This window comes from Lithobates pipiens, unplaced genomic scaffold (assembly GCF_037356315.1).
Source record: "Lithobates pipiens isolate NorthernLeopardFrog02 unplaced genomic scaffold, aLitPip1_a1.2 Scaffold_47, whole genome shotgun sequence".
NCBI lineage: Eukaryota > Metazoa > Chordata > Amphibia > Anura > Ranidae > Lithobates > Lithobates pipiens.
The window spans coordinates 4368178-4439453 of NW_027507871.1; the positions used below are offsets into that span (position 1 = coordinate 4368178).

The 71276-nt window shown below is 50.3% G+C and overlaps 3 protein-coding genes across 3 annotated transcripts; 1 reads left to right on the forward strand and 2 right to left on the reverse strand.

Moving 5' to 3' along the window:
• Positions 1 to 496: 496 nt before the first annotated feature.
• On the reverse strand, positions 497 to 14668 carry PHB2 (prohibitin 2; the record flags this gene model as incomplete). Its single annotated transcript, XM_077467128.1, is given in 8 exon segments — positions 497 to 602; positions 7430 to 7559; positions 9779 to 9963; positions 11089 to 11110; positions 11112 to 11169; positions 12035 to 12119; positions 12652 to 12780; positions 14539 to 14668. Coding segments are annotated over 7 exon segments (713 nt in total), but the record flags the coding sequence as incomplete, so codon positions are not given.
• On the forward strand, positions 14664 to 32131 carry EMG1 (EMG1 N1-specific pseudouridine methyltransferase). The gene is made up of 6 exons (XM_077467129.1): positions 14664 to 14828; positions 16304 to 16403; positions 19212 to 19353; positions 20821 to 20879; positions 22839 to 22988; positions 31692 to 32131. The coding sequence occupies exons 1-6, from the start codon at positions 14707 to 14709 to the stop codon at positions 31803 to 31805; spliced, it is 687 nt and encodes a 228-aa protein (XP_077323255.1). The 5' UTR covers positions 14664 to 14706; the 3' UTR covers positions 31806 to 32131.
• A 3479-nt stretch (positions 32132 to 35610) lies between these two features.
• Positions 35611 to 36582, reverse strand: LOC143956986 (taste receptor type 2 member 4-like). The gene has a single exon (XM_077467157.1). It carries the CDS (start codon positions 36580 to 36582, stop codon positions 35611 to 35613), a length of 972 nt encoding a protein of 323 aa, XP_077323283.1.
• Between the last annotated feature and the right edge of the window lie 34694 nt (positions 36583 to 71276).

The following is a 71276-nucleotide window of genomic DNA, read 5'->3' on the forward strand; positions in this document are numbered from 1 at the left end:
CCCCTCGTGCATCTGCGGCACCCACACACCCCCCCCGTGCAGCTGCAGCACCCACACACCCCCCCCTCGTGCAGCACCCACACCCTCCCTTGTGCAGGCTCATCTCTGCCAACCCCTACTTGTCTCCGCAGTCAACAACAGAACTCCTCCTACCGATTGTGTGTAGCCACAACCACCCCCTGGGGTTCTGCCTCCCCTGGTCTCAGCCTTCAGCTGACTCAAGCCCCCTCCCCTCCTCTGGTCCTCCTCCAGACTCTTTCTGAACGGATGGACTTGTCTTTTTTTCAACCAGACTATGTAACAGAATGATCTTAGCACTGGGGTACATAGGAGATACACGACGACAATGAATGGTCCAGCCAATCAGACTCCACCAATATCACATCATGAAATTTAGATGGACCGATTATCTAGGATTGCAGATCTAGTAGAAGGAAATACAGGAGGACAACAGCCGGGTACGGGGGGGGTCTCAGGCACACAGGGGGGGAAGGATATCATTTTGGCCGCTGTCGCTTCTCCTTCTGCTTGAACGATCTTCTGTTTCTGATCTTGCTTGGCTTTCTCCACCAAAAACTGAGCTCGCTGCGCCTCCTGCTGGGCTAAAGGTGAGAAGACAACGTCAGACCGGGCAAACAATTAGAAAGATTTTAAAAAAAGTACTATTATTAATAGTAGAATAGGGCAGAGGACAAAAACTGGCTGTAAACAGAATAATTTTTTTGTTTTTTTTTTCACAAGAAAAAAGCACCAAGTGCTTCAGCACCCGAAACGAAAAAGCAAAAAGTCCTATTGGTCCGATTCATCGGCCTAAACCAACCAATGGTCTCCAAACTGCGGCCCTTTGCTTGCTTTTAACTAACCATTGGGGCACGATTTCTCCCACTGATACCAACAATTAGGATTGCACAGATTCCCCCCCCCTTTTTTTTTTTTTAAAGAGGAAGTAAACCCTCCTGCACAAAAATAAACACACCCTGCAAGATAAAGGCATAATGAGCTAATATGCATAACATACTCGCTCATTATGAAATACTTACCCAAGAACGAATCCCCCGCAGCCATCCTCGTCTCCCCCCTCAGGCCACCGACGTGTTGCCCGGGGCTTGCTCCCGGGTATCACGGCTCCGGCGCTGTGATTGGCCGGAGCTGCGATGATGTCACAGTACAACTGAAGCAACAGCACGTACTGGGGTGAGTGGACGGTGTAAGGGTTTTGTTTTTTACAATTTAATTTTGAAATTATTATTTTTTCAGCCCTGTGTGGGGGGGGGGCTTTGGTAAGATAGCAGGGATCTAAACAGACCACTGACATCTCCCATTTGAGACATGGAAAGGGACAGAGAGGACACAGATTCCCCAGTCCCCTTTCTCTGCGGCCTCAGCTGCACTGAAGAAGATGAACGGAGAGAAGACCGAGGCTCCTCTCCAGTCATAAACTGAAGCATTGTAATGACAGGTTACCATGCTCAGTTATGAGTGGATTAGTCAGGGATTACTGTCTTTGCATTTGGAAAAGGAAGGAGCCGGTAAATTATAGATTTACCAGCTCCTTCCTCCGCTCTCCATCCTGACAGATCCGGGGCAGGGGGAGGAGCCGCAGAGGACATGTGGGGGACCGGAGAAGGATAAGACGGGACGGGGGGGGGGGGGGGGGGCCCAGAGGAGCCGGAGATCAGGAAGGATGCAGGGGGACCCGGGAGGAACAGGGGGGGGGGGGGACCAGAGTAGGAGCCAGACAGCCAGGGGGACCGAATGAGGAGCCAGAGAGCTGGGAATGACGCAGGGGGACGGACCAAAGCAGAAGCTGGAGTGCCGGGAATGACGCAGGGGGACATGGAGGAGGACAGGAGGGGACCAAAGGAGAAGCTGGGGTGCCGGGAATGACACAGGGGGAACACGGAGGAGGACGGGGGGGGGGGGTGACGGACCGAAGGAGAAGCCGGAGTGGCGGGAAGGATGCAGGGGGCCCAGAGGATAAAACACGGATCGGGACACGGAGAGCCAGGGAGGACGCAGGTGTTAGAGGAGGACACAGGGAGCACAGAGGGGGAACAGCCAGGGTGATCAGTGCCTTACAAGCACCGATCTCTGTGAGAGCCACGGGAGGGGGGAGGAGGAGGAGGAGGAGGAGGAGGAGGAGGAGGAGGAGGAGGAGGAGAAGAAGCCACTGTCAGAAAAGCAATACAGGGAGATCATCAGTGCTTGTAATTGCCCCCACCGCCGCACCGATCACCCCTGAGGCTGCCCAAGTATCGGGTCAAGCATCGGAGCATTTTCACGAGTACAAGTACCTGCAAATGCTTGGTATCGGCACTCATACTGGTATCAGTGCCGACAATGGCCAACAATGGAGCATAATTCCCCTCACTGACACCAATGATCACATAAGAAGTGCTACATTCAGAATGGGTTTGTTTCTTTGAAGCACGGGACCAGAGCCGGAGGCTCCAATTGGCTTATAAAAAAAAAAAAAAAAAAAGAAGAAGGTCGGCTCATCCACTTGTGTGACATTAGCGAATTAATATTGGCTAATGTTTTCCTGCTACTCCTCCTGGCCAATCAGGAAGCTGGTCCCGAGACCCGATTGGCCGGGAGTCTTAGGAATCCTAGCCGATAGGGTCTCAGGACCCACCAACTGATTGGCCAGGAGGAGAAGCAGGAAGACATTAGCCGACATTTATTTTATATTATTTATTATATTATTTATTATTTTTATTTGTGAATGTCACACAAAAGTGGATGAGCCGACCCTTTTTTTGAAGCAAATTGGAGCCCCCGGCTCTGGTCCCGTGCTTCAAAGAACGGCCCCCGGCATTGCACCACCGCCTCCCCGCAGTATAAGGTAAGGCCACGGAGCACTTGCAGGGAAGGGGGGGGTGGGTGGTTGCCGGTAGTGCGAGTGGATCGAGAGCTGCGGGGGTGCAAGTCAGGGTGCCAGGTCTGTTTGCCGCCACTGTCCTTCCCCCAAAATATTGGCCATCAGCCACCACTGATCATTTGTACCTGGTTTCTGACTTAAAGGGGTTGTGTAAAGGTTCATTTTTTATTTTCTAAATAGGTTCCTTTAAGCTAGTGCATTGTTGGTTCACTTATCTTTTCCTTCGATTTCCCTTCTAAATGTTTTTTTTCTTTGTCTGAATTTCTCACTTCCTGTTTCTCCTCAGTAAACTCCACACCATCATCTGAGCCGTGTTTAGTCAGCCAGAACAGCTTATGGAGGAGGAACAGGAAGTGAGAAATTCAGACAAAGAAAAAAAACATTTAGAAGGGAAATCGAAGGAAAAAAGATAAGTGAACCAACAATGCACTAGCTTAACCACTTGCCGACCGCCTCACGCCGATGTACGTCATCAGAATGGCACGGGCAGGCATAAGCACATATATGTACGTCCTTTGCCTCCGCGGGTCGGGGGCCCGATCGGCCCCCGCCCGGTGCCTGCGGCGGTCGGTTTTCGTTCGGGAGCGATCCCGGACGAGGGGACGGCCATTCATTCATGGCCACCCCCTCGCGGATCGCTCCCGACGAATGGAAATCCCCGGTGACATCACTTCCTCTCCTGTAATGTAAACACAGGAGAGGAAGTGATGTATTCTCTCCTCCGTGTCGGTATTTTTCGTTCCGACACGGAGGAGAGCGGATCAGTGAGTTGCACCAACACATCCCACACACAGTAGAACATGCCAGGCACACTCACACCCCCCCTTTACCCCCCGATCACCCCCCAATTACCCCTGCCCCCCAGTCACAGTGACACCAATGTCATTTTTTTTTTTTTTTTTTTTTTTTTTTTTGCATTGGTGTCATTTTGTGACTGTAATAACTGTTAGGGCAGTTAGAGTTAGCCCCCTTTAGTTCTAATGTACCCCCCTAACCCCCCCAATAAAGGTTTAACCCCGTGATCACCCCCCGTCGCCAGTGTCACTAAGGCTGGGTTCACATTGCAGCGGTTTATGAGAACGAATGTGATTCGCACCGCACTGCAGTGCAAATCACATCCGATCTCTGTGCGATTCGAGTTCAGCCATTCGCCGCACCCGCGCACCCGCCACACCCGCCGCACCCGCCGCAAATTCGCACGGGACCCTTTTTTTGGCCCGCAGCAGAATCGGATCGCATGGGTGTTCACACCATGCGATCCGAGTTTGCAGATCGCACTGCGATATGCGAACTGATCTGGGGGTGTCAGTAACATTTCACTGACACTCCCAGCAGTTCGCATAGGGCAGTGTTGAACTGCCGCCGGGAGGCATGCGATGCGGGAACCCGCCGCGGATTCGCGGCGTTTCCGCATCGCTCCAGTGTGAACCCAGCCTAATAAGCGATCATTTTTCTGATCGCCGTATTAGTGTCACAGGTGACGCTAGTTAGGCAGGTAGGTATTTAGGTTCGCCGCAGCTTTTTATAGCGCTAGGGACCCCCATATACTACCGCATAAAGCCCCCTGATTGCCCCTAGTTAACCCTTTCACCAGTGATCACCATATAACTGTTACAGGTGACGCTGGTTGGTTAGTTATTTTTTTATAGTTTCAGGGCACCCGCCCATTTATTACCTAATAAAGGTTTAACCCCCTGATCACCCGGCAGGTGTCATTTGTGACTAATAACTGTTAGGGCAGTTAGGGTTAGCCCCCTTTAGTTCTAAGGTACCCCCCTAACCCCCCCAATAAAGGTTTAACCCCGTGATCACCCCCGTCGCCAGTGTCACTAAGGCTGGGTTCACATTGCAGCGGTTTATGAGAACGGATGTGATTCGCACCGCACTGCAGTGCAAATCACATCCGATCTCTGTGCGATTCGAGTTCAGCCATACAGATAGTATGGCTGAATTCGTGTCGCACCCGCCGCACCCGCCGCACCCGCCGCAAACTCGCACGGGACCCTTTTTTTGGTCCGCAGCAGAATCGGATCGCATGGGTGTTCACACCATGCGATCCAAGTTTGCAGATCGCACTGCGATATGCGAACTGATCTGGGGGTGTCATTAACATTTCACTGACACTCCCAGCAGTTCGCATAGGGCAGTGTGAACTGCCGCCGGGAGGCATGCGATGCGGGAACCCGCCGCGCATTCGTGGCGTTCCCGCATCGCTCCAGTGTGAAACCCAGCCTAATAAGCGATCGTTTTTCTGATCGCTGTATTAGTGTCACAGGTGACGCTAGTTAGGCAGGTAGGTATTTTAGGTTCGCCGCAGCTTTTTATAGCGCCAGGGACCCCCATATACTACCGCATAAAGCCCCCTGATTGCCCCCTAGTTAACCCTTTCACCAGTGATCACCATATAACTGTTACAGGTGACGCTGGTTGGTTAGTTATTTTTTTATAGTTTCAGGGCACCCGCCATTTATTACCTAGTCTCACTAGTGTACCCCTAAATTTAGGGGTGTCTACTTTCTAAAATGGGGTCATTTGGGGGGGGGGGGGTTTGTGCCATCTTGGGCATTTATGGCCTTCAAAACTGTAACGCCCTTAGAAAGCCTGAAGGCGGTGCTTGGTTTTTGGGGCCCCGTACGCGGCTAGGCTCCCAAAAAGTCCCCACATATGTGGTATCCCCGTACTCAGGAGAAGCAGCAGAATTTATTTTGGGGTGTCATTTCACATATGCCCATGGCATGCGTGAGCAATATATCATTTAGTGACAACTTTGTGAAAAAAAAAAAAAGTTTGTAATTTTCCCGCAACTTGTGGCAAAATATAAAATATTCCATGGACTCAACATGCCTCTCAGCAAATAGCTTGGGGTGTCTACTTTCTAAAATGGGGTCATTTGTGGGGGTTTTGTGCCATCTTGGCATTTTATGGCCTTCAAAACTGTAAATAGGTAGTGAGAAGTGAACTCAAAAAATTACGCCCTTAGAAAGCCTGAAGGCGGTGCTTGGTTTTCGGGGCCCCGTACGCGGCTAGGCTCCCAAAAAGTCCCACATATGTGGTATCCCCGTACTCAGGAGAAGCAGCAGAATTTATTTTGGGGTGTCATTTCACATATGCCCATGGCATGCATGAGCAATATATCATTTAGTGACAACTTTGTGAAAAAAAAAAAAAAAAAAAAAAAAGTTTGTAATTTTCCCGCAACTTGTGGCAAAATATAAAATATTCCATGGACTCAACATGCCTCTCAGCAAATAGCTTGGGGTGTCTACTTTCTAAAATGGGGTCATTTGTGGGGGTTTTGTGCCATCTTGGCATTTTATGGCCTTCAAAACTGTAATAGGTAGTGAGGCGTGAAATCAAAATTGACGCCCTTAGAAAGCCTGAAGGCGGTGCTTGGTTTTCGGGGCCCCGTACGCGGCTAGGCTCCCAAAAAGTCCCACATATGTGGTATCCCCGTACTCAGGAGAAGCAGCAGAATTTATTTTGGGGTGTCATTTCACATACGCCCATAGCATGTGTGAGCAATATATCATTTAGTGACAACTTTGTGTAAAAAAAAAAAAAAAATTTTTTTTTTGTCATTATTCAATCGCTTGAGGCAAAAAATAAAATATTCAATGGGCTCAACATGCCTCTTATCAATTTCCTTAGGGGGTCTACTTTCCAAAATGGGGTCATTTGGGGGGGTTTTGTACTGCCCTGTCATTTTAGCACCTCAAGAAATGAGATAGGCAGTCGTAAACTAAAAGCTGCGTAAATTCCAGAAAACGTACCTTAGTTTGTAGATGTGACAACTTTTGCGCAAACCAATAAATATACAATTATTGACTTTTTTTTTTACCAAAGACATGTGGCTGAATACATTTTGTCCTAAATGTATGACTAAAATTGAGTTTATTGGATTTTTCTAATAACAAAAAGTAGAAAATATCATTTTTTTTCAAATTTGCGGTCTTTTTACGTTTATATCGCAAAAAATAAAAATCGCAGAGGCAATCAAATACCATCAAAAGAAAGCTCTATTTGTGGGAAGAAAAGGACGCAAATTTTGTTTGGGTACAACATTGCATGACCGCGCAATTACCAGTTAAAGCAGCGCAGTGCCAAAGTGTAAAAGACCTCTGGTCATTTACCAGCAAAATGGTCCGGTCTGAAAGTGGTTAAAGGAACCTATTTAGAAAATAAAAAACAAACCTTTACAACCCCTTTTAAGCCGAGCCTCTCCGACTCCTGGGTATGTCAACCTCACAGCTATTCCAAGAGGCAGTGCGTTACCAAGCCGCAACTTTGCAGCACGTCCGGGGCACGCCGCTAAATTACCACGCATGCATACACACGGTGCCCATGTACTGCAAGCTGGCAGCGCGTATGTACATGAACAGAAACCCGCTGCGTGTGCACCCACCCAGCTTCCAAAGACTGGTGGCGGCATGTGTGCACATGCTGGGGGGACGTGTGGGGGGGCAGAGACATTCATGCGCGGTTAAGTTCCGCTTTGCGTACACTACACCGGGGGGGGGGGGGGGGGGGGGGGTTTGGGGGGGCACTTACCGACTTGCTTGGACTCCACAGCTGCTGTGTACTCCTTACTGAAGCTGAGTTCAGTGATGGCCACGTCATCCAGGATGATGTTGAAGTCCTTGGCTCTCTCTGTGAGTTCTCTCCGGATCAGGAGGGAGACCTGCGCACAAAAAAGCGAGATGAGCCCTCGGCACCAACCAGAAATGAGGCGGGGGGGGGGGGAGGGTGGAAGCCAAAACACCACAAGATACAATGTAATGTGCAATAAAATCTACCCCCCCCCCATCATATTACAATAATTCCAGCACTAGACCTCCTCTGAACACTAAGCTAATAACCTATAAAAAAAATGTTAGTGTCGCCTATGGAGATTTTTAAGTACCGTAGTCCGTCACCATTCCACAAGGGGGCGCAATTTTAAAGTGTTACATGTAAGGTACCCACTGACTCAGCGGAACATCATCTTTCATAGTTTACAAAAAAAAAAAAAATGGGGTTTTATGCTTTTTTTTTTTTAATTTATTAAAAGCAGTGCTTCTCAACTCAAGGCATTTGAGAGAAAACAGGTCATGTTTTCAGGATTTCTCTCAAATGAAAAACGGCAGTGAAACTGATCAAATCACCGGTGAAAAATAATGGCGAGCCTGAAAACATGACCTGTTGGGGAGCCTTGAAGACTGGAGTCGAGAAACAAACGCATTAAAGTGTTGTCTTTTCCAAAGAAAATTGCGCTTGCAAAACGGCTGCGCAAATGTCATTGCAACAGTCGCCTTTTATTCTCTAGGGCAGTGATGGGGAACCTTGGCACCCCAGATGTTTTGGAACTACATTTCCCATGATGCTCATGCACTCTGCAGTGTAGTGGGAGCATCATGGGAAATGTAGTTTCAAAACATCTGGGGTGCCGAGGTTCGCCATCACTGCTCTAGGGTAGTGATATGCAATTAGTGGACCTCCAGCTGTTGCAGAACTACAAGTCCCATGAGGCCTAGCAAGACTGACAGCCACAAGCATGACAGCCAGAGGCAGAGGCATGATGGGACTTGTAGTTTTGCAACAGCTGGAGGTCCGCTAATTGCAGATCCCTGATCTAGGGTCTCTGCTTTAACCACTTTCAGCCCCGGACCAATTTGCTGGTCAAAGACCAGACCACTTTTTGCGATTCGGCACTGCCGTCGCTTTAACTGACAATCGCGCGGTCGTGCGGCGTGGCTCCCAAACAAAATTGGCGTCCTTTTTTTCCCACAAATAGAGCTTTCTTTTGGTGGTATTTGATCACACCTGCGGTTTTTTTTTTTTTTCGCTATAAACAAAAATAGAGCGACAATTTTGAAAAAAAAACGCATTATTTTTTACTTTTTGTTCTAATAAATATCCCCCAAAAATATATAAAAAAACATTTTTTTCCCTCAGTTAAGGCCGATACGTATTCTTCTACATATTTTTGGTAAAAAAAAAAAAAAAAAAAAAAAAAAAAATCGCAATAAGCGATTATTGATTGGTTTGCGCAAAAGTTATAGCGTTTACAAAGTAGGGATAGTTTTATAGCATTTTTATTAATAATTTTTTATTATTTTTTTTTTTTACTAGTAAGGGCGGCGATCAGCGATTTTTATTGTGACTGCGACATTATGGCGGACACATCGGACATTTTTGACACATTTTTGGGACCATTGTCATTTATCCAGCAATCAGTGCTATACAAATGCACTGATTCCTGTGTAAATGACACTGGCAGTGAAGGGGTTAACCAGTGGGTGGCAGTGTAGGGGTTTAGTGTTCCTAGGGGTGTGTTACTAACTGTGGGGGGGGGGGGGGGGGGGGGTTGGGCTTTCATTTAAGTGAACACTGATCTCTGCTCCAATCACATGGAGCAGAGATCAGCGTCACTAGTTGCTAGGCAGAATGGAGAAATGCTGTTTACAACGGCATTTCTTCATTTGGCCGCTCCGTGAGACGATCGCGGGGATGCCCGCGGCGATCGAGTCCGCGGGTCCCGCGACCGGACTCACTGGGGTCCCGACCAGCGCGGGAGCGCACGCCGCCGGCGGCGCGCTCCCGATGGCAGGGCGGCAAATTTAAAGGGACGTACAGGTACGCCCATTTGCCTGCCCGTGCAATTCTGTCGACGTACATCGTCGTGCGCTGGTCGGCAAGTTGTTAAAAAAACATTAATTATATATATATATATATATATATATATATATATATATATATATATATACACATATACACACACACTAGAAAAAAAAAAAAAAAAAATACCAATTTAAACTTGTAAACAAAAATGTGCCAGAAAAAGTCTTCAAGTGGTTAACCATTACCTGCCCCCCCCCCCCCCCCCCCCAAATACCTCCCCCCTCCTGCAAGGAGGATTACCTGAGCTCTCTGTGTGATGTGCTGTGAAGCGTTGAATTTGGCCACCACGCTCTTCAGAACTTCGTTGACAATGGAAGGCAGGACCCGCTCGTCATAATCCAAGCCGAGCCTCTGGTACATGCGGGGGAGCTCAGCTGCGATTGGTCGGGACAGGACACGCAGCGTGATGTTCACCATCTGCAGATCTGTGGGGGGGGGGTGAATGAATGTGCAACATCCAGAACCATACTTAGAAAGTAGTATTAACCCCTCCCCCCCACCTTAATGCAAAAAAAAAATATATAAAACATTTTTTTAAAGGAAATGTAAAGTCTCAAAGTTTTTCACCCCAATGGATTCTATGCACGGAGATGAAAAACCTTTTGTGGCGAGGCTGCCCCCAGAGCCTCCCCCCCCCCCCCTTTTACTTACCTGAACCCGATCGTTCCAGCGACAAGAACGAGTCCAGCCGCTGTCTCTGTCCTCATTGGATAGACTGATAGCAGCAGGAGCCATGAGCAATACAATGCGAATGGTTTTTAGGAGTTATTTTTATTTTTTTTATCCATTTACCTTTTAATAAAAGTTATTGTACGATGAGCAGTTTTGTTCTGTTGTTTTGGGATATTATTGGAGATGCCAAGTCTCTTAAGGAACAAAGGATTAACCTTTTAAGCGGAGAGGGTCCTGGTGGCCCAAAGCCATCTGGTGAGTGGGGCCCCCCCCCCCATCATATCGGCCAGTGGGGGGCCCCCTCCCTCTCATATCGGCGAGTGTGCCCCCTAGTGCTTGAATTATTCAACAATAAAATGAGGTTTGATATAAACGCACATCAGACATGGTGGGCCCCCCCCTCTCTCACAGGCGAGTGGGGCCCCCCCCCCTCTCTCACAGGCGGTGGGGGCCCCCCCCCTCTCTCACAGGCGAGTGGGGGCCCCCCCCCTCTCTCACAGGCGAGTGGGGGCCCCCCCCCTCTCTCACAGGCGAGTGGGGGCCCCCCCCTCTCTCACAGGCAGTGGGGGCCCCCCCTCTCTCACAGGCGAGGGGGCCCCCCCCTCTCTCACAGGCCAGTGGGGCCCCCCCTCTCTCACAGGCCAGTGGGGCCCCCCTCTCTCACAGGCCAGTGGGGGGCCCCCCCTCTCTCACAGGCCAGTGGGGGGCCCCCCTCTCTCACAGGCCAGTGGGGGGCCCCCCCTCTCATATCGGCCAGTGGGGGGCCCCCCCCCCTCATATCGGAGAGTGTGCCCCCTAGTGCTTGAATTATCCAACAATAAAATGAAGGTTTGATATATAACGCACATCAGACATGGTGGAGGGAGGAAACTCGTTACCTTTGGAGCCGGTGGGGGAGGAAGATTTTCCTGGGCCTGGCTCGGATGTCATAGATAACTGGATACTGGAACCAGGGAACCCTACAAAACACACACAGACATCATATACAGGACATACATGACAACACAATCCAGAGTCTGAACATGTGTACGATGACTAGCTAGGCACATGGGGGGGGGGGAGGGGTGTCCCTACAAGTCCCATGAGGAATTGCAAGGCTGACAGTTACAAGCATAACTCCCACAGGCAGAGGCATGATGGGACTTCAACAGCTGGAGGGCCGACACTTTTGCACACATGAATCCATTTCAGGGGTGACATCGCGGGGGGTGTGACGGGGAAGGGGTGACATGGGGGGGGGGGGGGAGATGTACCAAGACTGGAGCACATCTGGTGGCAGCTGTGCATGGGAGCCAATCAGCTTCTAACCTCAGCTTGTTCAATTAAAGTGATACTAGAGTCAATTTTTTTTTTTGGTCATTAATAACAATCATCTTCTACTTCCCGGCTCTGTAATGGATTACAGATCAGTTCTGATCCTCCTCTTCTCGTGTCCCTCTGGCTCGAGCTCCTGGCCCCCTCCCTCCTGTTGTTGAGTGCCCGACAGCAAGCAGCTTGCTATGGGGATACCTGAGCTGAGGCGCCGTGTCCATTCAAACACTGCGCCGCGGCCCCGCCCCCTTTATCTCCTCGTTGGTTTCACTGACTGGTGGACCGGAGCCAATGGCTCTGCGCTGCTGTGTCTCAGCCAATGAGGAGACCAGGAGAGCCAAGCCTCTCATGCAACATCGCTGGATCAAGGCAGACCTCGATGCAGCCAAGGCCGCCTCTGCAATTCTCTCAGTACAGGCTCTCTAAGTATCCCACAACTGGATTCCATGCAGCTGTTACACACACCCCCCCCGCCATCCCCTCAACACGAGGCACCCACAGGAGGAGCGGTACCTTAAATGAAGACCCTCGGCGAGGATGGTGTCCTGCTGCACTCCTCCGATGCGGTTGAAGAAGATCGCCCTTTGACCTCCCTCCACTGGGAAGAGACACAGATGGGTGTTAGACGACGTTTTCGTTATTTAGCTTCTAATTCGTATTAATACTCTGCAGAGCATTACAAACCCTTCACATCAGTCCCCCCCCGAAGAAGACCACACCCACAGGATCAGATTGGATGAAAAACACAATTAACCTGCCAGCATGGTATTTTAACCCCTTCAGAACTGGTCACCCCTTCCTGCCCAGACCAATTTTCAGCAATGACACTCTTTGAATGACAATTACACGGTCATGTAACACATAAGACATTTAGGAATTGGTGCCACCGACAGGGGGGGCACCAATAAACATTACATTTTTTTTTCCCCTCTGCTTTTAACTGCAATATTTGAAGTTGGTGGCGGGGCCCTCGGAGTACTAGGTAACTACAGCCTGATAATCCGGTATTATTTTAGTATCACTGGAATAAAAAAAAGAAAAGACGACGATCTTCCATGACCGGGAGAGATCGTCATAAAGGGCCAGGAAGACATTTCCTCATTAGGTAGGAGGAGCGGAGAGGCACCTACCTGTGAAGACGGACTCTCTGACTGCAAGTCCCAAGGCTCCGGCCCCCAGCAATAGTTTCAGACCCGTCCCCAGACCCCGGGGGGCTCCAGAAAACCGGCTAGCGAGATCCTTTAGAGACTGTGCCATGACTTCAAAAGGAGGAAAAAATATACGTTGTATTAATTCATGCAGCAGTTTGTTCTGTCACCACAAGATGGCAGCAGAAATTTTTTATGCCAACTTAAAAAAAAAAAAGAAGAGAAAACGTGATTAGAATTGATACATGGGGGGGGAGGGGAGAGGGGGAGAGGGGGAGGGGGGGGGGTAGGGAGGAGGGAACCAGTTTGGACATTTCTTCTGTGTGAATCGGGCAAAAAATAAAACGAACGTTCTCCAGGGTGGAGGTCCTCTTCTGAACGAACGTTCTTTTGGTATCGGCAGTGAGAAATATCACATTAGAGGAAACACAGAAACAATGTAACAATTCTGGGGGATATCAGAGAGAAGCCGCAAATAAATGTAAACATGTAATCTCCGCTAAATCCCCAGTGTAGGGCACCCCCCCTTTAATCAGGGTCCCCATCACGTGTCCCCTCCCCCTCCTTACATCAGGGTCCCCATCACGTGTCTCCTCCCCCTCCTTACATCAGGGTCCCCATCACGTGTCCCCTCCCCCTCCTTACATCAGGGTCCCCATCACGTGTCCCCTCCCCCTCCTTACATCAGGGTCCCCATCACGTGTCCCCTCCCCCTCCTTACATCAGGGTCCCCATCACGTGTCCCCTCCCCCTCCTTACATCAGGGTCCCCATCACGTGTCCCCTCCCCCTCCTTACATCAGGGTCCCCATCACGTGTCCCCTCCCCCTCCTTACATCAGGGTCCCCATCACGTGTCCCCTCCCCCTCCTTACATCAGGGCCCCCATCACGTGTCCCCTCCCCCTCCTTACATCAGGGTCCCCATCACGTGTCCCCTCCCCCTCCTTACATCAGGGTCCCCATCACGTGTCCCCTCCCCCTCCTTACATCAGGGTCCCCATCACGTGTCCCCTCCCCTCCTTACATCAGGGTCCCCATCAGAACCCCCATCATGACATCATACACCGGTATCAGTCAGGGAAACAAAGTCACACTATAGGGGCCCGGGGGGGTATATATAGGGGGAGGGCCCGGAGGAGGGGGGTTATATATAGGGGGAGGGCCCGGAGGAGGGGGGTTATATATAGGGGGAGGGCCCGGAGGAGGGGGGTTATATATATAGGGGGAGGGCCCGGAGGAGGGGGGGTTATATATATAGGGGGAGGGCCCGGAGGAGGGGGGTTATATATAGAGGAGGGGGTTATATATATTAGGGGGAGGGCCCAGACGGGGTTATATATGCCCGAGAGGTATATAGGAAAGCTTGGGGGGGGGGGGAAGAGATTCAGGGGTCACCAGTAGGGATTAGGAGTAAGGACCAGGGGGGGTCACAGGTAAAGTTTAGGGGTCAGGACAAGGACCGGGGGGGTATATAATATATAGGGGAGGGCCCGGGGGAGTATATAGGTTACGTTTGGGGGGTAAGATTCAGGGGTCACAGGTGAGGAACAAGGACCGGGGGGGGGTCACAGGTAAAGTTTAGGGGTCAGGACAAGGACCTGGCGGGGTATATAATATATAGGGGAGGGCCCGGGGGGGTATATAGGTTAAGCTTGGGGGGGGTAAGATTCAGGAGTCACAGGTGAGGAACAAGGACCGGGGGGGGGTATATAATATATAGGGGAGGGCCCAGGGGGGTATGACTCAGGGGTCACAGGTAAAGTTTAGGGGGTCAGGACAAGGACCGGGGGGTGTCACAGGGAAGTTTGGTTGGTGATGAGGATTGCGCCCCCCTATAGATCGCACACCGTCACCCCCGCAGCCTCTCACCTTCTCCTCCGCTCTATCACGTGCGTCAGCTCCGCAGTAGAAGGACACCGGAAGTGCTCCCGCAGCTGTCAGGCTCGGGCGGTACACTCCCTCCTCACTCACAGTTCCGCCCCCTCCTTCCAACCCCAACATGGCCGCCGGAACCGGAAGTTGCGGAGAAAAACAAAGATGGCGGCGCGCAGGCAGCACATGGATGATGGAGAGGAGCCGAGAAAGCCTCTGATAAAAAAGAGGAGGGAGAAGAGACTCATCGTACTGCTGGAGGGGGCGAGCCTGGAGACTGTCCGGGTAAGAGGAGGACAGAGAGCCGAGGGGCACGGAACCGACCCTGTGTGTGCGCCAGGGGCTCCGACCCCCCCCGTATACAGATCACTCCCTGTTTATATAAGGAGAAAGAGAAAACTTCCCAGTGTGGGGTACAGGGGGGGGGGGGGGGGTCGGAGCCCTGGCAGCTCTTTATCCTGGTATTGGACCCCCATATACAGTGATTCCCCCTCCCCCCAAGGGACCCCCATACTGAGCCCACCTGAATACTGTCACCTCCTCTCCCCCCAGGGACCCCCATACTGATCACACCTGAATACTGTCACCTCCTCTCCCCCCAGGGACCCCCATACTGAGCCCACCTGAATACTGTCACCTCCTCTCCCCCCAGGGACCCCCATACTGAGCCCACCTGAATACTGTCACCTCCCCTCCCCCCAGGGACCCCCTACTGAGCCCACCTGAATACTGTCACCTCCCCTCCCCCCAGGGACCCCATACTGAGCCCACCTGAATACTGTCACCTCCCCTCCCCCCAGGGACCCCCATACTGAGCCCCCCTGAATACTGTCACCTCCCCTCCCCCCAGGGACCCCCATACTGAGCCCCCCTGAATACTGTCACCTCCCCTCCCCCCAGGGACCCCCATACTGATCACACCTGAATACTGTCACCTCCCCTCAGGGACCCCCATTCTGAGTACACCTGAATACTGTCACCTCCCCTCCCCCCAGGGACCCCCATACTGATCACACCTGAATACTGTCACCTCCCCCTCCCCCCAGGGACCCCCATACTGATCACACCTGAATACTGTCACCTCCCCTCCCCCCAGGGACCCCCATACTGAGCCCACCTGAATACTGTCACCTCCTCTCCCCCCAGGGACCCCCATACTGAGCCCACCTGAATACTGTCACCTCCTCTCCCCCCAGGGACCCCCATACTGAGCCCACCTGAATACTGTCACCTCCCCTCCCCCCAGGGACCCCCTACTGAGCCCACCTGAATACTGTCACCTCCCCTCCCCCCAGGGACCCCATACTGAGCCCACCTGAATACTGTCACCTCCCCTCCCCCCAGGGACCCCCATACTGAGCCCCCCTGAATACTGTCACCTCCCCTCCCCCCAGGGACCCCCATACTGAGCCCCCCTGAATACTGTCACCTCCCCTCCCCCCAGGGACCCCATACTGATCACACCTGAATACTGTCACCTCCCCTCAGGGACCCCCATTCTGAGCACACCTGAATACTGTCACCTCCCCTCCCCCCAGGGACCCCCATACTGATCACACCTGAATACTGTCACCTCCCCCTCCCCCCAGGGACCCCCATACTGATCACACCTGAATACTGTCACCTCCCCTCCCCCCAGGGACCCCCATACTATGCCCACCTGAATACTGTCACCTCCCCTCCCCCCAGGGACCCCCATACTGATCACACCTGAATACTGTCACCCCCTCTTCTCATTGGTCACATTCTACCCTCTTCTAGGCGGGGAGACGTATGAACTCCTGAACTGCGATCAGCACAAGTCCATGATGGTGAAAAATGGAAGAGACCCCGGAGAGGCGCGGCCCGACATCACTCATCAGGTGACTGATTACATCATCATTAAAGGAGATCTCCAGTCACGGCACACACCTTTTTATATTTTAACATCCGCCTTGTAATAAGAATAATTCATTTGTATTGACAATCCTGTCATGCCGGGAGGTCTGCCGGCCGCCTCTAATTCCACAACTTCCTGTATTCCCAGCATGCTTTGCAGCGTCCCCTCCATTTCTGAGGACTACGTGTCCCATGGTATCGTGCTGATTCCTATACTGACTCCGCCTCCTGAGGCTCCTCCTCTCAGAAGGCGGGCTCAGCAAAATGCGTGGCAAAGCAGGGCCCACTCACAGGACCCAGAATTCGGGGAGGGGGGGGGGGCAGTAACTTCAAGATCATGCAGACTGATAGGAGGAGGTGAGGAATACAGCGGGGGGGGGGGGGGTGTAGAAAAGAATCCCCCCCCCTTCATTTAATTGTGTTGCTTTGCAGCCTGAAATGAGGACAGACACCGTTTTTGTTTTATCCAGCGGTATTTACTCCGTGTAATTTATATCATCCAAGTGAAGGACAGAACACCAACATGTCAGAGAAAACTGAATCACTGAGTTGGAAAAAGGACCCCCCCTTGTGTCAGTATTTTGTTGGGCCCCCTTTTGCTGTACTTCCAGCCTTTAGTCTGTTGGGATTTGTCTCTCTCCTAACTTTGTACGTCTGGGACTTTGCAATCTTCGCTCTTCTTTGCTGAAGTTCAGTTACATTTGATGGGGGGTGTTTGTGGACTGCAGTCTTCAATCATTCCACAGATTTTCAATGGGGTTTAAGTCTGGGCTCTGATTAGGCCAAACAAGGAAAACGTGTGCAAGAACTAGTCCTGCTGTGGATGGACGTTACTGGCACCCACATGAGACGGAATCGAATGTATATACAAAATATCAAAACTTATCTGTATAAGCTCATTTCTTTAAAAAAAATAAAATCACGCTTCCTGCTTTGGTCATTCATTAAAAACACAGCACAGCCATATTCTGGTCGATTTGTCCCCTGTAGGGACCACCGTACAATATACACCTCCTAACAAATCATCCGTAGTTTAGATGCAAAAAATGGAGGTGTGCATGTTGGTCAACGCGTTTCGCTGATTGCGTAGCTTCTTCAGGACCAAATCGCCGAATGTATCATATGCTGCTGAATGTAATAAGAATTATATCACAAATGCAGTGAGGGATCAGTGTGCTTTATAATTCTCCTCATCACTACAACATTGAGGCGCCTTTGGCCCCCCTGTATGTCCACCCCCCCCCCCCCAGTCCTGCATTGACACGTGACTTTTCGTCATACATTCTGTGAGTGATTTAGAAGATACTAGATGTAAAAAAGAATTAAATAAATGATAGAATGCATTAAGGTGCAAACCTCAAGTGTTTACAACCCCTTTATTGTGCTTCTTCTTGAGCCACTCCTTTGTTGCCTTGGCCGTGTGTTTTGGGTCCTTGTCATGCTGGAATAACCATCCATGACCCATTTTCAATGTCCTGGGTGAGGGAAGGAGGTTCTCACCCAAGATTTCATGGTACATGGCCCCGTCCATCATCGCTTTTGATGAGGTGAAGTTGTCCTGTCCCCTCAGCAGAAAAACGCCACCAAAATGTGTCCACCTCCATGTATGATGGTGGGGATGGTGTTCTTGGGGTCATAGGACCTCCATGTATGATGGTGGGGATGGTGTTCTTGGGGTCATAGGACCTCCATGTATGACGGTGGGGGATGGTGTTCTTGCGGTCATAGGACCTCCATGTATGACGGTGGGGGATGGTGTTCTTGGGGTCATAGGACCTCCATGTATGACGGTGGGGGATGGTGTTCTTGGGGTCATAGGACCTCCATGTATGATGGTGGGGATGGTGTTCTTGGGGTCATAGGACCTCCATGTATGACGGTGGGGGATGGTGTTCTTGCGGTCATAGGACCTCCATGTATGACGGTGGGGGATGGTGTTCTTGGGGTCATAGGACCTCCATGTATGACGGTGGGGGATGGTGTTCTTGGGGTCATAGGACCTCCATGTATGACGGTGGGGGATGGTCTTCTTGGGGTCATGGGACCTTCATGTATGATGGTGGGGGATGGTGTTCTTGGGGTCATAGGTCGTCCATGTATGACGGTGGGGGATGGTGTTCTTGGGATCATAGGACCTCCATGTATGATGGTGGGGGATGGTGTTCTTGGGGTCATAGGTCCTCCATGTATGACGGTGGGGGATGGTGTTCTTGGGGTCATTGGACCTCCATGTATGATGGTGGGGGATGGTGTTCTTGGGGTCATAGGACCTCCATGTATGACGGTGGGGGATGGTGATCTTGGGGTCATAGGTCCTCCATGTATGACGGCGTGGGATGGTGTTCTTGGGGTCATAGGACCTCCATGTATGACGGTGGGGGATGGTGTTCTTGGGGTCATAGGACCTCCATGTATGATTCCGACTGGCCTGTCTGCCACCAACAACCATGCCAAGTTCAAAGTCCTCGAGATCCCCTTTCTTCCCCAGTCTGATGTTCGGTTTGTAACTTCAGCAAGTCGTCTTCACCACGTCTGGATGCCGAAATGCATTGAGTTGCTGCCATGTGATTGGCTGATTAGCAATTTGTGTTACCGAGCGATTATACAGGTGTATCAAAAAAAAAGTGTTGGTTTTTGTATTTCTAATAGTTATCATGTTTTCAGGTGTAAATTGTACTCTTGAAGGGCGCCCCCGCCCCCCATGTTGCTGTATATGTTGAGCTGTGACATCACGACGGGTCGTCTTATAATGAAAACGATGATGTAAATGTCTGGATTGAATTCCCTTGCAGTGTTTGTTGATGCTCCTGGACAGCCCCCTGAACCGGGCGGGATTGTTACAAGTCTATATCCACACCCAGCGCAACGTGCTGATCGAGGTGAACCCGCAGACCCGCATCCCGCGAACCTTCCCCCGATTCTGCGGACTCATGGGTAAGCGCCATTTTAATAGTTAAAATGACGAGGCTTTTGTTCTCTTGCACCCCTCCGAACCTAAAGCTGAACTCCGCACACAAAACTCCCCCCCCCCTTCTTTTTTTTTTTCTAACGGCTTTCGGACCGCCTGCCGTCGGTGAACATCGGTCCTTTGACGTTAAATACCGTTTTTGTAATGGCAGCAGAGAGCGACCGCAACCCCGGGAGTGTCACTCATTGGGGGGCGCTCCGCTTTGGGATAAAAGCGCTCGCTCTCCGCGGCCGATGTGCCGCAAGTTCTTTTATTGGTGGCAGGAGAGGTGCCCCACCTCCCCCCTCTCTCCATCCAATGCTTTCTGCTGCTTGCCATGAAGTCTGTCATTGGATGACAACAGGGATGTCAAACGTCACTTCCTCCCAAAAAGGGACAATTTTATTTTATTTATACATTTTTTATTATTATTTATTTATTTTTTCCCTCTTTTTCAGATTCGGTGTTTACATGTTTAAAACATATTTTTTTTTTTTTTTTTTGCTCCAAAATTACTTAGAACCCCCAAACATTATATATTTTTTTTTCTAACACCCTAGTGAATAAAATGGTCATTGCAATACTTTTTTTTTTTTTTTCATACCATATTTGCGCAGCGGTCTTACAAGCGCACTTTTTTTTTTTTTTTTTTAATTCACATGTTTGAATAAAAAAAAATAAGACAGCAGTAAAACTAGCCTTTTTTTATTTTATTTTATTATTTTTTTATATTGTGAAAGATAATGTTCCCCTGAGTAAATTGATACCCGACATGTCGCGTTTCAAAATTGCGCCCCGCTCGTAGAATGGCGTCAAACTTTTACCCTCAAAAATCTCCAAATCTTCATAAGCGACATTAAAAAAAGTTCTACAGGTTGCATGCTTTGTGTTACAGAGGAGGTCTAGGGGTAGACTTATTGTTCTCTCGCTCTACCGATCGTGGCGATACCTCATGTATGCGTTCGCTTCTGCGCGCGAGCTCGTCGGGACAGGGTGTTTTAAAAAAATATATATTATTTTTTTTTCTTATTTATTTTACTTTTATTTTTATACTTTGTTTTTTTTTTATATATATATAAAATTGGGTTAACTTTACTGTGCTCTTATTTTTTTAATTGAAAGTGTATTTTTTTTTTCTATAAAAAACAAAACAAAGAAAAAATAAGACTGCTGCGCAAATACGGTGTGAAATAAAGTATTGCAACAACCACCATTTTATTCTCTAGGGTGCCTGAAAAATAAACGTTTGGGGGTTCTAAGTAGTTTTCTAGCAAAAAAATAAAAATAAAATGATTTTAACTTGTAAACAACAAGTGTCGAAAATATGCCCGCTCCTTAAGTGGTTAAAGGATAGGTTCACAATTTTAATAATATTTTTTATAATGTATATATGTGTGTGTATGTGTTTGCAGACAAAATTTGTTAATTTATACTTTTTTCTGTTTATATTTCAGTACAACTTCTACACAAACTGAGTGTCAGAGCTGCTGATGGGCCCCAGAAACTTTTAAAGGTGAGCACCCCCTTAAATGTCTGCATAAAATGCAAATCTGCCTGACCTCCACTGATCCATATGGTCCTAAAGGAAATAAAGGGCCCCCAGATTCAAAGACTAAAGTCTTTCTGTCACATGGCCCGATGCTTTTATTAAAGCAGAACTCCAGCTTTGCTCTCACTGTTTGAAATGGTTTGTTTTGGGCCAAGCTGGCACACTTTCTAGTACTAATTGATGCTTCTGCTGTCTGTGCAGTAAAAAAAAAAAAAAAACCCCAACATTTACCGTCCTCTTTGCACAGTGTATACATCGCTGTGTTCTCTCAGTGCTACAGAAACTTCCTGTCCCAGTCCTGGAACATAAATGAGTCCGGCTGAGCGCGGCTGAGCCATTCACAGGAAGCTTTGTTATTTATCAATGAATACAAGGCTTCCTGTGATTGGCTGAGGTGGGGATAAGGAGGCCATCCAGCCATCTCTTCTCCTCAGCAAATCACAGGAAGCCTTGTATTCATTCATTTACCCACCTCAATACTGGGCCCTCATCCTCCTCATCCTCCTCCTCATCCTCATCCTCCTCATCCTCATCCTCATCCTCATCATCCTTCTTCCAGAGTTACATAGTTAGTCAGGTTGAAAAAAAGACACAAGTCCATCCATTTCAACTACAAAAAAAAAAAAATCACTCTTTGTCACACGTTGAATGACAATTTACATGGTCATACAACACTACCCCTATTACATTTTTATTTTTTCCCCACAAATAGAGCTTTCTTTTTTAGTAAACAAATGAAAAAAGACAGAAAATTTGGATTTTTTTTCTTCGTTTCTGTTAAAATTTGTGTCCAATAAGCAAGTTTTCTCTTTCACTGATGAGGCTCTAATAGGGGGCGCTGATAGGGGGCGCTGATAGGGGGCGCTGATAGGGGGCGCTGATAGGGGGCGCTGATAGGGGGCGCTGATAGGGGGCGAAGATATGGGGCGCTGATATGGGGCGAAGATATGGGGCACTGATGGGTGACACTGATATTCGGCTGCACTGTCTGTCAGCACAGCCTCTTATCGGCTCTCCTCTACTCGTGTCCTGTCAACGTGAATAGAGTAATGCCGATAACTGGCACTTCCTAATAACGGTGTGATTGGACACAGCTGATCACATGGTATAGGGCCCACGTCACAGGCTCTTCACCGAGATTGGAGATGCGGGGTGTCGGAGCGACACACCACAATACTGATCTCCGCACTGAGTGTCCCCCTGGGGGGCGCACACACACACGAGCGTCTTATCCTGCTGGACTTCATATGATCTCCAGTCCTGATGATGGGAACCCCCCCCCCCCCCCCTTACCATCATGTCGCTATGGGCCGGGTGGGATTTGGCCAAAATGACACAAAGATTTCATCAAATCCAGTCTTTGGACTTTTCTTCGTTTGGACACTGAGGCTTTGAGAAGGAGCTGGTGGGGAAAAAAACACCAACTTCAGTGGAGAACATCGGTGTCCTCGGGGACTAACAGACCCCCCAATGCCTCCAATGAGAGGACCCCCCAATGCCTCCAATGAGAGGACCCCCCAATGCCTCCAATGAGAGGACCCGTCACCACCACATTCTGTCACCGAGACGGCTTGTTATAAAAAGTGACCTTCGCTTTACATTTATTTTGTTACATTTTTATTCCTGAAATTAATTCGCTAATCCTTTTTTAAGAGTAAATATACTGCAACACAAAGGAATTTTAGGTAATTTTTTAGCTAAAAATTCCATTTTTTTTTTATTTATTTTTTTATATGCACAATTGAAAAAGCTGTTCCAGCCCTGAAGAGGTTAAATAATATGCTGTTGGCTGTCAGTCTGTCAATCTGCAAAGCTTGGATTGCAAGCTCTTTGTCACCAAACTTAGTTATTTTTAGCAATACTCCGTTTATATTATTAAAAAAAAAAAAATTATTATTTATTGTTTTTTTTTTTTGTTTGCAGGTTATTAAGAATCCGATTACAGATCACCTTCCTGTGGGCTGTGTGAAAGTCTGCACCTCCTTCCAGGGAGAGCGCGTTTCCTGCGTGCGGGATCTGGTACCCACCGAGGAGCCGACCATGATCGTGGTGGGAGCGTTCGCCCATGGGGCGGTGAGTGACGGGCCACACTAATGATAGAAGTCATGTAATAGCCAAGTGTTTTTCCATGTGAGTGTGGCGCGGGGTGCCCTCCGTCATCTGTGAGAGGAGGACTTCATGTGCGCCAGTATGAACCATTCCTCTTTCTCCAGCCCTCAAAGTAAGATTATGGGGGTACGCCAAAGACCACCGCCTGCCACTTCTGCTTCTCCTATAATGGTGGCTTCCCCCCCCCCCCCCCGCGGGTGTCCCTATGATGGTGGCTCCCCCCCCCCCGCGGGTGTCCCTATGATGGTGGCTCCCCCCCCCCCCGCGGGTGTCCCTATGATGGTGGCTCCCCCCCCCCCGCGGGTGTCCCTATGATGGTGGCTCCCCCCCCCCGCGGGTGTCCCTATGATGGTGGCTCCCCCCCCCCCCGCGGGTGTCCCTATGATGGTGGCTCCCCCCCCCCCCCCGCGGGTGTCCCTATGATGGTGGCTCCCCCCCCCCCCGCGGGTGTCCCTATGATGGTGGCTCCCCCCCCCGCGGGTGTCCCTATGATGGTGGCTCCCCCCCCGCGGGTGTCCCTATGATGGTGGCTCCCCCCCCCGCGGGTGTCCCTATGATGGTGGCTCCCCCCCCCCCGCGGGTGTCCCTATGATGGTGGCTCCCCCCCCGCGGGTGTCCCTATGATGGTGGCTCCCCCCCCCCGCGGGTGTCCCTATGATGGTGGCTCCCCCCCCCCCCCCGCGGGTGTCCCTATGATGGTGGCTCCCCCCCCCCCGCGGGTGTCCCTATGATGGTGGCTCCCCCCCCCCCCGCGGGTGTCCCTATGATGGTGGCTCCCCCCCCCCGCGGGTGTCCCTATGATGGTGGCTCCCCCCCCCCCGCGGGTGTCCCTATGATGGTGGCTCCCCCCCCCGCGGGTGTCCCTATGATGGTGGCTCCCCCCCCCCCGCGGGTGTCCCTATGATGGTGGCTCCCCCCCCCCGCGGGTGTCCCTATGATGGTGGCTCCCCCCCCGCGGGTGTCCCTATGATGGTGGCTCCCCCCCCCCCCCCCGCGGGTGTCCCTATGATGGTGGCTCCCCCCCCCCCCCCGCGGGTGTCCCTATGATGGTGGCTCCCCCCCCCCCCCGCGGGTGTCCCTATGATGGTGGCTCCCCCCCCCCCCCGCGGGTGTCCCTATGATGGTGGCTCCCCCCCCCCCCGCGGGTGTCCCTATGATGGTGGCTCCCCCCCCCCCCCGCGGGTGTCCCTATGATGGTGGCTCCCCCCCCCCCCCGCGGGTGTCCCTATGATGGTGGCTCCCCCCCCCCCCCGCGGGTGTCCCTATGATGGTGGCTCCCCCCCCGCGGGTGTCCCTATGATGGTGGCTCCCCCCCCCCGCGGGTGTCCCTATGATGGTGGCTCCCCCCCCCCGCGGGTGTCCCTATGATGGTGGCTCCCCCCCCGCGGGTGTCCCTATGATGGTGGCTCCCCCCCCCCCGCGGGTGTCCCTATGATGGTGGCTCCCGCCCCCCCCCCCCCCCCGCGGGTGTCCCTATGATGGTGGCTCCCGCCCCCCCCCCCCCCCCCCCCCCCGCGGGTGTCCCTATGATGGTGGCTCCCGCCCCCCCCGCGGGTGTCCCTATGATGGTGGCTCCCGCCCCCCCCGCGGGTGTCCCTATGATGGTGGCTCCCGCCCCCCCCCCCCCGCGGGTGTCCCTATGATGGTGGCTCCCCCCCCCCCGCGGGTGTCCCTATGATGGTGGCTCCCCCCCCCGCGGGTGTCCCTATGATGGTGGCTCCCCCCCCCCGCGGGTGTCCCTATGATGGTGGCTCCCCCCCCGCGGGTGTCCCTATGATGGTGGCTCCCCCCCCCGCGGGTGTCCCTATGATGGTGGCTCCCCCCCCCCCGCGGGTGTCCCTATGATGGTGGCTCCCCCCCCCGCGGGTGTCCCTATGATGGTGGCTCCCCCCCCCGCGGGTGTCCCTATGATGGTGGCTCCCCCCCCCCGCGGGTGTCCCTATGATGGTGGCTCCCCCCCCCCGCGGGTGTCCCTATGATGGTGGCTCCCCCCCCCCGCGGGTGTCCCTATGATGGTGGCTCCCCCCCCCCCGCGGGTGTCCCTATGATGGTGGCTCCCCCCCCCCCGCGGGTGTCCCTATGATGGTGGCTCCCCCCCCCCCGCGGGTGTCCCTATGATGGTGGCTCCCCCCCCCCCCGCGGGTGTCCCTATGATGGTGGCTCCCCCCCCCCCGCGGGTGTCCCTATGATGGTGGCTCCCCCCCCCGCGGGTGTCCCTATGATGGTGGCTCCCCCCCCGCGGGTGTCCCTATGATGGTGGCTCCCCCCCCGCGGGTGTCCCTATGATGGTGGCTCCCCCCCCCCGCGGGTGTCCCTATGATGGTGGCTCCCCCCCCGCGGGTGTCCCTATGATGGTGGCTCCCCCCCCGCGGGTGTCCCTATGATGGTGGCTCCCGCCCCCCCCCCCCCCGCGGGTGACCCTATGGTGGTGGCTCCCCCCCCGCGGGTGACCCTATGATGGTGGCTCCCTCACCCACCCCCGCGGGTGACCCTATAATGGTGCCCCCCCCGGGGGTGACCCTAAAATGGTGGCTCCCTCCCCCCCCCCGCAGTTGACCCTATAATAGTGGCTCCCTCCCCCCCCCCCCGCGGGTGACCCTATAATGGTGGCTCCCCCCCCCCCCCCCGCGGGTGACCCTATGATGGTGGCTCCCTCCCCCCCCCCCCCCCCAGCGGGTGTCCCTATGATGGTGGCTCCCTCCCCCCCCCCCCCCCAGCGGGTGTCCCTATGATGGTGGCTCCCTCCCCCCCCCCCAGCGGGTGACCCTATGATGGTGGCTCCCTCCCCCCCCAGCGGGTGACCCTATGATGGTGGCTCCCTCCCCCCCCCAGCGGGTGACCCTATGATGGTGGCTACCTCCCCCCCCCCCCCCCAGCGGGTGACCCTATGATGGTGGCTCCCTCCCCCCCCCCCCCAGCGGGTGACCCTATGATGGTGGCTCCCTCCCCCCCCCCCCCAGCGGGTGTCCCTATGATGGTGGCTCCCGCCCCCCCCCCCCCGCGGGTGTCCCTATAATGGTGGCTCCCGCCCCCCCTCCCCCGCGGGTGACCCTATAATGGTGGCTCCCGCCCCCCCTCCCCCGCGGGTGACCCTATAATGGTGGCTCCCCCGCGGGTGACCCTATAATGGTGGTTCTCCACCCCCCCCCCCTCCGCGGGTGACCCTATAATGAGGTGATATGCGATCAACTAAAGTTTTTGGGTTTGACTTTTTTTAAATCCCGACATTTCCTATTTCCTATTTCCCAAGGCGTCTTTCAGGACAGCACCTGAGAGATAGCGACTCCACCCTCCTCGTTAGGAAACACCTTCTTCCTCCAGACTTTAAAGGGAGGCGCCTCCCTACCACACATCAGTTTTTGTGTTTCCTCCGGCCCGGAGGGAACACCTTTTGGGAAGGAGTCTGTTTCTCTTAGGTGTTCCTGAGGGACTAGGCTTCTTTCCCTTTTTTTCCTCCTTTAGAGACCCGCTGTCCTCCCGACCTACCCACGCCTCGTCAGCGGTAGCAAGCGGGCTCCTCTTCCCCTCTTGTGCTCGGAGAGAGCCGAAGACTCGGTGGCCCGCACGTTCGTAGGCGCGGCGGCGCGCGTGTGCCGCCGCCATGTTTGTTTTCGGCGGTCGCGCCGGAAGTGACAGAGCGGGTCATCGGGTCAGCTGAAACGTCGTTTCCGGCGTGGACGCAGGGGGGAGGAGGGAGGACAGGTGCTGGTGCCTATTTCCGCTTCCAGTCCGGTGCAGCTGCACGGCGTGACTCCGGAGGCGGCGTTTAGCCACAAGTGGATCTCTGCACAGCTGATTATGGAAGATTCAGCGTCTGCAGCGGTGGGGACAGGCACAGGCACCAGCAAGGCCCAGGTAAGAGGCAGCAGTTAAAGTCTGCCTTTCTTTTTCTATTTCCTGGCGTTTGGTCTCGCTCTCTCCTTTCTTTTTTCCCCCCTGGTGGCAAGGGGCCTGTCTGGGCACTAGAAGCTGACTGGTTTCTTCTTAGTGCACCTGTGTGGTGATCCCTATCAAAGCTGAGACTGGGTCTCACTAAGGGTTCCCTGGTTTTTTTCCCTTTTTTGTCTTTTTCTTCATAGGCTAGGAGCTCTGACCCAAAGAAAAGATGTCCTTCTTGCAGGGCCAAGCTGGGAGAAAATTGGAAGAAAACCTTATGCAGTCCCTGCATTACTTCTTTAGTTAAGGAGGAATCTGCCTCTGTATGTGAGGATCTGGTGGCCTCTGTAAAGAAGGAGCTGTACGCCACGATCCAGAATTTTCGTGACTCACTAGCAAACCCGGCTGCTAGTCAGCCTTCCACTTCAGAGTCTTCCCAGGGGTCTCTCTCAATCCCGGTGTTAGAATCTCTGCCTGAAGACCCTTCAAATAGGGAAAAGCAGTCCACTGCTCTTTCCGTTAAAGATTCGGAAGAGGAGTTGGAGGATTCTGAGGTAGCCCCCTCTAAATTCAAACTGTCCCTTGAAGAGGTCGATGGGCTCCTTAAAGCCATTCATGCTACGCTTGGTTTAAGTGAGGAGAAAAAGGAATTATCACTCCATGACCGCATGTATGCTGGGTTGGATGAGCCTAAGGGCCGAACATTCCCAGTTCATCCGGTCATCTCTGAGGCCATTAGGAAAGAATGGCAGGATCCAGAGAAAAAGCCCTTTTTCTCCAAAGCCCACAAAAGGCGTTTTCCTTTCGAGGAGGACCCTGCAGCAGTATGGAACAAGGTGCCCAGACTGGATGCCGCCTTTTCCCAGGTTTCAAGGTCCACAGATCTGTCCTTTGAGGATATGGGAGTTTTGAAAGATCCGATGGACAAACGCATGGATCTTTTGCTCAAGAGATCATGGCAATCAGTTATGAGCAATTTAAAACCAGCAATGGCCACAACGTGTGTAGCCAGAAATTTAGAATACTGGATTAACCAGTTAAAGTCACATATAGCTGCAGATTCCCCTAAACAGGAAATCTTAGATTCTTTTCCTACCCTGATTACGGCAGTAGCCTATGTTGCAGATGCCTCAGCTGAGGCAATTAAGATATCGGCCAGGTCAGCAGCTCTAACTAATGCTGCAAGAAGAGCCTTATGGCTTAAAACCTGGCCGGGTGACTCGGCTTCAAAGAATAAGCTGTGTGGGTTACCCTTTTCAGGAGACTTGCTCTTCGGCTCTGACCTCGATAATATTCTTGACAGGACAGCCGATAAAAAGAGATCCTTTCCGGTCAAAAAGAAAAAGCAGGTACCAAAACGTCTTTTTCGACCTCAAAAAACTCAGGATCAGGACAGCAAGTTGCAAGGGAGAAGGAAAAGTTGGTCCGCCCCGAAGCCGAAGGGTAGAGGCGGAATTCTCTTCCGTCCTCCTACACAGGCCGAAAAATCGCAATGACTCGTCTCTGCGGGTGGGCGGAAGACTACAAGAATTTCTTCCGCAGTGGTCAGGGATAACTTCAAATCAGTTTATCCTGACCACTCTCGCGCAGGGTTACTCACTCGAGTTTGTCAACGACCCCCCAAAAAGGTTCCTGATTACCAACACCCCGCGGGACCCAGTAAGGGCCCTGGCCATGAAGTCCTCTCTAGAGGAACTGATGCAACAGGGCGTAGTAGTACAGGTACCCCTGCAAGAACAGCAGGAGGGGTTTTATTCCCATGTTTTCCTAGTAAAGAAACCGACAGGGAAGTTTCGGTTGATTCTCAACCTAAAACCTTTAAACGAGTCCATAAGGTACAGGAAGTTCAAAATGGACTCAATTTTTTCGGTCAGAAACCTGTTGACGCCAGGATGTTTTATGGCGTCAGTAGATTTAAAAGACGCATACCTACACGTTCCGATCTCTCCCCAGTCTCAGAAGTTTCTCAGGCTGGCGGTGAGGTTGGGGGGTATGGTTCATCATCTCCAGTTCAGGGCCCTACCCTTCGGCCTGTCATCATCTCCCCGAATTTTTACCAAAATAATGGCAGAAGCTTTAGCGCCACTGCGTCTTCAGGGAATCGCAGTTATTCCTTATTTAGACGATCTGCTGTTTTTCGCCCCATCCAGCGAGGAATTGCAGACCAATCTAGGCAAAGCTCGCAGCCATCTGGAGGCGTTGGGTTGGATTTTGAACCTCCAAAAGTCGTCCCTAAACCCATCTCAGGAGATTCGGTTTTTAGGGTTTCTAATAAATTCGGTGGAGCAAAAAATCTTCCTTCCCTTAGACAAAAAGGACAGGATTTCCGGTGCAGTGTCTTTATTACAGACCAGCCAAAATCTGACAGTAAGACAGGTTATGTCAGCTTTGGGAGTTCTGACTTCAGCAATGCCAGCAGTCCAGTGGGCAAGAATGCATTTCAGGTGTCTGCAGGCTTTCCTTCTAAAATCTTGGGATCACACAGTGGCATCCCTAGAGGCAGAGGTGAGAATGTCAACCCAGGTAAAAAGGTCCCTATGGTGGTGGAAAAGACAGGAGGTCTTATCGGAAGGGTTAGTCTGGGCTTTTCCAGTCGGGAAAAGACTAACAACCGACGCCAGTTCCTGGGGGTGGGGAGCCCATCTAGGAACACGTTTCACTCAGGGGTCCTGGGCCAAAGAGGAGACAATAAGGTCCTCAAACTGGAGGGAACTCAAGGCGATTGCCTTAGCTCTGGAGTTGTTTGTTCAGGAACTGCAGTCCCATCACGTCCAGGTCCTAACAGACAATGCCACGGCAGTGGCTTATTTAAACAGACAGGGGGGTACAAGAAGCAGGTCGCTTCAGGTACTGGCCATGGAGATTCTTCGGTGGGCGGAAAAACATTTGTTATCCCTATCAGCAGTCCACCTAAAAGGGGATCTAAACAGGGTAGTGGACTTCCTAAGCAGAAACGCTATTCGGGAAGCAGAATGGTCTCTAAATCCGGAGGTATTCACAATGATTGCCGGAAAATGGGGTTTACCAGAAGTAGACCTGTTCGCCTCAAGGGTGAATGCCCAGGTTCCCCAGTTCTTTTCCCTGGACAGTCGCGATGGCTCGCTGGGCACAGATGCGCTAGCTTATCCATGGGAATTTCGTCTTTGCTATGCTTTCCCCCCATTTCAGTTAATCCCGTTAATTTTAAGAAAAATTCAGAGGGAGAAGGTACCAGTTATTCTAATCACGCCCTTTTGGCAAAAAGGGCTTGGTTTTCGACAGTTCTAGGCCTGGCAATCAAGCCTTGTTGGCGTCTGCCCCTCAGACATGATCTGTTGTTGCAGGGCCCAGTAAACCATCCAGGAGTGGCCAGCCTGGCCCTCACGGCCTGGTTTCTGAAAGGCAGCTCCTTAGGAGCAAAGGGTTTTCCAACCGTTTGATCTCGACCCTTTTAGCAAGTAGGAAAAGGGTTACGAGGGCCATTTATTCTAAGGTCTGGAAGCGTTATGAAACTTGGTGTTTGTCAGCCGCCCAGGTGACAGGGAGCCTTGTCTCCATCTTGGAGTTTTTACAAGATGGTGCAGACAAGGGACTGGCAGTTAGTACCCTGAAGGTGCAAGTAGCAGCCCTGACAGTGTTCTTAGAAAAATCTGTGGCCTCAGATCCGCTGGTGATCAGATTCTTTAGAGCTCTTAAAAGATCTAGGCCAGCTCCTGTTAAGGTTTTTCCTAGATGGGATTTGTCGGTAGTCCTACAGTCTCTAACAAAAGGGCCTTTTGAGCCTCTTGTGGAGGCTTCCCTTAGGTTTCTCACATTAAAAACCGTGTTTCTGATTGCCATTGTCTCTGCACGCAGGATCAGTGAGCTAAATGCTCTGTCAATTAAAGAACCTTATCTTTCCATTTTTCCTGACAGAGTTATTCTTAGAACAGATGCAAAATTCTTACCGAAGGTAGCTTCAGTTCAGAACCGTATACAGGACATAGTACTGCCAACGTTTTGTGTTAACCCCAAAGGAAATAAGGAGACTTCTTTCCATACTTTGGACGTCAGAAGGACTCTGCTGAGTTATTTAAAAAGGACGGAGTCCTTCAGGCGTTCAGATTCACTGTTTGTACTCTTCTCAGGAAGAAAAAAGGGTTTTCAGGCTTCTAAAGTTACTTTAGCTAGATGGCTGAAATTAGCTATCTCAGAGGCATATTCCCAGGCAGGGTTATCTCCTCCAGCAGAAATTTGTGCACACTCAACCAGAGCTCTGGCGTCTACGTGGGCAGAGAGAGCTGGTGCCACCCCTGAGCAGATCTGCAAGGCGGCGACATGGTCGAGTTTTCACACATTTGTGAAACATTATAGACTGGATCTCACTTCTGCCAGCGATCAGGCGTTTGGCAGAAAGGTCCTGCAAGCTGTTGTCCCGCCCTAAGGGGTAAGTCTCTGTTATCCTCTCAAGGTGCTGTCCTGAAAGACGCCTTGGGAAAGACCAAGTTAGACTTACCGGTAACTTGTTTTCCAGAAGTCTTTCAGGACAGCAAGCATCCCGCCCTATGGTATTATATTATGCTACGCTGTGACTAACGTATGTGTTTGTGTTCCAGCCGGGGCCGGAGGTTCTCTTCTACAACTGATGTGTGGTAGGGAGGCACCTCCCTTTAAAGTCTGGAGGAAGAAGGTGTTTCCTAACGAGGAGGGAGGAGTCGCTATCTCTCAGGTGCTGTCCTGAAAGACTTCTGGAAAACAAGTTACCGGTAAGTCTAACTTGGTCTTTCCTTTTTGTGCTGTAAGTGATTCAAACCCTGTTTTTTTGTTTTTTAGGTTAACGTTGATTTTGCGGAGCGCACGGTGTCGATCAGCGAATACCCTCTATCGGCCGCCCTCACCTGCACCAAGATCTGCTCTGCGTTTGAGGAAGTGTGGGGAATCATGTGAACATTTCCTCATATTCCCTTCTGGTCACTTTTTTTTACTTCTCCAAAGTCTCACTGTTCATAGTGTATTATTTTATATGTAATTATCACCTGGGGAGGGTGTCCGGGTCTGGTGTCCGGGTATATCTGGTAGGAGGAGGTTACAATCCGATGGACTTGTTCTGGAACGTGGAAGACGTTTTCTTATCGGTCACAGAAGACGGTTTGGAAAGATTTGAAATGTCCTCCAATATTACGCAACAAGTCCAGCCGATTATCACCAACCACCCGATCCGTGTAATGAATGTACATTTCATTGTTTACAGGAAAATAAAACCAAAAAAATTGTGATGTCTCATCATTGATTGCAATTCTGACAGGTAATCCTATCATCCAAACATATCTGCTGGAAGCAAATGCCTTCAGAAGTCACCTAATTAGTAAATGGAGTCCACCTGTGCGATGGGGCACCACACCTCCCACTGACACCAATGATGGGGCACCACACCTCCCACGGACACCAATGATGGGGCACCACACCTCCCACGGACACCAATGATGGGGCACCACACCTCCCACTGACACCAATGATGGGGCACCACACCTCCCACTGACACCAATGATGGGGCACCACACCTCCCACTGACACCAATGATGGGGCACCACACCTCCCACTGACACCAATGATGGGGCACCACTCTTCCCACTGACACCAATGATGGGGCACCACTCTTCCCACTGACACCAATGATGGGGCACCACACCTCCCACGGACACCAATGATGGGGCACCACACCTCCCACTGACACCAATGATGGGGCACCACACCTCCCACTGACACCAATGATGGGGCACCACTCTTCCCACTGACACCAATGATGGGGCACCACTCTTCCCACTGACACCAATGATGGGGCACCATTCTTCCCACTGACACCAATGATGGGGCACCATTCTTCCCACTGACACCAATGATGGGGCACCATTCTTCCCACTGACACCAATGATGGGGCACCATTCTTCCCACTGACACCAATGATGGGGCCCTATTCCCCCCCCCCCCCCCCCACTGACACCAATGATGGGGCACCATTCCCCCCCCCCCCACTGACACCAATGATGGGGCACCATTCCCCCCCCCCCCACTGACACCAATGATGGGGCACCATTCCCCCCCCCCACTGACACCAATGATGGGGCACCATTCCCCCCCACTGACACCAATGATGGGGCACCATTCCCCCCCACTGACACCAATGATGGGGCACCATTCTCCCCACTGACACCAATGATGGGGCACCATTCCCCCCACTGACACCAATGATGGGGCACCATTCCCCCCCACTGACACCAATGATGGGGCACCATTCTCCCCACTGACAACAATGATGGGGCACCATTCCTCCCACCGACACCAGTAATGTCAGTGTGACAACACTGAAGAAATGACACTTGTCTACAATGTAAAGTAGTGAGTGTACAGCTTGTATAACAGTGTAAATTTCCTGTCCCCTCAAAATAACTCAACACACAGCCATTAATGTCTAACCCGCTGGCAGCAAAAGTCAGTACACCCCTAAGTGAAAATCTCCAATTATCAATACCCCCATGCAAAATACACCTATCTATGAAATAAAAGCAGCCCCCCCCGTTCTGTTTTATATTTCAATATTATTTTTTTTATTGAAAAAAGATCCGATAATAACAAATATATCATAAACAATAGCCCCTTCCTGGGCTGTCATTATAACACAGGCATATGGCTATAGAGTAAAAACAGTCAAAGATATAGTAGACAATCGTCAAATAGACAAACATCCGCAATGGGATGTTCTCAGGTAAATATTCTGATATGAAAAGATAATGATCGTCATCAGAAGATAGAAAACATGACACATAAACAATTAATACACTTATTGGGATTTATTTTAATCAAAGACATGTAGCAGAATACATTTTTTTCAAAATGTATGATTTTTTTTTTTTATTATTAATTTTTTCTTTTTATGAAAAAAAAGACCAAAAATGTTGGAAAAAAACCCCCAACAAACTAAATTTTTTACTTTCTGCTATAAAACAGCAAAAAGTAAAAAATTCTGTTTGTTGGGTTTTTTTTAATCCAACATTTTTGGTCTTTTTTTTTCATTTCTATTGCAAAAAAATAAAAACCCTGTGTTGATCAAATACCACCAAAAGTAAGCTCTGTGTGGGTGTGGGGTGGGGGGTAGAATGATATAAATTCAATTTGGGTACTGTGTTGCATGACAGCATAATTCCCAGTTAAAGTAGCGCAGTGCTACAAAAAAAAAAAAAAAACCTTTTAACATGAAAACATTTTGGGACATTTTGGGAATTTCCTATCTTTGGAGATCGGATTGCAGAAAGTCAATATGGAATCATCAATACCTCGTACAAAGTACATCTATCTATGAAATGAAAAAATAAAAGTAACCCTCCCCCCCCCCCCCATTCTATTTTATTTTTCAATATTGTTTATATTTTTATAACCAGTAGCCCCTTCCCGGGTTGTCATTATAACAAAAGGATATGACTATAGAATAAAAACAAAGATATAGTAGTAGACTATCGTCAAATGGACAAACATCTGCAATAGAATGTTCTCAGGTAAATATTCTGATATGACAAAAAAAAAAAAAGAAGGATAATGATCATCATCAGAAGATAGAAAACATGACACATAAACAATTAATACACTTATTGGGATTTTTTTAAATCAAAGACATGTAGCAGATTTTTTTTTTATTTATTGCAGAAATTAAAAAAATTCAGTTTGTTGTTTTTCTTAAAAATTTTTGGTCTTTTTTTTTTTTTTCATTTATATTGCAAAAAATAAAAACCCTGTGTTGATCAAATACCACCAACAGAAAGCTCTGTGTGTGTGTGTGTGTGTGTGTGTGTGTGTGTGTGTGTGTGTGTGGGGGGGGGGGGGGGGGGTCAGGGTGGGATGATATAAATTTAATTTGGGTACAGTGTTGCATGACAGCACAATTACTAGTTTAAAGTAGCGCAGTGCTAGAAAAAAAAAAAAAAAAGTTTGCCTAGAGTTCTACTTTAAGTATTCTTTATTCTTCCGAAAAAATACACTTTGTGAAACAAAAAAAAAAAAAAAAGATACATTTTAACATGAATAAACCTGGGACATTTTGGGAGTTTCATTTCCTATCTTTAGAGATAGGATTGCAGAAAGTCAATAAGGAATCATCAATACCCCAAAACAAAGTACGCCTATCTATGAAATAAAAAATAAAAGTAGCCCCCCCCAATTCTATTTTATAATACAATTTTTTTTATATATATATATTTTTTTTTATAAACAATAGCCCCTTCCCAGGTTGTTATTATAACACAGGCATATGGCTATAGAACAAAAACAAAGATATAGTAGACTAACGTCAAATAGACAAACATCTGCAATGGGATGTTCTCAGGTAAATATTCTGATATGACAAAAAAAAAAGAAGGATAATGATGATCATCAGAGTAAAGACGTTCCCACTTCCGGGAGCCACAGCCGCTGCTTTCGACGTCAGCACTCAGCTCCCTCCTCCTCCCCCTGCCGCCGGGGGTCAGTAGGAGAGAGGAGCGGAGCCTTGCGCATGCGCAGTAGGGTTCCCCGGCGTGGATCCACAAGGCAACACAATGGTGGCGGCAACAACTGGCCACAATGTCGAAAACGGGCGCGCAACGTGGACGGATGCTTTTTAGCCACCTGGGTAGGGACCAAGTACCAACACGGGGGGTGTTCTATAATCAGCTTTCAATGAGCATTGTACACTTTAGATAAGCCGTACCCCCCACCTTCTATTTCAGAGCCGAGTGATGTAGACTGCAGCATCTTCTCCAGTCCATCCCCTTGGCTTTAGAGCCCCCACTATCCTCTCTTTAGCTTTAGCTGCTGCGTTCTTCAGTTTGGAATTGCCTCTAATGAGCACAATGCTATGTGCCGGAGCGTACAACGCAGCGACCAGCTGACAGACGGCCAGACGCGGATCCCCTTCCTTAAAAATATCAATGATATTAATAACGGCAATTATAAAGTACATAACCAATAAGAGAAGGAGAGAGAGAACGGTGGTCCTCGCACAGAGGTGGGCATCTACGAAAGCCTCGTGCTTCGCATTCAAGGTGTTGCGCATGCGACTCATGTGCCGCTTCAGGGAAATGATGATAAGACTGGCGGAAACAATGGTGAACCCCAACGGAATGGTGTACCCAAAAGGCAAAACTAAAACACGATATATACTTAAATAATACGTGTCGTCATAAGTCGTGGTGCCATTCAAGACGGAGCTGCCGTTGGCAGAAGGGAGGTTCTTCTGGATCGGTTGCTTCTCCCCAGCGCTGAAGAGTGGACATCCCATCAAAGCGCAAACAATCATGGAGCAAATTATTACTCTCCGGTACGACCCAAGAAAGTGCCGCTGATGCCAACGGAATAAAGCGTGGTTGAAAGTCAGGATTTTGGAGCAGTAGAACACGCAAAGAAGTCCCGACACCGTTAGACTGCACTGGACGGAGATCATCTTCAGGGCATAAGCAGATCGGCAAAACAAGTCCGAGTTCCACAAAAGGTCGCAGAACCAGTTGAATCCCAACCATATCTGGAGGGAGAGGTTGGAAAAGCCGACGGCACATATGAAGTGGTCGGCGGCGGTGATGTCCCCGCACTGCTTCCAGTCGCGAAGGTTAACTCCAAGCATGAACCCATTGGTGGCAAATCCCACCGATAAAGCCACAACCTGGAGGGCTGTAAGAGCTAGAAGGAAGCTTGTGGTCATGATGGAGACAATAATGAGACAATAATGAGACAATGGTGTTCACAGAGGTATTTAAGGGAAATATGCAAACCACAGGAGCATTAGATCTCCTTCTCTAACAACAATATTCAAACAAACTCATTTTACAGAAGGAGGAGAGAAAACGTGAGCTTTGTTTGCTTTGGTTGGTGTTAAGAATGACCAATTGTACACCTAAAATACGCAGCACAGTCCATATACACTTACTGGCCACTCTATTAGGTTCCTCCTTGCTATTAGCGGGTTGGACCCCCTTTATTAGGGCCACCTTGCTAGTAGTGGGTTGGACCCCCTTTATTAGGTCTCTCTTGCTAGTAGCGGGTTGGACCCCCGTTATTAGGTCCACCTTGCTAGTACCGGGTTGGACCCCCTTTATTAGGTTCTCCTTGCTAGTACCGGGTTGGACCCCCGTTATTAAGTTCACCTTGCTAGTAGCGGGTTGGACCCCCTTTATTAGGTCCACCTTGCTAGTAGGGGGTTGGGCCCCCTTTATTAGGTCCACCTTGCTAGTAGGGGGTTGGACCCCCTTTATTAGGTCCACCTTGCTAGTAGGGGGTTGGACCCCCCTTATTAGGTCTCTCTTGCTAGTAGTGGGTTGGACCCCCTTTATTGGGTCCACCTTGCTAATAGCAGGTTGGACACCCTTTATTAGGTCCACCTTGCTAGTAAGCGGGTTGGACCCCCTTTATTAGGTCTCTCTTGCTAGTAGCGGGTAGGACCCCCGTTATTAGGTCCACCTTGCTAGTAGTGGGTTGACCCCCTTTATTAAGTCCCACTTGCTAGTACCGGGTTGGACCCCCGTTATTAAGTCCACCTTGCTAGTAGCAGGTTGGACTCCCTTTATTAGGTCCACCTTGCTAGTAGTGGGTTGGGCCCCCTTTATTAGCTCCACCTTGCTAGTAGAAGGTTGGACTCCCTTTATTAGGTCCCCCTTGCTAGTAGCAGGTTGAATTAATGAATAACTTGTATAGCGCTACATATGCGAACTAAATCGCCTCAGGGCGAGGTTGGACCCTCTTCATTAGGTCCCCCTTGCTAGTAGCGGGTTGGACCCCCTTTATTAGGCCCCCCTTGCTAGTAGCGGGTTGGACCCCCTTTATTAGGTCCACCTTGCTAGTAGGGGGTTGGGCCCCCTTTTATTAGGTCCCCCTTGCTAGAACCGGGTTGGACCCCCGTTATTAAGTTCACCTTGCTAGTAGCGGGTTGGACCCCCTTTATTAGGTCCACCTTGCTAGTAGGGGGTTGGGCCCCCTTTATTAGGTCCACCTTGCTAGTAGGGGGTTGGACCCCCCTTATTAGGTCTCTCTTGCTAGTAGTGGGTTGGACCCCCTTTATTGGGTCCACCTTGCTAGTAAGCGGGTTGGACCCCCTTTATTAGGTCTCTCTTGCTAGTAGCGGGTAGGACCCCCGTTATTAGGTCCACCTTGCTAGTAGTGGGTTGACCCCCTTTATTAAGTCCCACTTGCTAGTACCGGGTTGGACCCTGTTATTAAGTTCACCTTGCTAGTAGCGGGTTGGACCCCCTTAATTAGGCCCCCCTAGCTAGTAGTGGGTTAGGCCCCCTTTATTAGCTCCACCTTGCTAGTAGGAGGTTGGACTCCCTTTATTAGGTCCCCCTTGCTAGTAGCAGGTTGAATTAATGAATAACTTGTATAGCGCTACATATGCGAACTAAATCGCCTCAGGGCGAGGTTGGGCCCCCTTCATTAGGTCCCCCTTGCTAGTAGCGGGTTGGACCCCCTTTATTAGGCCCCCCTTGCTAGTAGCGGGTTGAACCCCCTTTATTAGGTCCCCCTTGCTAGTACCGGGTTGGACCCCCGTTATTAAGTTCACCTTGCTAGTAGCGGGTTGGACCCCCTTTATTAGGTCCACCTTGCTAGTAGGGGGTTGGGCCCCCTTTATTAGGTCCACCTTGCTAGTAGGGGGTTGGACCCCCTTTATTAGGTCCACCTTGCTAGTAGGGGGTTGGACCCCCCTTATTAGGTCTCTCTTGCTAGTAGTGGGTTGGACCCCCTTTATTGGGTCCACCTTGCTAATAGCAGGTTGGACACCCTTTATTAGGTCCACCTTGCTAGTAAGCGGGTTGGACCCCCTTTATTAGGTCTCTCTTGCTAGTAGCGGGTAGGACCCCCGTTATTAGGTCCACCTTGCTAGTAGTGGGTTGACCCCCTTTATTAAGTCCCACTTGCTAGTACCGGGTTGGACCCCCGTTATTAAGTTCACCTTGCTAGTAGCGGGTTGGACCCCCTTAATTAGGCCCCCCTAGCTAGTAGTGGGTTGGGCCCCCTTTATTAGCTCCACCTTGCTTGTAGGAGGTTGGACTCCCTTTATTAGGTCCCCCTTGCTAGTAGCAGGTTGAATTAATGAATAACTTGTATAGCGCTACATATGCGAACTAAATCGCCTCAGGGCGAGGTTGGACCCCCTTCATTAGGTCCCCCTTGCTAGTAGCGGGTTGGACCCCCTTTATTAGGCCCCCCTTGCTAGTAGCGGGTTGGACCCCCTTTATTAGGTCCCCCTTGCTAGTACCGGGTTGGACCCCCGTTATTAAGTTCACCTTGCTAGTAGCGGGTTGGACCCCCTTTATTAGGTCCACCTTGCTAGTAGGGGGTTGGGCCCCCTTTATTAGGTCCACCTTGCTAGTAGGGGGTTGGACCCCCTTTATTAGGTCCACCTTGCTAGTAGGGGGTTGGACCCCCCTTATTAGGTCTCTCTTGCTAGTAGTGGGTTGGACCCCCTTTATTGGGTCCACCTTGCTAATAGCAGGTTGGACACCCTTTATTAGGTCCACCTTGCTAGTAAGCGGGTTGGACCCCCTTTATTAGGTCTCTCTTGCTAGTAGCGGGTAGGACCCCCGTTATTAGGTCCACCTTGCTAGTAGTGGGTTGACCCCCTTTATTAAGTCCCACTTGCTAGTACCGGGTTGGACCCCCGTTATTAAGTCCACCTTGCTAGTAGCAGGTTGGACTCCCTTTATTAGGTCCACCTTGCTAGTAGTGGGTTGGGCCCCCTTTATTAGCTCCACCTTGCTAGTAGGAGGTTGGACTCCCTTTATTAGGTCCCCCTTGCTAGTAGCAGGTTGAATGAATGAATAACTTGTATAGCGCTACATATGCGAACTAAATCGCCTCAGGGCGAGGTTGGACCCCCTTCATTAGGTCCCCCTTGCTAGTAGCGGGTTGGACCCCCTTTATTAGGCCCCCCTTGCTAGTAGCGGGTTGGACCCCCTTTATTAGGTCCACCTTGCTAGTAGGGGGTTGGACCCCCTTTATTAGGTCCCCCTTGCTAGTACCGGGTTGGACCCCCGTTATTAAGTTCACCTTGCTAGTAGCGGGTTGGACCCCCTTTATTAGGTTCACCTTGCTAGTAGCGGGTTGGACCCCCTTTATTAGGTCCACCTTGCTAGCAGGGGGTTGGGCCCCCTTTATTAGGTCCACCTTGCTAGTAGGGGGTTGGACCCCCTTTATTAGGTCCACCTTGCTAGTAGGGGGTTGGACCCCCCTTATTAGGTCTCTCTTGCTAGTAGTGGGTTGGACCCCCTTTATTGGATCCACCTTGCTAATAGCAGGTTGGACACCCTTTATTAGGTCCACCTTGCTAGTAAGCGGGTTGGACCCCCTTTATTAGGTCTCTCTTGCTAGTAGCGGGTAGGACCCCCGTTATTAGGTCCACCTTGCTAGTAGTGGTTTGACCCCCTTTATTAAGTCCCACTTGCTAGTACCGGGTTGGACCCCCGTTATTAAGTTCACCTTGCTAGTAGCGGGTTGGACCCCCTTTATTAGGTCCACCTTGCTAGTAGGGGGTTGGGCCCCCTTTATTAGGTCCACCTTGCTAGTAGGGGGTTGGACCCCCTTTATTAGGTCCACCTTGCTAGTAGGGGGTTGGACCCCCCTTATTAGGTCTCTCTTGCTAGTAGTGGGTTGGACCCCCTTTATTGGGTCCACCTTGCTAATAGCAGGTTGGACACCCTTTATTAGGTCCACCTTGCTAGTAAGCGGGTTGGACCCCCTTTATTAGGTCTCTCTTGCTAGTAGCGGGTAGGACCCCCGTTATTAGGTCCACCTTGCTAGTAGTGGGTTGACCCCCTTTATTAAGTCCCACTTGCTAGTACCGGGTTGGACCCCCGTTATTAAGTCCACCTTGCTAGTAGCAGGTTGGACTCCCTTTATTAGGTCCACCTTGCTAGTAGTGGGTTGGGCCCCCTTTATTAGCTCCACCTTGCTAGTAGGAGGTTGGACTCCCTTTATTAGGTCCCCCTTGCTAGTAGCAGGTTGAATGAATGAATAACTTGTATAGCGCTACATATGCGAACTAAATCGCCTCAGGGCGAGGTTGGACCCCCTTCATTAGGTCCCCCTTGCTAGTAGCGGGTTGGACCCCCTTTATTAGGCCCCCCTTGCTAGTAGCGGGTTGGACCCCCTTTATTAGGTCCACCTTGCTAGTAGGGGGTTGGACCCCCTTTATTAGGTCCCCCTTGCTAGTACCGGGTTGGACCCCCGTTATTAAGTTCACCTTGCTAGTAGCGGGTTGGACCCCCTTTATTAGGTTCACCTTGCTAGTAGCGGGTTGGACCCCCTTTATTAGGTCCACCTTGCTAGCAGGGGGTTGGGCCCCCTTTATTAGGTCCACCTTGCTAGTAGGGGGTTGGACCCCCTTTATTAGGTCCACCTTGCTAGTAGGGGGTTGGACCCCCCTTATTAGGTCTCTCTTGCTAGTAGTGGGTTGGACCCCCTTTATTGGATCCACCTTGCTAATAGCAGGTTGGACACCCTTTATTAGGTCCACCTTGCTAGTAAGCGGGTTGGACCCCCTTTATTAGGTCTCTCTTGCTAGTAGCGGGTAGGACCCCCGTTATTAGGTCCACCTTGCTAGTAGTGGTTTGACCCCCTTTATTAAGTCCCACTTGCTAGTACCGGGTTGGACCCCCGTTATTAAGTTCACCTTGCTAGTAGCGGGTTGGACCCCCTTAATTAGGCCCCCCTAGCTAGTAGTGGGTTGGGCCCCCTTTATTAGCTCCACCTTGCTAGTAGGAGGTTGGACTCCCTTTATTAGGTCCCCCTTGCTAGTAGCAGGTTGAATTAATGAATAACTTGTATAGCGCTACATATGCGAACTAAATCGCCTCAGGGCGAGGTTGGACCCTCTTCATTAGGTCCCCCTTGCTAGTAGCGGGTTGGACCCCCTTTATTAGGCCCCCCTTGCTAGTAGCGGGTTGGACCCCCTTTATTAGGTCCACCTTGCTAGTAGGGGGTTGGGCCCCCTTTTATTAGGTCCCCCTTGCTAGAACCGGGTTGGACCCCCGTTATTAAGTTCACCTTGCTAGTAGCGGGTTGGACCCCCTTTATTAGGTCCACCTTGCTAGTAGGGGGTTGGGCCCCCTTTATTAGGTCCACCTTGCTAGTAGGGGGTTGGACCCCCCTTATTAGGTCTCTCTTGCTAGTAGTGGGTTGGACCCCCTTTATTGGGTCCACCTTGCTAATAGCAGGTTGGACACCCTTTATTAGGTCCACCTTGCTAGTAAGCGGGTTGGACCCCCTTTATTAGGTCTCTCTTGCTAGTAGCGGGTAGGACCCCCGTTATTAGGTCCACCTTGCTAGTAGTGGGTTGACCCCCTTTATTAGGCCCCCCTTGCTAGTAGCGGGTTGGACCCCCTTTATTAGGTCCCCCTTGCTAGTACCGGGTTGGACCCCCGTTATTAAGTTCACCTTGCTAGTAGCGGGTTGGACCCCCTTTATTAGGTCCACCTTGCTAGTAGGGGGTTGGGCCCCCTTTATTAGGTCCACCTTGCTAGTAGGGGGTTGGACCCCCTTTATTAGGTCCACCTTGCTAGTAGGGGGTTGGACCCCCCTTATTAGGTCTCTCTTGCTAGTAGTGGGTTGGACCCCCTTTATTGGGTCCACCTTGCTAATAGCAGGTTGGACACCCTTTATTAGGTCCACCTTGCTAGTAAGCGGGTTGGACCCCCTTTATTAGGTCTCTCTTGCTAGTAGCGGGTAGGACCCCCGTTATTAGGTCCACCTTGCTAGTAGTGGGTTGACCCCCTTTATTAAGTCCCACTTGCTAGTACCGGGTTGGACCCCCGTTATTAAGTCCACCTTGCTAGTAGCAGGTTGGACTCCCTTTATTAGGTCCACCTTGCTAGTAGTGGGTTGGGCCCCCTTTATTAGCTCCACCTTGCTAGTAGGAGGTTGGACTCCCTTTATTAGGTCCCCCTTGCTAGTAGCAGGTTGAATGAATGAATAACTTGTATAGCGCTACATATGCGAACTAAATCGCCTCAGGGCGAGGTTGGACCCCCTTCATTAGGTCCCCCTTGCTAGTAGCGGGTTGGACCCCCTTTATTAGGCCCCCCTTGCTAGTAGCGGGTTGGACCCCCTTTATTAGGTCCACCTTGCTAGTAGGGGGTTGGACCCCCTTTATTAGGTCCCCCTTGCTAGTACCGGGTTGGACCCCCGTTATTAAGTTCACCTTGCTAGTAGCGGGTTGGACCCCCTTTATTAAGTTCACCTTGCTAGTAGCGGGTTGGACCCCCTTTATTAGGTCCACCTTGCTAGTAGGGGGTTGGACCCCCTTTATTAGGACCACCTTGCTAGTAGGGGGTTGGACCCCCCTTATTAGGTCTCTCTTGCTAGTAGTGGGTTGGACCCCCTTTATTGGATCCACCTTGCTAATAGCAGGTTGGACACCCTTTATTAGGTCCACCTTGCTAGTAAGCGGGTTGGACCCCCTTTATTAGGTCTCTCTTGCTAGTAGCGGGTAGGACCCCCGTTATTAGGTCCACCTTGCTAGTAGTGGTTTGACCCCCTTTATTAAGTCCCACTTGCTAGTACCGGGTTGGACCCCCGTTATTAAGTTCACCTTGCTAGTAGCGGGTTGGACCCCCTTAATTAGGCCCCCCTAGCTAGTAGTGGGTTGGGCCCCCTTTATTAGCTCCACCTTGCTAGTAGGAGGTTGGACTCCTTTTATTAGGTCCCCCTTGCTAGTAGCAGGTTGAATTAATGAATAACTTGTATAGCGCTACATATGCGAACTAAATCGCCTCAGGGCGAGGTTGGACCCTCTTCATTAGGTCCCCCTTGCTAGTAGCGGGTTGGACCCCCTTTATTAGGCCCCCCTTGCTAGTAGCGGGTTGGACCCCCTTTATTAGGTCCACCTTGCTAGTAGGGGGTTGGGCCCCCTTTTATTAGGTCCCCCTTGCTAGAACCGGGTTGGACCCCCGTTATTAAGTTCACCTTGCTAGTAGCGGGTTGGACCCCCTTTATTAGGTCCACCTTGCTAGTAGGGGGTTGGGCCCCCTTTATTAGGTCCACCTTGCTAGTAGGGGGTTGGACCCCCCTTATTAGGTCTCTCTTGCTAGTAGTGGGTTGGACCCCCTTTATTGGGTCCACCTTGCTAATAGCAGGTTGGACACCCTTTATTAGGTCCACCTTGCTAGTAAGCGGGTTGGACCCCCTTTATTAGGTCTCTCTTGCTAGTAGCGGGTAGGACCCCCGTTATTAGGTCCACCTTGCTAGTAGTGGGTTGACCCCCTTTATTAAGTCCCACTTGCTAGTACCGGGTTGGACCCCCGTTATTAAGTTCACCTTGCTAGTAGCGGGTTGGACCCCCTTAATTAGGCCCCCCTAGCTAGTAGTGGGTTGGGCCCCCTTTATTAGCTCCACCTTGCTAGTAGGAGGTTGGACTCCCTTTATTAGGTCCCCCTTGCTAGTAGCAGGTTGAATTAATGAATAACTTGTATAGCGCTACATATGCGAACTAAATCGCCTCAGGGCGAGGTTGGACCCCCTTCATTAGGTCCCCCTTGCTAGTAGCGGGTTGGACCCCCTTTATTAGGCCCCCCTTGCTAGTAGCGGGTTGGACCCCCTTTATTAGGTCCACCTTGCTAGTAGGGGGTTGGGCCCCCTTTTATTAGGTCCCCCTTGCTAGAACCGGGTTGGACCCCCGTTATTAAGTTCACCTTGCTAGTAGCGGGTTGGACCCCCTTTATTAGGTCCACCTTGCTAGTAGGGGGTTGGGCCCCCTTTATTAGGTCCACCTTGCTAGTAGGGGGTTGGACCCCCCTTATTAGGTCTCTCTTGCTAGTAGTGGGTTGGACCCCCTTTATTGGGTCCACCTTGCTAATAGCAGGTTGGACACCCTTTATTAGGTCCACCTTGCTAGTAAGCGGGTTGGACCCCCTTTATTAGGTCTCTCTTGCTAGTAGCGGGTAGGACCCCCGTTAATAGGTCCACCTTGCTAGTACCGGGTTGGACCCCCGTTATTAAGTTCACCTTGCTAGTAGCGGGTTGGACCCCCTTAATTAGGCCCCCCTTGCTAGTAGTGGGTTGGACTCCCTTTATTAGCTCCACCTTGCTAGTAGGAGGTTGGACTCCCTTTATTAGGTCCCCCTTGCTAGTAGCAGGTTGAATGAATGAATAACTTGTATAGCGCTACATATGCGAACTAAATCGCCTCAGGGCGAGGTTGGACCCCCTTCATTAGGTCCCCCTTGCTAGTAGCGGGTTGGACCCCCTTTGACCTTCATTCTTGGTGGCAGAGATACAACAAGGTTAAAACTGTGTTTGTGTTTTTTTTTTCTCTTATTGACAATTTTTTTACAGATCCAACTACTTTTAGCTGATCTCTTTGCATTGCAGCTCTGCATTAGTCAGTGGTAAATGTGGTATACACTATATACAATCACCCGACACTAGTTAGTTTCCACAATCCATGACTTGACTTCACAGTTCACACAAATACCTTTTAAATTCAAACTGTAGCACTGACGTAAGTCATTTTTTTCCCCACAGTAGCGTGACAATCCCTCCACCTCCGGTCTAACTAATCACTCTCACCTCATGGCATGGACCCCTGTGCAAACAGGTGGTCATACAAGTGGGTATCAAAAGGGTTAACACGGACCATAAACTTCTCTCACGTCTCCTTAGATCTCAGCAAGGACGCCGGCTCATGGGTAGAAAGAAAAGATCTCAGTGCTCACCGCTTAAGTATAAGATTTCAGTTTTGTGTTCAAACACAAACTACTCACGTAAAGATGATAAAAACACAACATGTAAAGCCGACAATCGTGTTAGTTCCGTAGGGCAGCAGCTGGTGACGCCATGCCTAGCTCCTCCCCCGTACGCGTTACGTTCAATCAGAACTTCAACGTCACCGGACTCCTCCCCCCCTTCCCTTCGTTAGCAGACGGAGGCACTTGGGGAAGGGGGGAGGAGTCCGGTGACGTCGTTGTCCGTGACGTCACCGGACTCCTCCCCCCTTCCCTTCGTTAGCAGACGGAGGCACTTGGGGAAGGGGGGGGGGGGGAGTCCGGTGACGTCGATGTCCGTGACGTCACCGGATCTCCGACGGAACTCCCTGAAGACCCGGAAGCCAGAGGAGAGATGAGTACCGATCAAAATAATTTTGATCGATCAAAAAAAGAATCGATTAATCGAGGAATTAATCTTTAATTTCCACAGCCCTAGTATATATATATATATGTATATATATATATATCTATGGTCGAAGCCCTGCGACCGGGATGGAAGTGAACCACATAAACTGTGTATATATATATATATATATATATATATATATATATATATATATTTATTTATTAATATACCACCTGAAGTGCATTAGAAACAGTACACCACTGAATGCACTGTAGATATCGGCTACACAGTCGAAGCCCTTCGACTGGGATGTATGAGTACTACATAAACACATCATAAGACTTACAACATGAAATGGACCTTAAGTATGCCCTGGTCTGCTGGTCGGTATACCAAAAAAGGGGGCAAAAACATTCAGGTAGGGGTAAAAGCTCTTTATTGGTTTGTGTTAATCACTGAACAAGTTTGGTAAATGCTTGCAACATTTCTACCTGAAGATTTGGGAAAGCAGGCAGATTTCCACCTGCCTAAACTCTTGATGATGTGATCTGGAACCCCGTGCTGGGAATGCGACCGAGGCTGCTCCAATTCAGAACGCGTGACCAGAGTACCGACTGGGGTCGAGGTCTAGCTTGCGCAGGAGGATCCTGATGTGCTTAAAGTGGTTGTAAACCCTTACAACACACTTTAACCTACAGTTAAGCCTAGATTAAGGCTTACCTGTAGGTGCTGCAAATATCTCCTAAACCTACACGGTTTAGGAGATATTTACAATTCCCCGTACGAGGATTCCTCCTGCGCATGCGCCGATGTACTCGGTGCATGCACACTTTAGAAGGGTCACGGCGTGCCGTTTTCATTAAACGACATGCCGTGACTGGCGGCTCCCACACGCACGTGTGGGATTGACGTTACGCAACTCCGGCCAGTCACAGAGCCAGAGTCCGTGACCCCGGAAGAAAGATGGAGGCTTCGAGCCGAGGAGGAAATCGGGGACATCGCAGGCTCCTGTGTCAGGTAAGTGACACATAATGGGCTACTATGCGATGCGATGCGATACATAGTAGCCCATTATGCGTTGCCTTTGCAGGAAAACAAAGAGGAAGTTAACCCATCAGGGTTTACTTCCTCTTTAATGAACTGGCAGCCACTCAAGGGTTCGGTTGGGAAAGGTAGGAAGGGGCTAGAGTTCGATTGCCTTGGTAGGAGAGACAGTAGGCGGTTGAGTATCGCTACAGGGCACTAGATGTTGTTTGTCTTGAAAAGATGGATGTCGATCCCGGAGCCTGATTGCTGGGTTTTGAATACTGCGAGGTGGAAAATGAAAGGATCTTGGTAGCGAGCCAGGTGACATCTACACAGTACCTGGCCTGGCAGGGCTATTACAGGTGTTTAGGCCACAAAAAACCATAGTAGGCCAGGTAGATGGCCGCTTGAATGACCAAGCTGGGAAGAAGGCCAAAACGGGGAACGAGAAAGGATGGTCGACATGTCTCTGAAGATGGTACTGGAGTTGGTTATGGGCTGTTGCTACTGAAAGCCGTACAGGATGGCTCGGAACGCATGGGTTCCTTACAAGGACAGCTTTGCCGGTGTCCTGTAAGGCCAGGAAGTATTGGATGCTGGCTAAGTATAGTCTGATGGTGTTGTGTGATTGTGGCAATATGAAATGAAAGCTAGTATGTGCTTAGTGTCTGTTGACGTTGCTGCGGGGCAGGATGCGAGAAACTTAAAGAAGGCGTTCCAAGCTGTGTGGTAGGCCTTGAGTGTGTTGCAGGATAAAGATTGATTGATGAGCTGGGTCGTGCTGTGAAGATGCTGCTTTAATTCGATGTCAGCTGAGACCAAGGTGGGATAAGAAAAGATGTTGGGTTGGTTCCGGGTTTCTACTGAAAAAATTAAATGAAGGTAAAACGGGAAGGTGCGTCTGCTGCGACGTTGCCCTTGCCCAGAATGAATGTGCAGTGGACATTGAACTGATGCTGCAGCGATAATTGTACCAGCCTGCGTAGGAAGGACATAAGAGGGAGCGACTTTGACCTGCCTTTATTAATGATATCGGCCGTGCCTGGTTGTTGGTGGTGAAGGCCACCGTTTCTCCGGTCCAGGTATGGCTCCAGACCTAAGCAGCTGCCACGATTTTATATAGTTCAAACAATGAGGAAGACCGGATAAACTCGGGAATTAGGAGTATCTCTGGAGGCCATGGTCCTGCAAACCAATGGTGATGTCAGGGCTGGCTTAGCCCTTCCTCCTCTGGGCTGGCCGCTCAGCTGTCAGCTAATTGCCAGCTCTCTTCTCTTTCCACAGTTACCAGCTGTTCCCGATGATGCTCGTCTGACCTGCCTATTTAAAGCCTTCCTGCTCACTTTTTCATTTGCCTTCACGTTGGTCACATCACAAGGAACCATCTCCTGCTGTTTGTTTCAAGACTGGCTTGCTGACATCCCACCTGGCTTCTTATCCTGCTTGCGGTTGCTCTCCTTGGATCCCTGACTTCCGGCCTGGCTGATTACCCGATCTGGTTTATGAACTTTGGACTGGCTGACTACCCGATCTGGCTACTGGTCTCTGGCTATGCTTGACTACGCTTTTTTCTAATTACCTTTTTATTTTATTTATTAATAAACAAGTGTGATTTGATTGTACTTCTGTCTCAGGCCGCGTACACACGCGCGGACTGTTCGCCCAACTTTGTCCGTCCAACAGTTTCGGCAAACAGTCCGCTCAAACTTAGCATGGACGGACATGGCCACACACGACGGACGAACAGTTTGCTGAAACCGTGCGCGATGACGTGAACGGCACGTACGACGGGACGAAAAATACGACGTCCTATTATCCTATTATAGCTTTCGGCGTGAAAATCCTTTCTGAGCATGCGCGCAACTTTGTTTGACGAACAAGCCTACACACGAGCGGGCTGTTCGCTGAAACAAGGTTTCAGCGGACAGTTTTTCGGAAATTCCGAAAAACCTTGTCCGTCCAACTGTCCGCTGAAACTGTCCGCTGAAAGCCCACACACGAGCGGACTGTCCGCCCAAACACTGTTCAGCGGACAAAGTTGGGCGAACAGTCCGCCCGTGTGTACGCGGCCTCAGTCTGTTTCATGGTTTCTGACAGGTGACCAGAAATTGCAGCAAAGCCTGTAGAGGCTGTGGCATCCGTTACTACCTGCGGTGATGGAGGCCATACTGATGGTATATCCCACATAGACAAATCCGCTATTGCCACTGTGTCTAATCTAAGGATTTGATCAGGGTCCTGTGTCTGAGAGAGGAATACCAAGAGGCGTGAAAAGAAAAATCATCCCTGGGGAGTGATTCTCATTGCAAAGTTGAGCATCCCTAAGGGCCGGTTCACACAGCGAGGAGCGGCGAGGCGTCTCCGACTTACCTCGCCGCGACCTGCGGGGAGCTCAGCGGCGACTTGCAGAGGACTTCTGTATAGAAGTCAATGCAAGTCGCCCCCGAAGTCGCCCCGAAGTAGTACAGGAACCTTTTTTCTGAGTCGGAGCGACTCGAGTCGCTCCTCTCAGAACAGTTCCATAGTACAGAACGGGGGCGACTTGCGGGAGCGAGGCGAGGCGAGCCGTGTCGCCTCGCCTCGCCTCCCTGTGTGAACCGGCCCTTAGAGGGATTGAAGCTGGTTCTTAGTACACCCCTAAAGTCATAAAGAACCGACCTGATGTGGGTAAGTTTATCGGGGGGAAGGCTGGCATAGAGCGAGTGTCAAGGTTGACCCTGAGGAAGGTGATGGAGTGTGCTGGGCCTTCCACTTTGTGTTCTGTAATGGGCATATTGAGATTCCCAAACACCACTCTTAACCTATCAAGGTCTACTGGGGGCAGACTGGGCTGTTCAATTAGCAAGAAGTCATCCAGGTAACGGATGACCCTCTGGCACTGGGCTTGGTGTGACAGGATCCAGGTGAGGGACTGTGCGAAGGTGTCAAAGAGCCACGGGGCTACTTTTAGAGCCAAAGGTCAGTTTGGTGGCGAAGTAGTTTGACTCTTTTCATTTAATGCTGTGCCGGCACCAGATGGACGAATGGGTGGGTCGGAGATCGCACTGCATTATGGGGTGTTCCGTGGTCCTCGAATTTCCCACAAACGCCCCATAAAGTTCACTGTTCTATGAATGGGCGAACACCCGATGTTCGAGTCAAACTTATTTTTGAGGGGCGTGGCTTGGCGCATGGAGAGGAAGGCAGCCTGAGACCTCGGCTCCCGCTCCACCATATAGAACGGCGCACAGCACGGCCGACAGCACCCTCCTTTTTCTCCCCCATGAGCAGGAGGGGGACCGGAGACACCCCCCGACCCTCGGGGGATCTCAAATCCAAAGAAATAGGCAGCTACTTCCCCGCGAAGGGATCCGCGGGACGGACCACGCCGGCTTCCAAGATGGCGGCGACCCGCTCGGCGGCGGCGCAGGCGGCCCTCGCCGCTTCTCAGGTACCCTCTCCGCTCCCGGAGGCCTCTCCTACCTCACCGCACTCACCCGGTTCAGACACCCGGAGCCCCCACTACCCTGCGTGTCCTGGGAGCCCTCCGCCCCAGCCGCACCCTCAGCCAGTACCCTGGGACATGGAAACCTACCTCAAGGCCCTCCCCACCAAAGGGGATATTGAGGCCTATATCAGCAGGCTTGAGCGCTCCTATAAGCGTGAGATCACAGACCTACGCCATGATATAGGCCAGCGCTTTGACGATATTGAAGCGACGGTGGAGGAATCTGTGACCAGAATTATTGAACATGATCACATTCTTCAGCAACACACTAATCAGATCCAACAACTGTTTTACGGTCTTGATGACCAAGAGAACAGAAGTAGACGCAATAATATTCGCATCCGCGGGGTTCCGGAGTCGGTTGAAAACAAGGATCTTGCCAAAGCAGCCATTTTGATGTTTAACCAGCTACTGAACAAGCCCCAGGATGAGCACCTGGAAATTGACAGGATTCACAGATCCCTGGGCCCCCGCAATCCCAACCCTGCTTACCCAAGGGACATTATTTGCCGCATCCATTTTTTCCATACCAAGTCTGACATCATGCAGGCCGCTCGGTCTCGTGACTCCATCCTTTTTAACGGATCCCCCGTCATGCTTCTGACGGACCTCTCCAGGCAGACCCTTCTCATGCGGAAATCTCTGAAGCCACTCACAGACGCACTTCATTCTAAGCAAATCAAATATCGATGGGGCTTCCCTTTCCACCTGTTTGCATCTCATGAGGGTGAATCGGCCACGTTTCGCACCCTGGGTGATCTCCCTAACTTTCTTGGAGTGTTTGAACTACCACAGATCCGGATTCCGGATTGGCCCTTGGAGGCGGCCACTCCGGGGTTTCCTACAGCGCCTCGCTGGGAGAAGCAATCTAGGAAGAAGAGATCCAGATCCCGCACCTCCAAATCTCCACCTGGCTGAATTTATCCCCCACAACCTGGGTTTTTTTTTCCCTCTTCCTTTTTATAAACTTTGTGGTTTTCCCTTGACGCCTGCTGGCTTCCAGATCTGCCTATATGCTCTGTTTTACCTCTTCCTCCTCCTCTAGGTGACTGGTGAATTGATCACTGAGCTTGGACGCTGGACTCCTACCTATGAAGTCCTACTTTTTCAACCACACTGTTCGCTGACGTTTTCTATTTTTGTCATTTTATTTTTGTTTCGACTCTTACATGAGTCCCCTTGTGCTCCTTTTCTACTACGGTTGCTCGCAGGCCTTAGACCGTAACTTGGACTATATTTTTGCTACTATGCTGTTGACTTTCAACTGTTACATTGCTGTTATGTCGCCCCGCACGTGCTGTGCTGTGCGCTTTAGATAAGCACTTTGTCTTTATTATTGTTTGTTTTGCTATGTTGGGGCGGAGCCCCTGAGTTTTGCCCTTCCACGTTCCCCACGTTAGGGTGTACAGAGTCTTCATTGCCTCTGTTTTCTGTTGTTTTTCTAGGTACCTGTGTAGTGTTCACCTCCCTTTTTCCCCCTGAACACTAGTGGGTGGGATCTGACTCCTCCCTTCCCGCCCTGCCTGAGGGCATTACATCCTGACCCACCCCCCTGGGTTCTGTTGAGCCCTTTTCAGAGTTATTTAGCTTGATGCCCTCCCCCCCTCTGACCTTAGGGCCCACTTCCTAACCCTTTCTCTCCTCAACTGGAGACTACCTCCTCTAGTTCCCATGACAGGAACCCTACCGCACCCCTTCCGCCCCCCCCGCTTGACGTGCCCACTTTAGGTATTAAAATCTCTTCCCTTAATTGTAGGGGGTTTAATACCCCAGAGAAGCGTAGACAGATCCTGCATCACTTTCATAAATCCAAAACTCATATCCTACTCTTGCAGGAAACCCACTTCCGGACAGACAAACTCCCTAATATCACTGACAAACGATACCCATGTTGGTTTCATAGTACCAACCCGGACGCCAAGACGCGGGGGACCTCTGTGGCCTTCCATGCCTCTTTTAACCCGACTGTTCTCGACCAGGAGATAGACCCCAATGGTAGATATGTGTTTTTGAAGTTGCAGGTTCAACAGGCAGTTTTAACCATTGTTAACGTTTATTTCCCTAACCAGAACCAGCATCGATTCCTCTCCTCCGTGGCATCCCGCCTACGCGCTTTTGGCACTCATAACTTGATCCTGGGTGGTGATCTGAACGTACCATTAGTACCGAGACTGGACTCGTCCACTGGTAAGTCACACATCCCTCCTTCCTCCCTGACCAGTATACGCTCCATTTTGCAGGACCTCTCCTTAGTTGATCCCTGGCGGGTGCTTTGCCCTTCGGCGCGTGACTATACTTACTACTCCCCTGCACACAACTCATACAGTCGACTCGACTACATACTGATCTCCCAAGCTTTGCTAGACTGTGATCCTACCTGTGACATCGGACTGAGAATCTGGTCTGATCATGCCCCGGTGCATCTGTCCCTTGGGAGACCCCCAAACAATCGCGCCCGGAAATCCTGGCGACTTAACGATAACCTCCTCCGTGACTCAGTCTGCAATGCAGCACTTACCGCAGCAATCACAGAGTTTAACCTGGTCCATGCTGAAGACAACACCTCTAACCTGACCAAATGGGAGACGCTTAAATGTGTCCTCCGAGGCATTTTGATTCAGCATGGCTCCAGGCTAAAGAAGGCCCGTACTGCCGAAATTTCCAGGTTATTTGCACTGATCTCTGCCCTTGAGGCCTCCCATAAACACTCTCCCGATCCTAAGGTACTCGCAGAACTTTCTAATGCACGTCGGGACCTCCAACGGATCTTTACAGAACGCTCTGTGATTGCCTGTGCTAAGGGTAGACATACTCACTACGCCAATGCGAACAAATGTGGGAGACACCTTGCTCGCACAATTCACCCCCAGCAACGCAGACAACATATCTCCCACCTCATGTCCTCCACTCACGTTAAACGCACTAAAAACTCGGAGATTGTTTCTGACTTTCGAGACTTTTACTCTGCCCTGTATAATCTTCCAGTAACTCCAACACCCGCCCCTTCCTCGCACTTAGACCTCTTACAATATATACGGGATACCTCCTTACCGCATCTACCCTCTGACGCTGTGTCGGACCTGGAGCGTCCGCTGACTACCTCTGACTTTTTGACTGCCATTAAAGAGCTCAAGCAGGGCAAAAGCCCAGGTCCCGATGGTTACACGCCTTTATTCTTTAAGCAATATGCCCACCAATTGGCTCCACTGATGGCACGAGCATTTGAGGAGGTTGGCGAAGACCATCCGCTCTCTACTGAACTCCTGCAAGCTCAAATTGTAGTGATACCCAAGCCTGGGAGGGACCCTACACTCTGCAGTAATTACCGCCCCATCTCCCTATTGAATGTTGATCTGAAACTCTACGCCAAGGTCCTTGCCACGCGCCTGGCCCCCCTCCTTCCCTCTTTGATCCATGGGGACCAAGTGGGGTTTGTCCCTGGCCGTGAAGCCAGGGACAACACCACGAAAACACTACATTTGATCGCCTACACCAAGACACACAATATCCCCGCCTGCCTCTTGGCTTGTGATGCCGAGAAGGCATTTGACAGGGTGAGCTGGTAGTTTCTTCGTGCGTCCCTGCAACAAATAGGCTTAGGCCCTAACTTACTTTCCAAGATTATGGCTCTCTATTCTCACCCAACTGCTCGGGTCTCAGCTAACGGGGAATCGTCCACGCCATTCCGAATAAGTAATGGTACCAGGCAGGGCTGTCCTCTTTCGCCCTTGCTGTTCGCAATCACAGTGGAACACCTGGCACAGGCTATACGTAACAATACCTCTATTCACGGTATTCCTACCCCATCGGCTCCCCGCAAGCTGTCACTCTATGCTGACGACTTACTTCTATATGTCACAAACCCCCGCATTAGCCTACCACATATTCTCGAGGAACTGGACCGCTTCGGTACCCATAGTAATTTTAAACTTAATATAGCCAAAACCGAAGCCCTGAATATCTCTCTGCCGGAGCGGGACCTGGCGGCCCTGAAAAGGGACTATCCGTTCCGATGGCAATCACGCTCCATTAAATATTTAGGGACTGCAGTTCCTAGAGATTTACAGGACATCTACTCCCTTAACTATAGCCCCTTGTTGACCAACATTAAACGTTCCCTCGACTCCTGGTATAATTTGAAACTTACTTGGTGGGGGAGGATGAACGTCATTAAAATGGACATACTGCCCAAGGTTCTGTACCTGTTCCAAACTCTTCCTATACTTCTTCCTCGGACGTTCTTCCTCTCCCTACGATCTGAGATAATTAAATTTGTATGGCTCCGCCACCCCCCTCGACTGAAACATAGGATCCTATGCGCCCCCAAGCTCCGCGGGGGGACTGGACTACCTGACTTTCAACTATATCACACTGCATCCTTGCTATCTAGACTGTTAGAATGGTTCCCGAGACCCCTACCCAAACTTACAGTGACTATTGAACAAGATATGGCCCTTAGAGACCTTAGGGCCCTGTTATGGGGACATCACGCCGTGTTCCGCTCGCTTCGTGGGGTCTCCCCCCTGACGATCGCAGCTCTGACCAAATGGTACGCCGTCTCCGGTACGACAGGCCTGTCCACGGATCCTGGCCCTCTTTCCTCCCTTTTTGACAACCCACTTCTCCCCACTCTCCTTTCGGCTACCCACATTGGGGCATACCCCAGGGAGGATTGGCCCACAGCTAATCAATTTGTCCACCCCTCCACTGGTCGCTTGCGAGCTCTGGCGACATCGTCTCCCCTACCGGACCTGGATTGGCTCTCTGAGCGGTCCATCAATCAATTTTGCAACTCACTCTTCCTATCCGGTAAAATTCATAGGACCCTCACCTTATTTGAAGAACTTTGTACTCTACCTCACACACCGAGGCACACGTTATCTCTTCTTTACAAAGAACTCCAATCTCTTACTTACACCTCACTTCCCACTAGGGATGAGCCGAACACCCCCCGGTTCGGTTCGCACCAGAACTTGCGAACGACCCCCGCGTTCGGTACGAACGTTAGAACCCCATTGAAGTCTATGGGACTCGAACGTTCGAATTGGAAAGTGCTAATTTTAACGGCTAATATGCAAGATAGTATGCTAAAAAGGGTTTGGCGATCTGCCTCCTGCCTCAGGGGACATGGGTCACTGCAAAAAAAAGTTTTAAAAACTACCGTTTTGGCGGGAGCACTGATTTTAATGACGATTAAAGTGAAAAAAAAAAGTGAAATATTCCTTTAAATATGGTGCCTGGGGGGTGTCTGTAGTATGCCTGTGAAGTGCCACGTGTTTCCCGTGTTTAGAACAGTCCCTGCACAAAATGACATTAAACGGAAATAACACCATTTAAAACTGCTTGCGGTTTTAATGTTATATCTGGTTCCTGCAATATGGTTGAAAATCATTCAGAAAAATGGCATGGGTAGCCCTCCCTGCCTATTACCAGCCTATTTGGGTCTTGTACGCACATTAAGGGGAACCCTGTACCCATATTAAAAAAAAGGAAATGCGTGTGGCCCCCAGGCCCTATATACTCAGAACAGCAGTATACAGGCGGTGCAAACAAGACAGGGACTGTGTAGGTTTGTTGTGTTAAGTTGAATCTGTTTGTCATTTTCAACCGGTACATTTTTAAAGTGTAGCTCCAGTCAAAAAAAATATCTTTAAGCTTTTTGGAAAACATAGGGAAGGGTTATCACCCCTGTATAATTTGTTTTGTCGTCCATCTTTTTTCATCTCACTTGCTGTTGTCTCCTTCCGTTTGCAAGTAGGAGATGTTTGTAAATTGGATGTTTGAAAGTAGGGGCCTGCCCTATATGCTCTGCAGAAATGGCAGAACAAGGTGTTGGTTTTGCAACAACATTGTAAGCCCTCAAAGTGACTCTTGGTGGGCGCTGGAGCGCCCTGCTGTGAACGATTATATCAAGAATTGTAATTACATGCCATTGTTGAACAGTGGTAGAAAAATTGACCTTTGGTGGTTGTGGTGCTGGTGCCACAACACTATAAGTCCTCACAGTTACTCTGGGTGGGCACAGGAAGGGGCCCTCCTGTGAAATATTATATCAAGAATTGTAATTACATGTCCCTGTTAAACAGGGGCAGAAAAATTGGGCCTTAGGCACTGGTGCCATCACACTGCAACCTCTGCCATACACTCTAGTTTTTTTGCAGGAATTAGCCCTGCTGCAAAGCATTGCATCAAAAATTTTACTTAAACGCCCCTGTTAAACAGGGGCAGAAAAATTGGGCCTTAGGCACTGGTGCCATCACACTGCAACCTCTGCCATACACTCTAGTTTTTTTGCAGGAATTAGCCCTGCGGCAAAGCATTGCATCAAAAATTTTACTTAAACGCCCCTGTTAAACAGGGGCAGAAAAATTGGGCCTTAGGCACTGGTGCCATCACACTGCAACCTCTGCCATACACTCTAGTTTTATTGCAGGAATTAGCCCTGCTGCAAAGCATTGCATCAAAAATTGTACTTAAACGCCCCTGTTAAACAGGGGCAGAAAAATTGGGCCTTAGGCACTGGTGCCATCACACTGCAACCTCTGCCATACACTCTAGTTTTTTTGCAGGAATTAGCCCTGCTGCAAAGCATTGCATCAAAAATTTTACTTAAACGCCCCTGTTAAACAGGGGCAGAAAAATTGGGCCTTAGGCACTGGTGCCATCACACTGCAACCTCTGCCATATACTCTAGTTTTTTTGCAGGAATTAGCCCTGCTGCAAAGCATTGCATCAAACATTTTACTTAAACGCCCCTGTTAAACAGGGGCAGAAAAATTGGGCCTTAGGCACTGGTGCCATCACACTGCAACCTCTGCCATACACTCTAGTTTTATTGCAGGAATTAGCCCTGCTGCAAAGTATTGCATCAAAAATTGTACTTAAACGCCCCTGTTAAACAGGGGCAGAAAAATTGGGCCTTAGGCACTGGTGCCATCACACTGCAACCTCTGCCATATACTCTAGTTTTTTTGCAGGAATTAGCCCTGCTGCAAAGCATTGCATCAAAAATTTTACTTAAACGCCCCTGTTAAACAGGGGCAGAAAAATTGGGCTGCTGGCATCACCCAGAACCAAAAATGTTCTTCCAACATATCAGCGGAGGAGGAAGAGGATAGACAATCAACATAACAGGACAGTCACTCAGCATCAGCATAGGCAGTCTTGAAGGGATGTGGTATTTCAAAAAAAATTATTCGGTTACATCAGCTTCAGGTGCTTGGTAGCTGTGGGTGATCCAAGACTGATTCATCTTGATGAAGGTCAGTCGATCAACTGATTCGGTGGACAGGCGCACCCTGTGATCGGTAACGAAGCCACCAGCAGCACTGAAGGTGCGTTCCGAAAGAACGCTGGATGCAAGACAGGCCAGTAGCTCAATTGCATACTGTGCAAGCTCTGGCCAGTGATCCATCCTCAAGACCCAGTAAGCCAGAGGATTTTCAGTGGGAAAGGTGTCCAAGTCTGACCTTGCCCCTAGGTATTCCTGCACCATGTAAATTAGACGCTGGCGATGGGTGCTGGAACCAATCATACCTTGGGGCTGCGGACTAAAAAATTGTCTGAAAGCATCAGTCAGACGGTCACCTTCTCCACCGCTCCTTCTGACTGATGCCTCAGCAACACGTTGTCCAGGACCAGGAGTTTGTGACCTCCCAGTCTCTGGGAACGCGTTGCACAGAGCTTTCTGCAAGGCCTCCCGGAGATGTCTCATCCTCTGCTCCCTCTGCGATGGCAAGATAAGGTCGGCAACCTTACCCTTGTACCGTGGATCAAGGAGAGTGGCCAGCCAGTAATGGTCCCTCTCCTTGATCCGAAGAATACGAGGATCCTTCCGCAGGCTTTGCAGGATCAGGGAGGCCATGCAGCGTAGGTTAGCTGAGGCATTCGGTCCGGAGTCCTCTGGGTCACTAAGGACAACATGATCCGCAGCTACCTCCTCCCAGCCACGTACAAGTCCACGTGTTTCTTGGGACTGTAAATCATCCCTATAAGACTGCTGCTGCTGATGCTGAGTGCCAGCCTCCACCTCCATGCTGACACAATCATCCTCCTCCTCCTCTTCCTCCTCCTCACCCTCTTCCTGTGTGATGGGTGGCACAGCAGGAACACTGTCTGGATAAAGGGGGCCTTGAGAGGCAAGGAAGTCCTCCTCTTCCTGCCTCTGTTCTGCCTCAAGTGCCCTGTCCATTATTCCACGCAGCGTATGCTCCAAGAGGTGGACAAGAGGTATAGTGTCACTGATGCATGCACTGTCACTGCTCACCATCCTTGTGGCCTCCTCAAACGGTGACAGGACAGTGCATGCATCCCTGATCATGCCCCACTGGCGTGGTGAGAAAAAACCAAGCTCTCCTGACCCGGTCCTGGTGCCGTAGTCGCACAGGTACTCATTGATGGCCCTCTGCTGCGTGTGCAGCCGCTGCAGCATGGCCAATGTTGAGTTCCATCTGGTGGGCATGTCACATATAAGGCGGTTCTTGGGCAGGTTCAACTCCTTTTGGAGCTCAGCCAGCCGAGCACAGGCATTAAATGATCGGCGGAAATGCACACAGACTCTCCTGGCCTGTTTCAGGACATCCTGTAAGCCGGGGTACCTGCCCAAGAACCGCTGCACCACCAGGTTAAGGACGTGAGCTACACAGGGCACATGGGTCAGTTGTCCCTGTCGGAGGGCGGAGAGGAGGTTGGTGCCATTGTCGCAAACCACCATTCCTGGCTTAAGCTGGCGTGGCGTCAACCACCTCTCGGCCTGCCCCTGCAGAGCTGACAAAACATCCGCCCCAGTGTGGCTCCTGTCCCCCAAACAAACCAGCGCAAGCACGGCATGGCATCGTTTTGCCTGCGTACTTGCGTAGCCCCTGCAACGCCTACGGAGCACCGCTGGTTCTGAGGACAGAGCACTGGAAGAGGTCATGGAGGAAGAAGAAGAGGAGGGGGTGGAGGAGAGAGGTGTGTCACAACCAATAGTAGCATTTTGGAGGCGTGGTGGCGGAACAACCTCCAATACTACTGCACCTTGTCCTGCATCCTTCCCAGCAGCCAGAAGAGTGACCCAATGGGCCGTGAAAGACAGGTAACGTCCCTGTCCATGCCTGCTGGACCATGAGTCAGCGGTAATATGCACCTTACCGCTGACTGCCCTGTCCAGCGAGGCAAGGACATTGCCTTCCACATGCCGGTAGAGAGCCGGAATTGCCTTCCGTGAGAAAAAGTGGCGTTTGGGGACCTGCCACTGAGGAACCGCACATTGTACAAACTCACGGAAGGGGGCCGAGTCTACCAACTGAAAAGGCAGCAGTTGAAGTGCTAGCAATTTAGCCAAGCTAGCATTCAACCGCTGGGCATGTGGATGGCTGGGAGTAAATTTCTTCCGCCGGTACAGCAGCTGGGGCAGGGACATTTGCCTGCTATAATCGGACGTGGATGTACCACTAGCAGAGTTCCCGGAAGCACTTGGCTGTGACACACCTAATTCTACACCTTCATTCCTCTCAGAGCAGGTTTCAGAGAGGACTGAAGGTCTAGTGGGGTTGGAGATGCCAGCTGATGAGGAGCAAGGAGAGGTCCGCTTTGTTCTTTGGTGTGGGTCTTTGAGGTATGCTTGCCAACGAGCTGCATGGCAGGTCAACATATGTCTGGTCAAGCATGTGGTGCCCAAGCGGCTGATGTTTTGGCCACGTGAGATACGCTTGAGACATATGTTGCAAATAGCAGCGGTGCGATCTGATGCACTCGTCTCAAAAAAGGCCCACACCAAAGAACTTTTAGAATAACGCGCAGAGGAAGCGCTCTGCGCAGAGGAAGCGCTCTGCGCAGGCGGAGCTCTGCGGTGTGATTCAGTCGGTGTGCTGCCCCTAAGCTGGCCCCCGGAGGGCATCCTGCCTCGTTGGACATGTGCCTCCTCCTCCTCCCTCCTTCCAGGCACCCACGTGGAGTCAGTGCCCTCATCATCCCCTCCCTCTTCATCGCTGTAGCAAACCTGGCAGTATGCTGCAGCTTGTGGAACATGACTGCCAGATTGCTGTCCTTCTTGAGCATCCCCTCTCTCTGTGCTCACGCTACTGCCTTCCTCTAGCTGAGTGTCATCATCAGAGCCCACCAAACACTGGGCATCCTCCTGGAGCATGTACCCAACACTGTGCTCAAAGAGTTCAGGAGACTCCTCAGGAGGACGTGGTGGGTCTAGGGAAGGAGTCACTGATGATGACATTGAGAGGAGGGACGACGATGTGTTGGCAGCTGCTTTTCTACTACCCTGAGACTGGGTGAGAGAGGATGAGGAGGATGAAGAGGGCTTGGTCATCCACTCTACCAAGTCGTTGGCATGTTGCGGTTCAACATGTCCAGCTGCAGAAAAGAAGGACAAGCATGTCCCATGGCCACGTGCTGATGACAATGCACCGCGTCCCCGACCAGCACTGTTGTCTCTAGACACAGAGCCTGCTTGCCCTCTTTTATCGGCTCACGCCTGTCTGCCTCTCCTTGCTGGCCTTCCAGACATGGTAATGGCCTGAAGGGAGTTGGGTAAAACAGTAGTTGGGTAGTTTATATTGTGCTGGAGGCACACAACACCCACTAACTCCTGCAGATGCCTTTTTTATAGAACAGCAGAGATAAAGGGGTATATACAGATGTATACTGTGCTGTGCTGGAAGCACACACAACTTCCAATAACTCCAGCAGATGCCAATCGGGCCCAAATAGAGAACAGCTATGTAGGTGGATAATAGCGGTATGTACTGGGTACAGAGCAGGCACACAGCACGCACTATCTCCTGAGTGACACTACTGACTGCAAGCTCTATTGTTAAAGATGGACCACTAGCTATATAGGTGAGGTGAATATCACGGTGTATACTGCGGTCAGGGCACGCAGACAATAACAAGAAAACAGCAGAGTTAAAGGGGTATATACAGATGTATACTGTGCTGTGCTGGAAGCACACACAACTTCCAATAACTCCAGCAGATGTCAATCGGGCCCAAATAGAGAACAGCTATGTAGGTGGATAATAGCGGTATGTACTGGGTACAGAGCAGGCACACAGCACGCACTATCTCCTGAGTGACACTGCTGACTGCAAGCTCTATTGTTAAAGATGGACCACTAGCTATATAGGTGAGGTGAATATCACGGTGTATACTGCGGTCAGGGCACGCAGACAATAACAAGAAAACAGCAGAGTTAAAGGGGTATATACAGATGTATACTGTGCTGTGCTGGAGGCACACACAACTTCCAATAACTCCAGCAAATGACAATCGGGCTCAAATAGAGAACAGCTATGTAGGTGTATATAGTGGTATGTACTGGGTACAGAGCACGCAGACAGCACGCACTAACACTACTGACTGCAAGCTCTATTATTAAAGCTAGATCACTAGCTATATAGGTGAGGTGAATATAGTGGTGTATACTGCGGTCAGGGCACAGACAGTAACCACTACACAAGAGCAAAATAGTAAATCAGCCAAAAACGATTGGTGTGTAACTGTGTTGAAGGTACACAGAACACCCACTGCTTCAGATGCTAACAAACACTACACGAGGCCGCCTGAAAGGCAGCTTTATATAGTGTGGGGCGTGCACTACACAGTCTGAGCTATGATTGGCCACAGGCAGGATGCCTGTGGCCAACCATTGCTCTTCCCGCTACTGGCGCTGCGATTGGCCAAGCATGCGGGGTCACAGTGCATGCTTGGCCAATCGTGAGACAGCAATGCATTGCGCCATCGCAGTGCATTGTGGGCCACACGAATTTTGCCGCGAACGGCCCAAACGTTCGGAATTCGGCGAACGCACGAACGACCGATGTTCGAGTCGAACATGCGTTCGACTCGAACATGAAGCTCATCCCTACTTCCCACTTATACTGATAAATGGTCAGCTGACGTCGGAACCGAAATCTCCCCATCACAATGGCATACCTCCTTTATCCTTACTCACCAATCCTCTAGGTCAGGGTTCACTCAGGAAAAAAACTATAAATTGTTATCACGCTGGTACAGAGCTCCAGTCTCGGTACGCAGAATGTTCCCCGGTTCAACGGATGTGTGCTGGCGGTGCCACGGTGCAACAGGTACGTTCTTTCATGTCTGGTGGGAGTGTTCTATGGTTCGCCCTTTTTGGGATAAAGTTTTTGAAACGTATAATGCTATGTATCAAGCTTCCTTATCCCCCTCGCCCTTGGTCGCCTTACTGTCCATTATACTGGGCTCCATTAAACGGCACAAGTCTTGCCTTCTTAGATTCCTCCTCTCTGCTGCCGTCATAACATCACCCTCTCCTGGAAGACAGATCGGGTCCCATCGGTAGTTCGATGGATTGAACTTCTTAACGATATGATGGTCATGGAGGAGCTGCAGGCGAAGGTGGACGACAGATATGACAAGTTTACTGTTTTGTGGTCTATCTGGCGCCATCACTCGGCCTCAGCGGGCTTCCTTAATGGCCTTCGATAGGACAATGTTAGGTCCTGTATTTTTGTTGTTCGCCTGTGATACTCCTTTGGGGTTGCACAGCTAATGGACCTGTGCTCTTATTTCCCTCTGTACACCACCTTTCGGCTGGCCCCCGTCTGTCTTCCCTCCCCCCCATGTGGCGATATAGGTTGGGCGTTGGGCCACCGACCTGGATCCATGCTGACGGCTGCAGTACGGCCCAGTATGATTTCAGTTCTTGAGGTTCCTGTCTTCCTCCTTCCCTCTCCCTCACCTTCCCCTGTCCCTTCCCCCCTCCTCCCTTCTCCCCCCCTCCCCTTCCTTCCACCAGTTGATTTCTTTCTTTATTTTCATTTATACTGGTATTAATCAGCTTTGTCATTTGCGCAGTTTTTTATGCTTTTACACTTGTACCTCGCTGTTTGTGTATCTTTGGAAATGTACTGCCAATTTTTACTCCTTGTTTGCACTGACCTTGTGATAATAATAAAAACTATGTTCAACCTTAAACTTATTTTTGACATTGTAAAGCGCTGCGTAAACTGTTGGCGCTATATAAATCAATAATAATAATAATAATAATCAAACTCATCTAGGGTTGCCACCTTTTCTTCAAGCCAAACCCGAACACTTTAGCAGCCTGGGACACCTATGGGTGCCCCAAGGAGAGTAGAAAGGAGGTGCGCATAGCATGCTGCAGCGAACAGTGGGTGTGGCCAAATTGCTCTTGCTTACATCATCGCCGTTCCCCCCCCCCCCAGTGATGCCGGACCTGCCCCCAGACAGCTGTCTGCAGCTGCCTGGCAGCAACAGATTTGTGTGTGACTATCTGGGTTACTTGGGGAGCCACAGCCTGGTCTGAATAATGTGTCCGGGGTTTCAGTCCGCCTGAAACCCAGACACAAGATTCAAAACCCGGCCTGTCCGGGTGAATCCTGTACAGGTGGCAACCCTAAATTCATCCCTAATCCTAATCAGGATGTTGAGAGTATCTCAAATACGATAGGGTTTGCTATACTTATTATCTTGTTGCAGTAAGTTATCTATGAAAAAGAACATAAGGCCTCACTGAACCTATTGTACCTGCTATGACTGCACCTCATCTATGGTACTATGGTCTTGTTTCAATAAAATAAGGTTGAACTAAAAAAAAAAAAAAAAAGCATGTCAATTGGATGCAAAGTACCAGAGCATTGAATTACCCTTCTCCACCTTGGGATGGAAATTCCACCAGTTTCACCAGTTCCAAAGAGGTGGGGGTGAAGAGAACTGGATCCATGTCTGTTGTGCTTGATTTGCTTGTTGCCAAGAGGACCCAAAATACATTAGACAAATCTGGGGAAACAAACGTCATATAGGATATGGAAGGATACACCATTTAACCCTTAACCCAAAGCAACTTTCTCGAAGCAAAGTCCTCCCGCAGTTTGTTGTAGCTTGGCCTTTTCCTTGGATCATGGCGAGGCCGTGTAAAGGGGAATATACCAGAGGGGTATCTACAGATATAGTAGATTGTGCTTCCCCTTGGAGCGTGCTCTGTTATAAGGAACACACAAAGCACAAAGTACATGCAGTACAGGAGCAAGAGTTACAACACCGTGTATCCAGCCTGGATGTGGCCCTCCATACGAACTCCAGGACCCATTCTCATGGCCACATGCGTCTTCCTCATATGTTTTATGAGGGACCGCAGTATAAGTAGACAGGAGGACACAGAACACAGGCGTTGCGTATGGAAACATGATGAGTACAGAACGATAAGTATTCATGTAAGAAAAATCTTTTACGTAAACTGTTCTCTATATCTTCACCCACCCAGGCCAAAGGAAGAGCCATTAAAATACAAATAAGGAAAGAAGCTGTTATGATGTGTCGGTAGTACTCTGTGATGTGTTTTTGTGCCCACCTAAGGAGATGAGACTTAAACACGACAACTTAACACGTAAAACAAGCATAAAGATGCCGTCAGCAAGAGGCTGCAGGAGCTGAAAACCATCTTAAGCGCATAAACAATGTTGCATAGACAATGGTCACCTTGATCTTTGGACAAGTTGGCAGAAGACCAAGTCTGGAGAAGAAGGTTAGTCAGTGCCATAAAGAACATTTGAAAGTCAGATGTGGTAAGGGGAATCCAGTCCTGAAGGTTCACTCCCAAGACAAAACCATTTGTCATCAAGCCGAAGAAGAAGGCCACCATCTGGGCTGCAGTAATTGCCACTTCCAGTGTGCGAGATGTGAAGAGAGGGGACAATGACTGAAGGACTGCTGTGGAATCAAATATGAATATGGCTTGGGTTCACCACTACACGATAGTAAAGGCCAGTTACATTCAAGGGAGGGGCAACTCCCGATTGGTTTATGCAAACGTTATAGCTTCTACAAACTATGGGAAATATTTATGTTTTTTTGTTTTTATACTATTGTAGCAAACCCCCGAAGGAGCTGCTTTTGATTATTGGTTCAATCCTCACTCTTTGAGAATGCGGCCTGCCATCTCAAGAGCTGAGACTTGGCTCTTTTTTTTCCATTCTAGCTGCCGCCTTGTCTCTAGTAATCCCGGACGAGCCCCCACGTGTAGCAAACCCCTGAAGGAGCTGCTTTTGATTATTGGTTCAATCTGTCATTCTGCCTCTCAACCCCAGTGAACCGTCTCAGCCCCTCTGACACACATAGCTTAATGATGGATAGAATAACCTGATAATAATACACAACACAGTGCTGTATTTTTACGTTTACTTTGGATAGAATAAAATTTAGGTTAGCATCAGTCAGCCAAGACCTGGATAAGTATCAAGGGCTTGATTGAAACAGTTTAAAGGAAAACAGTCCATAACACTATGCAACTATAAACAAGAAAATAATCGACAATATGCACAGATTCAATAGGCTCCTAAAACAAGCTTTTCATATGTGTGAAATGCGATGAATAAAGGGGAACCCCAGGCCGGCCGATGATGTCTCTATTACACACAATGAAGTAATGTCCCCTTTAAGAGCCACAGTAACAATGTTCGATGATCAAAGCTTTACGTTTATTATCTTCACTGGCAATGTAGGAGCTCTTTGAACAAGAATCCCTCAATATTATAGGGTGATAAGAGGAATGTGGATCGATCGTCTCTCCTGGATGTAGGTGTGTCGCAGTGGCGTTCAGTCTCTGAGCTGCTGCAACAGCCTCTCCTATGACATACCGCACTGCTGCAGGGCGTTCTTCTCCAGCTTGGTTGATCTGTTCCTCTGGGCTGGAGTTGTAGATGGTGTGCCCCTTTGGTAGGCCGCGATCCTTCTCCTCAGCAGCCGAGGAAATGCTCTCCTCATGGAATCCAGGAACGAAGAGCTTTCAGGTCTAGTTCCTGTGACCTTATCCCCTCTCCCACCAACTTCCTGATACTCGCAATGCAGCCTGGGATTTGTAGTTCTGGACTTCTATTCCACAGTGCTTTGCTGGTGCCTGATGATTTGCTCTGGTGGTTCCCACACAGCAGGCTTGAGTGTCTGTGTGAAGAGAAGAAGGCGGGTTGAAAAAGCCCACGCTGCTGCTAGCAGACAGTTCTCCTCTTCCTGACTAGATTAGCCTAAGGAGTGCTACACACTCCCCCCACCAAAGAACCTTTGGTCCCCAAAGGAAGTAAAAATCTGTAACCTGTTGCATGCTGTTTATTTACAAGCAAAAAAAAACAAGTTAGTATACATATCAGACAGTTTGCATTTTCATAAAACCCTGGCAGAGGAATCTCCCACCAATGAGCATAGGGAGGAAGGTTGTCCTGCTTACAGGCCACCTTAAATGGAATGGACCAGCTAGATGTGCCAGGGGGTGATTTGGAGTTGTCCACTAAATGTGTGGTGGAAGGACCAGGCATCTCAAGAGTCCCTTTTGAGGTGAAAACAGCTTCTTCAGAGCTTTCGCTCAGCATATTACAAGTCAGTTTCTTAGGTGGGTGAATAACTCTTCTCTCTCTCTCTGTTCTTTTGGCTCTGGCATTACAGGCACACTGGACTTGGCTTCGTCCGTGGCTTCTTCTTCTTGCATATCAGCCTCAATTTCCCCTTCTATGAGTGATTCAACATCATCGGGGTCTGCGGTCAGTAGGGAAGAATGGGCGTCTTCCAGCTCTTCAGAAGGTTGATTTTTAGGCACAAACTCAGGAGCCTCTGGTCTGAGAGTTGCAGTTTCAATTCCTTTAGACGGAGAGGAAGGGGGGCTGTAAAACCCTGGCATTTGAGGTGGCCACAGCCAGTCTATCCCCATCTCTTCATCTTTGCTGTCCTCATCGTTCACAGCAAGGGATACAGACTGAGAACTAGTGACCGGTCGGAATCTCTGAGAGGGCGTAAGTGTGGACTGTGAATCTAGCTGTGGTGGCAGATGAACTGTTTCTGATAAGGGCAGTAGATGGTTGTGATGCCAAGTCTTCAGCGGGCCTGTGCTCTCCTCTGGTCTGATTTGGTAAACTAGGAGTCCTGGCAGCTGCATGCAAATGACATAAGGCTGTGACTTCCAGGGGTCCGCCAACTTGTGCTTTCCAGGGACACCCAGATTCCTCAGCAGCACCTTGTCACCTGGTTGCAAATCCTGCACTCGGACTCTAAGATCAAAGTTCCTTTTATTTCTTAGTCCTCATGCATGTGAGGTAGCTTGGTCCTTGTCATCGGCGGTCTTCAGACTTTTCCATAGATGGACTACATACCCTCTGTGGGAGGTTGCTGAAGTATGATCCAAGGATGTGCCGAAGGCCAAGTCTACTGGCAACCAGGCCTTCCGCCCAAACATTAGACAATAAGGGGAGTACCCTGTGGCATCGTTGGTGGTGCTGTTATAAGCGTGGACAATAGCAGCTACTTGCTTGCTCCAGTGCTGCTTTTTCTCAGAATTCAAGTTCCCAAGCATATCTAGGAGGGTTCGGTTGAACCTCTCTGGCTGAGGATCTCTTTGAGAATGGTATGGAGTGGTTCTGGACTTCTTAATGTCCAATAAGTCTAAAAGTCTCTTGATGAGGCTACTTTTAAAATCTCTCCCTTGATCAGAGTGGATACGTTGGGGCAGACCATAGTGTACAAAGAACTTCTCCACCAAAACCTTGGTCACCGTGGAAGCTTGTTGATCCTTAGTGGGAAAGGCCTGGGCATACCAAGTGAAGTGGTCAGTCACTACCAGGATATTTCCATGTCCACTCATATCAGGCTCCAAGCACAGAAAGTCAATGCACACCAGCTCCATGGGTCCCTGACTCTGAAGATGGCCCATTAGGGGCTCGGTGTGGCAAAGTTTTCCTTTGGATGCATCTGTTACAGGAATGGCAGTAGCCCTCGACTTCAGCCCATATGCAAGGCCAGAAGAATCGGTCCCTCACTAGGTGGAAGGTCCTCTCGGGCCCTAGGTGGCCATGGTGATCAAGAAGAAGGGTTAATATTGTCTCCCTGTGTTTTTCCAGTAGAAAGAGCATCCATTTTTCTTCAAGCTTATCAGAGGGGCCCCTTCGGTAGACCACCTCTTTATGCAGCTGCAACCAGTCCCACTCTTGGTGCAGGAGACGGGCCTCCTTCGGAGAGAGTCGGTGAGGAGCATGTCAGGTCGTTGGTTCTCCAGGGCCTTCAATGCCAGGTAGCAGAGAGGGTCTTCCACCTGATCCTTTCGCAAATCATCCTTAGAAAGCTTTGGCAGACCTTCATCCCCGACTTGGGTAACATTGCAGTAGCATTTGGGGACACCAGCAGCTGAAACTCCAATGTCTTCGGCCCTGGATTCCCCTCCAGCTTGGTGTTCTGCTCCTTGACACAAGGCTCCTACTCCTTCAGGTGTCAGCTGGGCCCACTCTTCCGGGGGGTCACTGGAGCAATGAGACCTTCTTGACAGAGCATCTGCATCCTTGTTCCCGACCCTGGTCGATACTTCAGGCTGAAAGTAAACCCTGAGAGGGCAGCTAACCATCTGTGACCTGTGGCATCCATTTTGGCAGTGGTGAGGATGTAGGTGAGAGGATTATTATCGGTCTTAACCACGAACTCCGCTCCATATAGATAATCCCTCAGTTTATCCACTACTGCCAGAAACTCGAGTTTGTGGGAGGGGTAGTGTCAGAAACCATGAACCAGACCGAGACAGAAGTACAATTAAATCACACTTGTTTATTAATAAAAAATAAAAAGGTAAATAGAGTAAGCGTAGTCAAAGTAGAGCCAGAGTCCAGTAACCAGATCGAGTAGTCAGCCAGTCCAGAGTTCAATAACCAGATCGGGTAATCAGATAGGGCAGAAGTCAGGGATCCAAGTGGAGTAACAGCAAGCAGGATAAGGAGCCAGAAGGGATGTCAGCAAGCCAGTCTTTAAACAGACCCTCAGGAGATGGTTTCTTGTGATGTGACCAAGGCGAAGGCAGAGATGAAGTGAGCTGGACAGCTGTGGCAGGTCAGACGAGCAGGATCAGGGACAGCTGGGTAACTGTGGAGAGAGATAAGAGCTGGCAATTAGCCGACAGCTGAGCAGCCAGCCCAGAGAAGGAAAGGCTAAGCCAGCCCTGACAGGTAGTTCTTCTCGGCGGGTGCCAAGCTCCGACTCTCATAGGCAACAGGCCGTAGGTGGCCATTGTGTTCTTGATACAGCACCCCGCCTAACCCATCTCGACTGGCGTCAACCTGCAGTTCATATGGTTTGGTTGTATCTGCATAGGCCAGAACTAGAGCAGTTGTTAGACTCCAATTCAGCTGCCTAAAGGCCTGCTCACATTGGGCAGTCCACTGTTCCTGAATGGACTCTCTGGGTTTTCTGGGCCCTCCAGTTGGTCTGACAGGTCTTTTCGGGTCATCATCTTTCTCCTCACTTTTCAGTAGTTCAGCGAATCCCTCAACGAATCTTCTGTAATAGGAGCAGAATCCCAGAAATTACCTGAGTTCAGTCACATTAGTGGACTTCCAGCTTCTGGGGGTCCGTGGCCACTCCATTAGCAGACACAACGTGACTAAGGTAGTTGACCGAGGGTTGAGAAAACTGGCACTTCTCCAGAGACAGCTTCAACCCCTCATCATAGAGCCTTTGTAGGACCTTCTCCAGAAGCTCTTCATGTTCTTCCAGGGTCTTCCTGAAGATGATGATGTCATCCAAGTACACCAACACCTCTATCAGGTTCATGTCACCCACAGTCTTTTGCCTGAGCCTTTGGAAAGTGGCTGGGGCACCGGACAAACCCTGCGGCATGCGGTCGAACTCAAAGAACCCCACCGGAGTGATAAAGGCTTTTTTCTCCCTATCCTCAGGATGCATGGGGATTTGATATATACCCGTTCTTCAGGTCCAGTACGCTGAACCACTTGGCTCCTGACAGGCTCTGTAAAGCATCTTCTATCCGTGGGGTGGTGTATTGATTGGGAATGGTCCCTCTGTTCAACTCCTGTAGTCAATACAAAGCCTCAGTGACCCATTCTTCTTCCGTACTGCCACTATCAGAGAAGCGTATGGGCTCCGGGACTCTTGGATGATACCTGCTGTCTTCAATTCTGTCAGTTTTTCACGCAGGTCTTCCAAGTCCCCTAGAGGAATCTGTCAGGCTCTCGCGCTCTTTGCACACCCCATATAGAATTCACTCTTTGAGAATGCGTCCTGCCATCTCAAGAGCTGAGACTTGGCTCTTTTTTTCCATTCTAGCTGCCGCCATGTCTCTAGTAATCCCGGACGAGCCCCCACGTGTAGCAAACCCCTGAAGAAGCTGCTTTTGATTATTGGTTCTGCCTCTCAACCCCAGTGAACCGTCTCAGCCCCTCTGTCACACCTAGCTTAATGATGGATAGAATAATCTGATAATAATACACAACACAGTGCTGTATTTTTACGTTTACTTTGGATAGAATAAAATGTAGGTTAACATCAGTCAGTCAAGATCTGGATAAATATCCAGGTCGTGGTTGAAACAGCTTAAAGGAAAACAGTCTGTAACACTATGCAACCATAAAATCGAAAATAAATTACAATATGCACAGATTCAATAGGCTCCTAAAACAGGCTTTTCATATGTGTGAAATGCTATGAATAAACTCCAGGTCGGCCTATGATGTTTCTATTACACACAATGTCCCCTTTAAGACCCACAGCAACAATGTTCAATGAGCAAAGCTTTGCGTTTATTATCTTCACGGGCAATGTAGGAACTTTGTTGTCAGGGACTTACCAGCGATAGACAGGCGCATTTGCGTACACGCGCTTCGTCACGGACTGAGCTTCAGCGCATTCCCACTACTATGCGTCAGCGCGCGCCGCGGGCACGTGTACAAGAGATGCGCGAGCGCGTGCGTTAGGCGCACGTGTGTGCGCGATAGCGCTGTTTGCCGCCACTGAGCGCACAAAGGTTC

Excerpts from the sequence above, each read along its gene's own strand:
- LOC143956986 (XM_077467157.1), bottom strand. The coding sequence starts at position 36,582 with ATGACCACAAGCTTCCTTCTAGCTCTTACAGCCCTCCAGGTTGTGGCT.
- EMG1 (XM_077467129.1), top strand. The coding sequence starts at position 14,707 with ATGGCGGCGCGCAGGCAGCACATGGATGATGGAGAGGAGCCGAGAAAG. Across the intron at positions 14,829-16,303 it reads AGCCTGGAGACTGTCCGGGT|CGGGGAGACGTATGAACTCC; the intron begins AAGAGGAGGACA and ends CCCTCTTCTAGG. Across the intron at positions 22,989-31,691 it reads GAGCGTTCGCCCATGGGGCG|GTTAACGTTGATTTTGCGGA; the intron begins GTGAGTGACGGG and ends TTTGTTTTTTAG.